This window comes from Vigna angularis, chromosome 2 (assembly GCF_016808095.1).
Source record: "Vigna angularis cultivar LongXiaoDou No.4 chromosome 2, ASM1680809v1, whole genome shotgun sequence".
Lineage (NCBI taxonomy): Eukaryota > Viridiplantae > Streptophyta > Magnoliopsida > Fabales > Fabaceae > Vigna > Vigna angularis.
In genome coordinates this window covers 17926860-17998632 of record NC_068971.1, presented here as the reverse complement: position 1 = coordinate 17998632, position 71773 = coordinate 17926860, and the positions used below count along the sequence as shown (strand labels likewise).

The window sequence follows — 71773 nt, the reverse complement described above, 5'->3', positions numbered from 1 at the left end:
GTGAGAGATTAGACTCTAGAGTTTTTGATTGATTGAGTGCTACTACTTTGGAAGCATGATTGATTTTGCCTAATTTTCTATGATTGAACCACTTGCTTGCTTGTTACAAATGATCAAGGCCATGTTTTTCTTCTCCCTTAGAGCCAATGTTTATAGGTGAACCCAATAAAGATCAATGTTTTCTCTAACCTTTGCACCTTGAGCCTAAATTTGAAAAGTGGAAAAACCCTTTTTGAAATCCTTACCTTGAGTTAAGTAGAGTATGTTTTTGTGGTAATGGAGAATGGTTCAAGTTTTGGGTGGTGAGAAACCGGAAAGAACTTTGTGAAATTCATTAAAAAGCATTGGGCAAAAGCAAAAAGCGAAAGCAAAAAGCAAAGGAGAAGAAAAGAAAGAAAAGGAAAGGTTAAGCTCAATGCAATTAAAGTTTGGGAATGAGTTGAATATTGGTTTCTCACATAATAGAGGAAAGAGAGTTGAAATTTAATGAGAATAAATTAATTGTGCACTCTCTTAACTCAAGGATTTTGTTGTCTAGAAAAACCAATTTTCTTCTTAGCCCAGCCTCAATACAAGCCTTCAAAAGTCCTTGTGATGATAACTTGCTTGTGAATGTGTTTGATATATGGTTAAATGATGAAAAATTCTTTAATCCCCGAAAACGGAGTTAAAAACTTGTTAAGACCTCGACAAGTGTAACCGAATCATATCAAGTAATAAACCTGGTAAGACCAAGTATCGTTCTCCCAAAGGACTCACGACCTAGACAGTTGTGTGGTTTGTTGATTAGCTAAGACTTGTAAAACTGATTAATTAAGATTTAAATGCAAATACTCAAAAGTAAATATGTATGCATGGATTGATCAATGGTAAGAAGAAACTAAACACGTGAATTGAAATATATGGATGATTATGTTGTTGGGGTTTATCAATTTCATCATTATCTACTCTCATTTATTCGGGAATTCATCTTTCTTCATTAATTGTTAATGCCACTTTCTAAATTACCTTAAACCCGATGTCTCGGCGAAGAAAGCCTAATCATAATCACTAGTTTACAATGTCTTGTCTCCCTAGCAATTAATCATGCATTATAGTGAACAGAAGCTTAAAGGCAACCAACCATCATACTCCTATGTCTAGTTTATACTACTATTCGGAGAGATTTCCCAGATCTAGATTTCCCCGTATGTGTCCATATCGACAAAATCAATGATCATGACATCGAATGAGTTAAACAATGCATGCTTTGAGCAAAGAGGAAAAACCCTAACAATTAATGAAAGAAAGCATGTATCTTAAAGAATATTTTGAAGAACAAATTTCATACATGCGAGTTTCAAAAGGATTACATTGATTCCCCAACAACAATAAAGTTTTAGTTCACCATATTCATGGTGAAGCTAGATGAAATACAATGAAAGAATGAAAGATAGAACCCTAGAAAGTTTAGAAAGGAGCCTTAGCATCCAAAATCCTCCTCCAAGGGGTGAAAGAGTGTGTTTCTACTTCGTCCCAGCCAAAGATACTTGACCTAGGTTAAGTAAAACCTTATGTACTATTCTAAAAATTACAGAAAAGTGAGCCCAAGCCCATCAGAATGCCGCTCAGCGGTAAGTGCGTGACATCTATTATGCCCCTCAGCTGCAGTTTTTCCCCTCAACGGTGACTGCGGGTCTTCAAAGTGCCGCTCAGCGGTAAATGACGCTGAGCGGTACTTGTGGCTTCTTCCTTTTTTTGCACTTTTTCTTCCTTTTCTGAATCCAACTCTTAGCTTCTTCACTTCTTTCACTCAATTCATCTAAAAGACCTGCAAAAACAAGGAAATCAAGCATAAAACCTGTCCAACTCTCTTATTTCCAAAAACATAAGCAAAAGCATGATTTCAAGCTAGTTTATAAGTCATAAAGTTGATTCATGTGACATTGTGATGGTAGAGTGTAAGAGTGTCACCTTATTATACACCTTTGAGTTGAGTGAAACACTTTTAAGTGCTTGAGTGAAACACTATCTTTGGTGAGGAATAGTTCCATGCACTTTATGATAACATTCTTGCTTGGTTATTGATTATTCATAAGAATAGCATTTGTTGGATAATATGTGATTATGTGAACACCAAAGCATGTGTGCATCTTGACTGAATTCTTTTTTATGAGCGCATTTGAGTAATTTCTTGTCTTGAAAGAAAGAGTTTTTGAATGTGGTGAACCATTGTATGGATTAGTGGAAGATTGAGTTACATCTTGTTTTCTTGAGGACAAGCAAAGTTCTAAGTTTGGGGTTGTGATAACGGTTGAAAAACCGTTATTTTTATACTTAATTTTGATAATCAATCAACCCTTTTTGACTTAGAAACTTGCTTTAACTCATGTTTTTGCTTTAGTTTTGTGAATAAGAGAGTTGAACGTGAATTTAATGGTTTTGTGCTAGATTCCGTTGATTTTGTAGGTTATTGGATTGATTTGAAAGAAGAGTTAAAGTACCGAATGGTTGGAATGCAGAAAAGTCAATCAAAAACTAGAACAGTCGACCAGTCAACCAGAAAAGTCAACAAGTCAACCAGAAAAGTCAACCAGTCAACCAAAAAAGTCAAATAGTCAACTAAAATGCAGAAAAGTCAACCAGAGTACAGAAAAAGTTGCGCTGAGCGGTAATTACTGTTGAGCGGCATTTTTGAAGTGCTAAAATCACCGCTGAGCGCCAAATTCCGCTGAGCGCCAATTTAAGTGGGCTTGGACCTATTTTCTGTTATTCTTATGGGCTTGGACTTGTTTTATGTTATTTTTATGTTCTATTTAAGGACTTGCACGTCCTAGGTTTTGTATCTTTTGATGGCTTGAGCATAGAAACACATTTTTCACCCCTTGGGGGTAGATTTGGAGATGGTGATGGCTCTCCTCTTCTCTTTCTACGATTTTCTATCTCTTCCATTTTTTCATTCCATTGCTCATCTAGTTCTTCCATGACGACGGAGAACTAAACCTTATTTGTTTTTGGGAAAGATGTAACCTCTTAAACTCTCATGTATTGAATTGATTCTTTATTATATATGCTTTACTTCATTAATTGTTAGGGTTTTTCGTCTACACTCTATGCATGCTTTGTTTAACTCATTCAATTGCATGATCATTGATTTTGTCGATATGGACACATACGGGGAAATCTAGATCTGAGGAAATTCTCCCAAAAGTAGTATTGCCTAGACTTAGGATATGAGGGTTGGTTACCTTTAAGCTTCTGTGCGAATGTAATGCATGATTAATTGCTAGGGAGACAAGACATTGTGAACTAGTAATTAGGAGTAGGCTTTCTTCACCGAGACATCGGGTTTAAGGTAAATTAGAAAGTGGAATTAACATTAATGAAGAAGATGAATTCATATATGCATGAGAGTAAATTAGGTGAAATCTAAACCCAACAACAATATCATCAACTTCATCCATTCATTCTTGTGTTTAGCCTCAATTGATCAAATTGCTTTCATGTTTATTTTATTGCATTTGCATCCAAAAACCCCAAAATTTGTTCTTTAGAGTCTTAATTAGTTGAGTAATCACATAATTGTTTCGTGTCGTGACTCTCTTGGGAAACGATACTTGGTCATACCATTTATTATTACTTGATACGATTCGGTACACTTGCCGAGGTCTTAACAAGTTTTTGACTCCGTTTTTTGGGATTAAAAATTTATTTATCAGGTGCAGAATAGGAGGCTATTGATGGAGAGAAAGGTGGGACTAATACCCACCATGGCACCTGAATTTGGAAGAGAAATGGAAAGATGGCAGTGGGAGAACTTGGCTTCTTATCCATCACCTGCTAATATAACTATGGTGAAGGAGTTTTATACCAATGCAAGATCTTTTGGTGGTAGTTATGAGGATTATACAAGCTATGTGAGAGGGAGAAGAATACCTTATGATGCTGCTACAATTAACAATTTTCTTGGTGTTGAATGGTCAGGAGAGCAGTGTCAGTTTGCTCTAGCCATGGGGGAGGATGATAACAGTTGAAAAACTGTTATTTTCATGCTTAAAATTGACACTAAAAGCAACCTTTACACTTAGAAACTAGCTTGAAATCATGCTTTTACCAATATTTTCAGAAATAAGAGAGCTGGACAGGTTTATGCTTGATTTCAGTGTTTTTGTGCAGGTTTTAAGGTGAATTTGGTGAAAGAAGTGAAGAAGGAGAGAGATGAAATCAGATAAGACATCAAAAAGTGCAAAAAGAGAAGCCGCAACTGCCGCTCAGCGGCAGTTTACCGCTGAGCGGCACTCAGGCAGTCACGCTGGCTCCGCTGAGGGGTGAAATGGCCGCTGAGGGGAGAAAACAAAGTCACGCACTCACCGCTGAGCGGTATTTTACCGCTGAGCGGCACTTTAATGGTCTTGGACTTGACTTTTTGTAATTTACGAATGATATATAAGCTTTAGGGTTTCCTAGGGTTAGGCATCTTTGGCAGAAACGAGGCAAACACTCTCTCTTCCACCCCTTTGAAGGAGGATCTTGGATGCTCAGGCTACCTCTTCACCTTTTTAGGGTTTATTCTTTCATTCTTTCATTGTAATTCATCTAGGTTCACCATGAATATGGTGAACTAAACCTTGTATGTTTGTTGGGGAATCAATGTAATCTTATGAAGCTCTCATATATGGAATCTGTTTGTTACATCTTTTAATTAAGATTTATGCTTTCTTTCATCATTAGTTAGGGTTTTTCCTCTTTGCTTAATGCTTGCATTGTTTAACTCATTCGATGCATGATTATTGGTTTTGTCGATACGGGAACGTACGGGGAAGTCTAGATCCGGGGAATTTCTCCCAATATGATATTGGTTGTCGTTAAGCTCCTGCACTTATGAATTGATCATTAGGAATGCTAGGAATTGTATGAACTCGTGATTAGGGAGAAGCCTTCTAGAAAGGTACTTTAGAGAGTGGCATTAACAATGATGATTTGAATGTTGAATTCCTAAAATATATGAGAGTGGATAAGATGAAATTGACCCCCAACAACATATTCATTAATATATTCCATTGAAAGTGTGTGTCTTTTGTTTTAGCCATTGATCAAAACTTCATGCATACATGTTTATTTTCTGTCTTGCATATTAAACTTCAAATATTTCGTCTTTAAGTCTTAGCTAATCAAGAAATCACATAACTAAACTAGGCCGTGAGTCCTTTGGGAAGAACGATACTTGCTCTTACCAAGTTTATTACTTGAACGATTCGGTCATACTTGCCGATTGAAAAACAAGTTTGTGACATCATATTTTGCTGCTCATAAAATTGTCCATCAAGTTTTTGGCGCCGTTGCCGGGGACTCTGGTTTAACTGGTTAATTTGTGTGATTATTGATTATCTTTGACTTGTTTTTGAATTTTTAATTTAAATTTCGAATTTTTATTTTCTATTTATATTTTTGAGTTTTTATTTTATTTTATTTTATTTTATTTTTTTGGTTATTATTTTATTTTATTTTATTTTATTTTATTTTTCTGTTTTTATTTTTCTGTTTTCTGTTTTTATTTCATCTTCTTATCTCTGATCTTATATCTTCTTTTATATCTTTTTGTGCTAACAATTGTTTTTAGGGTTTTGTGCCTAATGTCTGCAGAATGCAATTTGGTTAAGAATTTAACCATATGGGCACTCAATTCTACCAAAGTAATCTCAACCACTGGTGGGAACCTCACTCAAGCATGGATCAAAGCCAATTTTGGCAAGCTGCTGGACAATTTGAGAACCAACCACAACAACAATGACAGCAACAACCCTTTCTATCAGGAAGTTTGGATAGGTTGGAGGACACCCTTCAACGATTTTTGAAAAATTCCGACTCTACTCAGAAAAGCATTGAAGAATCATGTAAAAGAATGGAGATGCAACTTCGTTACATCAATCAGAGATTGAATGATGACGTTAATACTGAAGTTAACCTTAAGGAGGAAGGGCAAGGCATTATCACTGAAAGTGACAAGATTCTTGATGAGGGAAAATTAGAGGGAGATGAGGAAAGGGTAGAGAGAAAAGAGAAAGAAGAGTTGAGTGAGAAAGATAAAGATGAAGAAAAAGAAAAAGAAGTGGTTGAGAGAGAAGAGAGAAATAAAATTTGTGTGAAAATAAAGAAGTTGAGGAGAAAAAGAGAAGGGAAGAAAAAAATAAAAGAAAAGAAAAAGAGAAAATTTGGGGAGAGAAAGCGTAAGAAAAAGAAGATGAGAGGAAAGAAGAAGGAATCATATGAAAAATCCCATCCTCATCTAAAGAAGAATCATAGGAAGGAAAAGAAATTTAAGTGCTTTATGGAAATCTTCAAGAAATTGGAGATTAAAGTTCCTATGATTGAGACACTGCAACAGGTTCCTGGTTTGATTAAATTTCTAAAGAAGTTCAGTAGAAAGAAGAAGAAAAAGAAGAAGGAACTTGAGCTTTACTGGGTCAAGCTAATGACGTTAAAAGAGCGCTTGCTGGGAGGCAACCCAGTGATTTAAAAACTTTTGATTTTGATTTTGGTTTTGTAACTTTTAATCTGTGGACATTATTTTTGTAAATATTTTGTTGGATATAGCATCTACTGAAGGATGCTAGGTGGTTAAGTATCTACTGAAGGATACTCAGTTTGTAACACCTACTGATGGGTGTTGGTAAGAAAATTTTGCACCTACTGATAGGTGTTGGTAAGTTTGTTACACCTACTGATGGGTGTTGGTGGATTTTGGGTCAGGCTCGTGACGTTAAACAAGCGCTACCTGGGAGGCAACCCAGTTGATTGAATGTTTCTTTTTGTTTGTTTTAGTTGCATAATAGGGTTTGCATAAGCATTTTCAAACATTGAATTGCAGGGAACCAATGAGGAACATGTTAGGAGGCACGTAGGTTAAGAAAAGAAGGAGAAGAGCACATCACGAAAGTGCCGCTGAGCGGTAACTTACCGCTGAGCGGTACTCGCGCAGAATGGGCTTTAGTTCCCCTTAGCGGGACCCGAGCCCATTAGGGTATTTTTATACCCCAAGCTACATTTTAGGGTTTCTTTCCAGGCTTTTCTCTGCACAAACACTTCCACACACCTTCTCCTAGGTTTTCCACATCTTTTCACTCTTTCCTCTTAAGAAAATATCTCTTCCACTCACTTTTTCACTAGTGTGCCATCAAAGTTTGGGGTTGGAAGAGAGCATTCTAGCTTGGAAGCATTCTCATTGCATCTAGTATCTCCACCCAAGTAAGTAAAAAGCATTTTGTTCATTCTAGGGTTCTTGAATTTGAATATGATTGTCAAAGCATGAATATTTAGGGGTTTTGATTTCTATGCATGATTTGATGATATAGTTGATGTTTGAACCGATTAAACTGCATGATTATGAACTGGAAAACTGAAAATTGCATTTGGGTGGAGTTAGGAAAGTTTTAAAACAAGATTTTCAAAAATCTGCAGAGTTACCGCTGAGGGGTAAAACTACCGCTGAGCGGCACTCTGCCAGATTTGGTATTTTTGGTTTTTTGTGATTTGGACTATGGCACTGGTGGCGCTGAGGGGAAATTCTGGCCCTCAGCGGTGGTTTATCATCGAAAGGAGTTGTGTTCTATGTTTTACTAATGATTAACATCATGTTCTATGGTTGTGTATTTATATGTAGGAATGGCATCCTCTTCAGGAAAGAGATTGAAAACCATGGCAACCAAGAGAAAGGAAAAGGAACCAGAGCAACCCCAATCTAGCAGGTTCCTCTCTAGGAAACATGAGAAGCACTTTAGGGTGGTTCAGGACAGGAGACTTCTGATGGAGAGAAAGGTTGGAATGATACCTAACTTTGCTCCTCAATTTGGAGAGCAAGTGTTAGGGAATGATTGGGGAAAGCTAGCCACTTATCCTGCACCTGCCAACATAGCTGTAGTAAAGGAATTTTACACCAATGCAAAGAAGATTGGTGATTATCCAGCTGAGAATTATTTGGGCTATGTCAGAGGCCATGCTATCAGGTATGATCCTGATTCTATCAACAACTTCCTGGATACTGTGTGGGCTGGTGAGCAATGCCAGTTTGCTCTTTGCATGGAGGAAGGTGCTGATTATGAGGATGTGGAGAGAGTGTTGTGTATACCTGGAGGACACTTCCAAAGAAATAGATCTGGCTCAGTGGTTAACATTAGGAGGACGGATTTGACTCCTCTTGCAAAGTATTGGATGGCATTTTCTCATGCCAACATTCAGCCATGTTCACATGTGTCAGATATTACTCTCAGCAGGGCACTATTCATCTACTGTGCTATCAGAAATTTAAATGTTAATATTGGGCAGGTGATAGCTGATGAAATTAGTGTATGTGCTAACACCTCAAACAACAAAGCACCACTAGGACATCCTTCTTTGATTACTCACCTTTGCAAGCTAGCTGGGGTGGATACTTCTGTTCCACCATTTGAGAGGCCAAGAAAAGCTATTGATGAGGCCTATTACAGACAGTACTGTGGAGGTGAGGATGCTGCTCAGCCAGTTCCACCACGCCGTGCTCGCAGAGAGAGAGGGCCAGCACAGAGCCAGACATCTGCTGAGACACATGAAGCAGAACCATTCCAGATGAGGGACATGTATATGTCTCTTATAGGTGCTCAGTTGCAGTCCATTCACAGAGGGCAGGTGGTCACTGCTGAGATGATAGTGGGGATGTATGATACACCTCCAGCCCACAGGTGGACTATGGATGAATTCCATAATGTAGTAGCTTGGCCAGAAGAACCAGTGCATGGAGGAGGAGCTGGAGCAGCTGAAGCTTCAGCTAGAGATATGGAAGAAGATGAAGCTGATGAGGAGGATGCATTTGAAGATGATGAAGATGAGGAGGAAGAAGAAGATACAGAGGACAGCTCAGACTGATGATGAGCTGAGATAGCATTTACTGATGAATGCTATCATATGATTATGCGTTTGTGGTTTAAGTTTTCTAAACTTATTTATTATTTGTTTTAGATTAGGGTTTGATGTACTCTATTGGAAACCTGGTTTGTTATGATGGTTTGCTATTAACTGTGATTGTGTGATAAGTAATGCTTGATGATGATTAGTGATTGATTGATGTTGAGATAGATGTGCACATTAAAATGCTTATACAGGTGATTCACAAGCTTTGTGAACAAATGCAGGATATCATGATTATGATTGTGAAATTAAGCAGGATGTGTATGTCAAATGTGAATGAGCTTATATGTGAGGTTTTGAGCTCCAGAGTTTTTGGTATGATTGAATGCTATTACTTTGAAAGCATGAATGACTTTGCTCAGGTTTTCTATGATTGAATCAATTGCTTGTTTTGCTTCATGTGATCAAGGCGGTTTGTTGGAACCCTTTTATTGGCCAAATTCATAAAGTTAGCCCACTAAAAGAGAACACTTTGTGTTCTATCCTTTGAACCCTTAGCCTTGAACATACACTGAAAACCCTTGATTGAAAATCTTTACCTTGAGTTAAGTAGAAGATCTTGTGTGGTATTGTTAAATGTTCAAGTTTGGGGTTGTTGGGAAAACATGAAAAAGGAAAAGCATTGAGCTAAGAGCTAAAAAAGTAAGAATATGCAAAGAAAAAAGAAAAAAGAAAAGAAAAAAAAAAGAGAAGCAAAGCTCAATGCAAATGCAAAGGCAAGTTGGGAAGAATAAGAATAATTGTGTTGTTATGACTCTCTTAACTCAAGGATTTTGTGATCCAGAAAAACCAATTTTCTTGTTAGCCAAGCCACATTATAAGCCATTGAAAAGTCCTTGTGATATGCATGCTTGTGAATGTTTTTGATTGTGGTAAAATGAAAGGCAAAGTTGATTCATGTAACATTGTGATAGTAGAGTGAATGAGTGATTACCTTTTATACACTTGTGTGTTGAGTGAAACACTTTATCTAGTGAGGAAATACTCCATTAGCACATGAACATCCATGCTTAATTGATTGATCATTCATGAAAAATAGCATTTGTTGGAATTTAAATGACTTTGTGAACACTAAAGCATGTGCACATCTTGATTGAACTCTTGGTCATAAGTTTGATTGAAGTTTTTACTTATCATTGAAAAGAAGATTTTAGAATGAGTGAATCATCATATGAATTGGTGGAAGATGGAGTTACATCTTGTTTGCTTGAGGACAAGCAAAGTTCTAAGTTTGGGGTTGTGATAACAGTTGAAAAATTGTTATTTTCATGCTTAAAATTGACACTAAAAGCAACCTTTACACTTAGAAACTAGCTTGAAATCATGCTTTTACCAATATTTTCAGAAATAAGAGAGCTGGACAGGTTTATGCTTGATTTCAGTGTTTTTGTGCAGGTTTTAAGGTGAATTTGGTGAAAGAAGTGAAGAAGGAGAGAGATGAAATCAGATAAGACATCAAAAAGTGCAAAAAGAGAAGCCGCAACTGCCGCTCAGCGGCAATTTACCGTTGAGCGGCACTCAGGCAATCACGCTGGCTCCGCTGAGGGGTGAAATGGCCGCTGAGGGGAGAAAACAAAGTCACGCACTCACCGCTGAGCGGTATTTTACCGCTGAGCGGCACTTTAATGGGCTTGGACTTGACTTTTTGTAATTTACGAATGATATATAAGCTTTAGGGTTTCCTAGGGTTAGGCATCTTTGGCAGAAACGAGGCAAACACTCTCTCTTCCACCCCTTTGAAGGAGGATCTTGGATGCTCAGGCTACCTCTTCACCTTTTTAGGGTTTATTCTTTCATTCTTTCATTGTAATTCATCTAGGTTCACCATGAATATGGTGAACTAAACCTTGTATGTTTGTTGGGGAATCAATGTAATCTTATGAAGCTCTCATATATGGAATCTGTTTGTTACATCTTTTAATTAAGATTTATGCTTTCTTTCATCATTAGTTAGGGTTTTTCCTCTTTGCTTAATGCTTGCATTGTTTAACTCATTCGATGCATGATTATTGGTTTTGTCGATACGGGAACGTACGGGGAAGTCTAGATCCGGGGAATTTCTCCCAATATGATATTGGTTGTCGTTAAGCTCCTGCACTTATGAACTGATCATTAGGAATGCTAGGAATTGTATGAACTCGTGATTGGGGAGAAGCCTTCTAGAAAGGTACTTTAGAGAGTGGCATTAACAATGATGATTTGAATGTTGAATTCCTAAAATATATGAGAGTGGATAAGATGAAATTGACCCCCAACAACATATTCATTAATATATTCCATTGAAAGTGTGTGTCTTTTGTTTTAGCCATTGATCAAAACTTCATGCATACATGTTTATTTTCTGTCTTGCATATTAAACTTCAAATATTTCGTCTTTAAGTCTTAGCTAATCAAGAAATCACATAACTAAACTAGGCCGTGAGTCCTTTGGGAAGAACGATACTTGGTCTTACCAAGTTTATTACTTGAACGATTCGGTCATACTTGCCGATTGAAAAACAAGTTTGTGACATCATATTTTGGTGCTCATAAATTTGTCCATCAACTTACTAAAGCTCTTTTACTCACATCATTCTAACACAATCAAGACATTGCCATTATGTTTTATTAACCAATCACCATTCATTTACAAACTTAGTGTCATGGTACACACATCATATGAACCATACCAAAAACATAATGTGATTCATACCAAATTTGATAGCTTAAATTCCAAATTTGTCTAACATCTATTTACTCCAACAATTTAGTAAACCATTTAATCATTTTAATTCAAACATCAAGTTATTTACTGATCTCCTTAATATGCACCACATGCTTTCAATTTTAAAGAGGTATTACTTACTTAATATCTAAGCCTTATTTTATTTTATTCTTATTAAAACTTTGTGTCTTCCATTTCTCATGTTTAAACATTAACTCAACGACAAATAGATTAATCATGGCTCATTCTATGTTGAAAAAATAGATTTCAGAATTAAATTAGACCAAGACAAGGCTTGACACTTTGGAACGTGATCAAGAGAGAAAGTTATATGGTAGAACCAAGTAACATTAAGAACTCTATACTTACGGAAGGCATGCGGCTTTTACAAGCTAAAAGCATTACTGCACAAGAAGAAAATTCATGGATTATAAGTCTTAATATGGGTTTGTAAACCATTCTTATCTCACCTAAACATTTCATCAAACACATTCTATACACTCTCATTTCATAACAATCATCAACATTTATATTCAATCTCATTACTTTTTATGAAGTGAAGTAGGACAGATGACACAAAATTGGAAAATGGAGTGCAAAATTCCCTAACAAAGTCAACAAGAAAAAACCACAAAAAGAGAGACACAATCTAGCAAAAATTACAAAACCCACAATTAAAAAAAAAATTACTAGCACACTCAATCAAAAAACCAAAACCCAGCATGCGCAACCCAACACAACACCCACAATCCAACCAAGAAACACAATCTGCAAAAACCCTAAACGAAAATAAATAATATATTGTGAGAGAAGAAAACGGATTCAAAACAACTCACAATGTTAAGCCTGGAACTTGACTTCGATGGCTTTCGCCTCAATGAGGGATGACAAAGGAGACTGAAGTCGCTGCTTTCACATTTACAATTGGAGCACGAGAGAGAAACAAATATTGGACACACATGAGAACACTGGTATACTGGACAGAGATTAGGGATTTTTATGCAAAAAAAACCAACTCATAACATTTCAAAACACTTTTCCTTTTTTTTTTCAAATTTACCTTAATGAATATTCAAATTATTGGAACTGTCATTTGAGTGTCAAAGTATTATTATTGTTTTCCTTAACATGACTCACCTGATTTATTTTTACACTTAGAACTATTTTCAACCATTCTTAACAATCCAACGCTGATGAAATCTTTAATTAAGATTTTACTGAACCATTTTATTATCATAGAACTTTAGGGATGTATAGTATTGACTAAGCTACATCCCAATATTACACTCACTAAACTAATAAAATTAATGAAGTTAGTCTATAACATTTGAATTTGTTCTGCCACAATCTATCAGTTTGAGTTTTTATATCAACTTAAAGGTAACAATTCAGAGATGCTAACGAACCCTACAATGAATGAAATGCGTAATTCTTTTATTTCAATCAGTAAACGAAGTATGCAATACATAAGATCTGCAGAGCTTTAAGAAAAAATAAAGAAAAAAAGTGTATGTGCAAAGAAAACCAAAATGCTGGCTCCAATTTACAGAACGAGTGTGAAGAAACGGTCCCATTAACTCAAAAAGCAATTGGGACAACATCTTATTAAAAAACCACCCTCCCTTTTCATTGTCTTCCTTTGCCTGGCTTCTCTGTATCCTTCCAAAGCTTCTTTCTGCATAGGAAGGCCTTCTCTTGTTTCTGTGCTATTCTATTGATGGCCGAAAGTCTCAACATTTTGGAAGATCATTTGGTGGGGGTATCAATGATTCATTAGGACCTTTTCCATTGTCCACCAAGAATGCCATCTTTAACCCCCATGTTGTATGCACCTCGAAATGGCAGTGCAAGAACCACACTCCTGTCAAATATATGAAACTAGTTCAAGTTAATATGAACAGATTAGCACTGCATGCTTTTGACATCATTATACTCAAATATTCATCAAGACTTTTTACCTGGATTATCTGCTCTGAATCTGAAAGCAACCCATCCTCCAGTTGGCACTCCGATTGTGTTCCTCTCAACAGGATCTACAAGGTTAAAGTTACTTGCATCTGTTTTGGGATCATAGTTTCCTACACCTGAGCCAACAACAAAGAAATTGAACCCATGAAGATGAATTGGGTGGCTCTCGGGAGCAATGACTCCAGTATCCTGCAAAACAACCTGAACTGTCGAGTTGAATGGTAGCCTGTAAACCTTTGTGCCATTTGTGGTCTGGGAACTCGCAGCCGCCGGAGTCGCTGTGTAGTTGTAAACTTGAGGAGGGTTTCCAGGGAAATCAGTGGTGAACACCCCCTGAGTGTTGAAGTAATGCGCTTGAAGCAATGCAGTGGTTGGCATCACAAATGTCACATTATTGACAGCAGCCACCACTCTACTCCCATTTCCAGCTTTGCAAGATGGACAAGGGTTAATCCCCAATCCAACAGTGAAGAGAAGTGAGTGATCAACTGTTAATGGAACATTTGCAGGGTATTTCTTGGAATTAAGGCTTTTTAGAGCCTTGGTGAAATTGTTAGCAACTTGTGTGGCATTTCTTGGAGGAGGTGTGATGAGAACTGTAGGAGTGGTGGCGAGAGTTCCAGTATAGTGCAAAGTGGCTGTAGCAGTCAAATTATCCACAGCTACCACTGGAGAATCCATGAAAGTAGAGGCTACAATTGTGTATTTACCAGAATTTTGGTCAGTGGTTAAAAGGGCATTGGTGGTTTGGCCAGGGGCCACTAAAAGAGTGTCACTCTTAAAAGGTTTTACATATGAGGCATCAACTTCAACCACAGTGAGTAAATGGCCAGCAATTTTGAAAAAAAGCTCCTCATTGAGTGCAGCGTTGATGATTCTCAATAGGTAGGTCTTGCCACTTTCCACAGGAAGCTTGTACACATCTGCTTATATTTTATATTCAACCAAGAAGGGAAATCAAGCATAACTGTAGTTAGTACTTGAGGAAAAATGAAAACCATATATACACTTAAGAAATCATAGAAGTGAAAAGTAGCACAACTTATGTACCCTGTGTGGAACAATTGGCCACAGACACAGTCCCTGGAAGTCCATTAATGGTGTGAGCATCTGAGACATTTGGTGCTAATCCTGACTTGAGAGCTTCATTGATAACATCTTCGGTATCAGATTTCCACCATTCTCCTACAGTTTATCACCATAATGAATTATAATTTTAAATGGTTATGTTGAGGACTAATCAACATCAGTGAAGGAAAATATAAATGAGTGGAGGGCACTGGCTAAAGATTTTGATTTCACCTAATATTACCACCAACTCTTTATCTGGTTTGGGGAAAGGGTATGGCACACCAAGCTTTGGCAAGATAACTATGGCACCATGGAGAGTTGACCTTAGCCAATTAACATGAGCGTGCCAAAGAAGTGTTCCTCTTTGTCCTGTAAGGGTGAAGTTGTACACATATGATTGTCCTGGAAGAATTGGGCATTGTGTGATATATGCAGGCCCATCAGCCCAACCAGTTCTTATTTGTCTCACACCATGCCTGCCCAGATGGTTACAGTCTTCCAGTTAGCATTCAATATTTTGCTTAGTATTGGCTAAAGTTAATTTGTATATTTTTTATGATGATACTCTCAAATCATAAGTTTAGTGAATAGTATAGAAGACTGTATATTAGTGTTAAGTTTAGAGAGACTCTCTATCATATGTTATAAATGGTGATTAGACTTAATTATCTAAAGGTTTTCTGTTATTCCATTTTTTAGGTTCTATACATGAAGAACCATACGTGTATGACATTGTATCTACATAAAATCTTCATCCAATTGAATATAGTTTCTTTTTTTCAATCTTATCATTGTGTTTTCTTTGTTCTGATTGTATCTAACCCATGCCGACATTTACCATAAAGGTTTTTTCTATTTTTTTTTTCTGCACAGTACTTCTTGGGTCTAAATTGAAGCAATAAAATGAAGTCTCACCAATGGATAGTGACATTGTGGTTGACAAGGTTTCTTACTTTGACCAGCACTGTATCATCTTCCCTGGCATAAAGAGTGGGTCCTGGGAACTTCCCATTAACGGTGACAATGGGTTTGCTTGAACATAGTCTAGTGGTATTCTTCAGCACCACCTGCACCCATTACCAAAGTAAAGTTTAAGTCCTTCACCACTTGCCTTGAGTAAAATTTTACAGTGGTTGGAACAAGAGACTAATTTAGATCTATATCTTCCAATTATGTATTATACATGCATGACTGAAATTTAGGTGAAAATTTTAGCTAAGATTTACTCAGAATCAATTTATGCACATATCTAATAGCTGAATAAAGCATATATATTATATTGTTATTAAGCTCCTGCACTGTAAAAAAACATGAAACCATGCATGTCCCCTACGAGGCAAGGAAAGAATACTATAATGGCATACTTACATTGAATTTGTAGTGCCTCACTTTGCAGTCAATCAAAGGAGGAACAATGCAAGCAATGAAAATCAAAATTCTAACCCAAGAGTCCATTTTGTCCAGTCTTCACAGCCCTAGCTCCTGACTCTTGCGTTAAATAACTTATATTTGTCTTATAACTTATTATGTGCTTAAGTGCATTCATGCATGACTTTCTAAGGCACCCTTATATAGGCTGAAATTGCTTCCTCCTGGTTCTTCTTGTTTGGTTTTTAGGTGAATGATGGAGGCATATACTTGGAAACTAAGGCTTGGCTCAGGGGGAAAGAGAAAGGAGAAAATCATGTTAACTCATTATTTCTTGCATGTCACATAAAGTTTTGCAATGGAAATCCTTGTATGTTCTTCTGGAAGTTTTTTCTGATAAATACAGCTCCTGGAGGTATTTAGTTGATTGGTTGTATTCTGAGGTTCAAATATTTTTTTTTCCTTTTGTCCCATTAATTAATAAATGTTAAGCTAAAAAGTTGTTAACCAATTACTATATAGAAAGCTTGTTACTCTCGCAAAACCATTCGCCATTTTGGGCTGAATACCAAGCCTTGTATATCTGCAGCTGCACGCTGAATCCTGAAGTTATGCAGAATTTAACAGAAATGTTTTTATTCTTTTATTTGGTGAACTATAACTAGCATTGAGTCATATTAGAATTGTAATACAAATTTTTGAATAATTTATAATTTATTGAGAATAATATGCGTATATTTTTAGTTAAGATTATTGATTAAACTTGTATTGTTTATTGTATTTTGACTTTTCAATTCTTATACCTTATTCTAATTTTTTTATGTGACATATATAATTTGCTAATACAATGCAATTACTCATTAATACCATTAGTTGCTTCTGTTCACTCCTAATTTAAGTTTCAATATTAATTCATTACCACAAAAAATGATTTTTGTTATTTTTTTATGTAAGAGGAAACTTTGACGTCATATAGAGACATCAAATTGAAAAACAGACATTCAAGAAGGTCAGTTTGAAAGTCCGACCTCTTTTAACAACGGTTACCCCAATACATTGACATCATTTTAAATTAAAATTGGGTAACAATTTGGTGTTTGTTAACTAACAGACGTCAAATACTATTTTTTTTAAAAAAAATTGTTTATATTTATAATTTACTCTAACCTAAAAAGTAGAAAATATTTCAGGATAACTTAGAGAGTTGACCCGCACAAATTATATATAAAAACTAAAGTCATTAATACAAAAATGTAACCACATTAACATTAAGGCCTTGTTCACTTGAGTGGATTTGAGGGAGAATAATTGAGGGGATTTGAGAGGATTTGAAAATAAATTTTTTTGTTGTTTATTTGAGTCAATTTAGAGGTAAGTAAGAATGGATTTGGAAGTAAAGTTTGTGAGAATTAGTGTAGGATTTGATTGACGTGACAGATTAAAAAAATTTACTTCAAAATTCAATCTCATTTACCTCCAAATTCACTCAAATAATCAATAAAAAAATTTATTTTCAAATCCTCTCAAATCCCCTCAATTACTCTCCCTCAAATCCACTCAAGTGAACAAGGCCTAAGTTATCGAAACTAAAACTATTAAGACAAAACTAAAACTTTAATAATCAAAATCTTGTCCTAGATAGTTTTCAAGCAAAGCCCTAATGCTATTGTGATCCTAACTATATCGTTATAGTAGATACGTTGTTCACTCTTGTCTTATTTTCTTTATAGTATCATCCATTATAGGTAATAGATTCTTGAACTGCAGAAAAAATAACGCAACTTCATTATGTATGAATAATAATATTTAAAGTTTAATGTGATTTTTAATATGTGAAATATATATATATATATATATATATATATATATATAATCTTTGTCCAATCATCCTAATTATAGCTCAAATGATTGTTTTTATCTAAGACATGACGTAATAGTCTTATTCTCATGAATCTTTCTGCTTCTTATACTAAACATGACAAAATAATTACGTATCAAAGTCAGAAATTGACATGCGAAAATTAATAATTTTAAGATGAATGAGTTCCAACCTTTGGATATAATACTTGAATTTTTTTTACTCTGCCACAACTCTAATTAAATTGAAAACATAAGTTAATATTAATATAACTAAGTGATTATATAAATAAAAATGTAACACTTACATTTGTAACATGGAAAGAATTTTTTATGCCTTGTATATGCAGTTTTTTTACCATGCTTTAATTAAATATAACTTGTGTTTCCTTCACAAATAAAACATACAAAATGACCTTTAATTAATATTATATCTACTTAAGTTTCAATATGTCAAGAAATTATTTATGGTGTAAAACAACATTACATGCAAACAAAATGTTTATGGACAATATGAATCGAACACATCGATGTTTTTTTTCCATAACATTTTCAAATCATCAATAAACGATTTCAAGTACACATCAATGTCATTTCCAAGTTGTCTAGGACCTAATATCATCATAGACAATATCATATATTTTCTCTTCAAGCATAACAAAGGAGATAGATTGTAAATCATCAATAAAACTGACCATGAACTATTTTTGCTATTTAAGTCTGCATAAGGATTCATACTATTTATAGCAAGTCCAGGTCTTAAAATTTTTGGCTTTACACCAAATTCTGAAAATGTTTCATCAATCTTCTTCCATTGTAGAGAATCAACTCGATGTCAAAGAAAATTGTCACACTTTCTTCCATCAATGTACCATTTCAGGTTCTTCATATCTTTGTTAATGGTAAACAATCAATTCAATTAAGGTATTTTAGGCAAAAACCACACCACCATAGCAGGTGGATTATCTTTGTCTTTATCACCACTATTTCTATCAATTTTCTTTTTAAACTATGATAAACCACATGTTGGGGGCATGCATGCCTCTTTTGTATTCCAAACCAATTAGACAAAGAATTTTCTTCGTCTCGTAATTACCAATATGTAATGTGTTATTTTCTAGAAGTATCTCCTTCAACAACTTCAATAATTTTTTGAAACTTTTATCAGTCCATATACTCCTTGCTTTTAAACTGGACAATTTCAAAGTTGTTGACAGTTGTGTAAGTTAGTAATATGATCACGTCCAAGAAAGAGTACGATCTTTTCTGAATTTGAATTTTCAAGGGGCACAATAAAAATAAATCAAAGAATAACGCGAAATAAGACAAAGATGAGGACACCACAATATAGCAGATTGATAACTCAAGTAAAGATTCGCCACAAAGATATTTACCTTAATATGGTGTTCCACTTTCTCATTTCTACCCAATGTAGGGCTTATATTCACACTTGGATTCCCAATAATCTTCCCCTCAAGGGTAAGTTCCTTCCACATTGATACATTTCCCCTCTAGTGAAAACATTATTCCAACTGCAAGTACTCCTTCATATCATCGATCATCTTAATGGGACACACTTACCTAGAAGTTTTGCTAGAAAGACTTTCGATACATGAACTATATTGTAGTCGTTTGAATCGATTACAAAAACTAACTTGTTTTGCAAAATCTTCTGTTAAATATCATATTTATTATTCTGAAAAGACTTTATCTCATATTTCATTACTAGTTCCTACTTAACATATTCATCTCTATGCATAGCCTCAACAAAATTACACTTATATTTTCAACCGGAGACTGTCATCAAACTTGTTATTTTACTTAAAAACATCACCGATAAGTTTTTATGTTGGTATTTTTTTACAGACGTTACATTAGTGATCTTATAACCTTTTTTATTAACCATGTTAGAATATATTGATTTCAATAGTATTCTATATTTTTTTGGGTTTGAGTACAATTGTATTATCACGAAAATTGCTCCTTTTTTTCTTTTATATTTTTTTTACATTTATATTTAACAAATGGACTATGAATCAGTGAAAAACATGGCACTATATATTTTCAATTTAAAACTTTTATAGTAATAGTTTTGTAAGTCTTTCTTTTTATACATGAGAATTCTAATCATAACACCAACAAACATAAAAATATTCTGTACTTTTATCTTCTAGAAAGTGTTTTCTCCTTCTAAGTGACTTGTTTCTATTAGCAACTAATTTACTTCACCTATCAATAACTTACAGTATAGTAATATATTGCAATATAGTTATTTATAACTGAAAATGAAACTACTAAAAACTTCAAACTCAATCCTTTTATAAATTGGGCAAGTGTGATTAGTAATAAATATACACATAATAATAATATTTTTTATAATAAATAGATATTAGATATACACAAAATAATATTAACAAAATTAATTCATTTTATATTTAATAAACAAAACAAATAACACTACATAGAAAAATAAATTACTCAGTTATATCTTTATTTCAAGTAATAACATTAGTATTTGTATTTAAAAATATTTTTGTTTTTTTATATATTGAAATAACTTAAAACATATAGAGGAAAATAATAATTAAATAAAAAATGCTTCAAATTTATTTACTTAAAATACGGCTATACTTAATGAAATAAAAGTATATAAGAATAATTTATTTAAAATAATAAACAGAATGTGTGGGCGGGCGTTTAAGTTTTACTAGTCATATTTTATTTAATAATATATTTTTAATATCTGTGTAATCATGATAATAATAACAAATATAAAGATGATAAAGTTAATGATATAAACAAAAAAAAAATGTGAATGTGATAACGATTGTAACAATAATGTGATTATCTCCTTGTTATAATGATAATGATAGTAGAAATGATATGTATGAGGTGAAAATGACAACAATAAACTTGATGGTATTAATTGTAAAAAGGGCAGTGGTGGTATCAACAATGGTTATAACATGGTAAATAGAAAAGATCGATTATCCAGTTCCTTTAATGCAGTTTTTACTTAAATAAAAAAAAAAATACACTGCACAAACATAATAAGTGATAAAATAATACGAAACAATTAACTATTATGTTTGGTATTATTATGTATTTTACTTAAAGTATAACAGAATGATTATCATATCTTATATTGTATAGTATCAGAATTTAACTTTACTATTATTATTATTATTATAAATGTAAATGGTGATTATTAATGAGTAAAGATATGATTAATGCGAAGGAACTAGAAGATGGTTACTTATGTGGGAATGCTTAGATCACAAATTAGAGCGTAGTTGAGAAATGGCTTTCAGAAAGCAGATTGTATGAAATGTAAACATCATCAACTGTTGTTCAAACCAATAATCTATGTTTTGGGAAGTAAAAGCTCTGACACCTTTTTCAGCTTCTTTTTCCATCTTTTTTGTTTGGGTATGTAACTGACAAACACAAATGTCACACATTGGTTTACTCAGTAATTAATTAGTAAAGTTAAAGAAAGATGATAATTATGAATTTAGATTTATGGTCAACAACTAGTAGGTGCTTTAATCTTTGAATATCTAAGATTGATTGCAGATAAAGTCTTAACCAAAAACATGAAAAGATGGAGCATCTCTTTTTCTTTTTCATAATTTATGATATATTTTATTTGATGTAGAAACTGAAACTTTTCAAATGCTTTCTTTAATGAATGTAAAATATTTCATTATTTTACAACTCTTTTTACATACATTTAGAATAATTTTGTCTTACTACAATGATCGGGAAAGAAAGGTGGTTGGGATAGCTGGTTTTCTGTAACATTTCTAAGAACATGACCAAATATTTCTTAGTTGTTTCATAGTTTTGAAAGTTAAAATACCTGTTCTAGAAGCAAATTATTTTGGGACCTTATTTGTGTAATTGAATGAATTCTTTTTGTAATTTTCAAAAAGTTATGTTGTATTAATTTCAATTGAAGTTATTTATTTTTAAATTTTTGTTTGGATAAAATAATCAAGCTTCTTTATTTTAAAAATTTTGTGTTTTAGTAAAACAGTTGAATATCTTCCAGGCTAAAATAATTTGTTATGATTGAAACGGACATGCTGTTTTTTATTAAAAGAACATCTTGTTTTGATAAAAAAAAAAACCTTCAATGTAAACTTTTTGTATTTAAATGACCATCAGATCGAATATTGGATACCGCCTACTGACATTCTTGGGTGTTTCAATCTACATCTCCAACCATTTCATCCTCCACCCTCAATTTTCATAAATACTTTCTAATTAATAGACGTGGTTATACATTAAAATTGATTTGTTGAGAATTTCTTTATGTGCACTAAATGAAACCTTCAAAACGTTGAATATAATGTTTCAAAAATCTGCATCTCATTTAACCTCTGTTGAGTGTTTGCACCACATGCACCCCATTTTTTGAGAGATTCACTACTGTAAAAACAGTGTATAATGTCACGCGTTTAACGTCTAACCACTGAATAACTAAACGTTAAAAATGACCAATGACATTTTTGTAAATAATGCAATTGTAGAACGTCGAAGTCTCATTCAATTCGACGTTCTATGATAGTAATTATTTAAACCAACGTGTCATTTTCTTCTTTCTTTTAAACCACCAATAGTACGTTGAATCTGGTAGGGCTTCAACGTAATATTTGTCGGTCAGAAGCCAAAGAGTCACCTTTTTAATTTTTTTTTCTTTTAAACAACAAATAATACGTGGAATTCTGTAAGGGCTTCGTATTATTTGTCAGCCAAAAGTTTTCCCTTTTAATTTGAGTGAGAGATGGAAAATTCATTCACTTTATCTTAGCGCGCGAGACCCTCTTCTCTTCTCAAACTTTTCTCGAACGAAGTTTGATGACCATCACATGTAATCTTTCTTTCATTTGATACAAATGCATGTTAATTAACTACTTTATGTATAATTTTCATTTGTTTTGACCGATTATTTTCGTGTTCTTGTCTTTCATAAGCGCATTCTGTTTTCTCTCTCACTGGTGGAAACACTTTATTTCGATGAACCCACCTTTTGAAGGTTAGTTTTCGTTTTTGTTTTGAAGAACTTATTTGTTGAACTTGTTTGTTGTTGTTTTTTGTTGAACTTGTTTGTTGTTGTTATTTGCTTGAACTTGTTTGTTGTTGTTTGATTGAACTTGTTTGTTATTATTGTTTGTTGTTGATACTATACTACACGTTCATAGTTCATGCTTTATAAAATACCAAAAACTGAAATTTGTTGTTTTTCTGCTTTTTAGGTCTCGTAGAATTGTAAAAAAGATCACAATTAATTAAAAAAACAAAAAAATTGCTTAACGTCGAATATTAACAAAATTTGATGTCAATTTGATTAACGTCGAATTTTTTATATTCGACGTCAATTTAATGTCTCCCAATATGACGTCGACCTCAAATTCGACGTGAAAGACCAAAAAAATTTCTTGAGTATTGAGGTTGTTCGAGGTAGCTTGGCAACTTGGAGGTGTTGGAGGCAGCTTGGACGTGTAACACTTTGTTCACTTGAATGAATTTAGGAGAGATTGATTGAATGAATTTGAAGGTAAATTTTTTTGTTGTTTATTTGAGTGGATTTTGAGGTAAGTGAGAGTGGATTTGGAAGTAAATTTTTTTAATATATCATATCAATCAAATCCTACACTAATTCTCACAAACTTTACTTTCAAATTCACCCTCACTAAATCCACTCAAATAAACAACAAAAAAGTTTACGTTCAAATTCTTTCAAATCTATTTAATTACTTTCCCACATTCAAGTGAATAAAGCCTAAAGGTTCAAAGATAGTTGGAGGCTGTAACAACTTGGACGTGAAACATTTTTTTAAAATTTTCCTCCTAGTGTATGATATTATATTATCAGATTTGTATAATTATTTTTCACTAAAATTATTAATTATTTTTCACTAATTTTATAATAAATAACTTAATTAGCTATTTTATTAAAATTATTTTTTAAGATGATAAAAATATTATTAATAATTAAATTTTCATTTAACCTTAACATGACAATGTTTTTACATACACACAATAATATACATTATAAAGCAACTATAATATGTCAATTAATCAGGAGTCAAAATGACAAAAACTAAGAAATGAAATAGGCCATCAAATAGAAAACTTTATGTTTTATATTCAAGTTTTAGATGACATGACAGAAATAAAAGGGTTTATTCAAGTTTTACATTTTTCAACATGAGCTTTAAGGCCACCAGTCCAACCATAGCCCACTTATATGGTTTGGCCACATCAAGTTGATATTAGATACAACACCTATCAAGTACAGTAGGCGAGCCAAAAATGACATCCAAAGCAAGGATTGCCCATGGAAGATAGAAGGCCTGGAAAAACAAAAGACATGGATCCTATCAGAAAATGAAAAGATGTACCTCGTTGAGCTTATACAGCAGAGGCATAAGAACAAGGCTACAGAAGATTGAAACATACCTTAAGAGCAACAAGGCCATATATGTTGATTTGAGCATTTGGAAATTCTATACTCCAAACATAAAGGAGCATAAAACCGAGTGGTACTGCCAAATATGGGAACCACAGAAAACAGATGGCGGACAAAACCCATAATTGAGGAAATAAAATTACAGAAAAAAAAAACTGATGCCAGGACTTGGATTACCAAGTTAAAAATAAAACTAGAAAGAAAAAACCTAGAAGTGGGGAAATGAAGTTGGTGCAATTTCAACAACAATCAGACATGTGATCTTTCAATCAGAATTTTGTATCAGCAAAATTAACTTCCCAAATATTTTCTGAAATTTCCAAATGCATATAAGAGAAGCAGAAAGAAGTGTTGCTCAAGCAGAATACATAGAAAAGTGTATATATAAGAAAATAAAGTTTCATGAGTACCTTGTCATCCTTTGTGTAAGTAGCAACAATCTCATTCGCTGATTTGCTTACACTTACTGAGAAATTCTCATCATGAAAGTCGACTTTCTTAATCTGCATTGGAGATTATAAGTGAGCATATATAACAGAACTAAGCTTATACCTATATAAACTATTGCATGTTACAATAATAAAGAACAAACAAAGCCTTTCTCCACTAGGTGGGCTGGTTACGAAGACCAAACACACTACAAGAAAAACAATTAATACCGACGGTTTATTACCTATGGATCTAAACATTGTACAATGGCGCTGGGGTTCTGGCATAAACAAGTGTTTATAACTTTAGAACATTGAGATTTGATCCACACAAAATAGATCCTCTGTAACTATGACCTATGGATCTAAGCAACAGTTACGGCACAAAATCTCATTTGACAGCTGCAATTTATGTTCTGAACCTTCCCCCAGTTAACTTCTAGTAGAATCCTTGTTAATGCCACCCTTGAATCATCAGATTTGTATATAGTACTTACAATCAAGGTTAAAGTTTAGAACACACATATATTATTGTACATATTAATATAACTTTTGTACTGACAGGTCCTCCCAGCATAGACCGAGCGAGCAGTTAATCCAACACCAGTGCACCCATTCAATCCGCCCAGGAATCTGGACCGAGCGTCCAGTCATTCAAGAGCCGGACGTCCGCCCATGATGGGACGTCCGCTCGAGAATCTGGACCGAGCGTCCACCCATTCAAGATGGGACGTCCGCCCAAGGACCTGGACCGAGCGTCCAGCCATTCAAGAACCGGACGTCCGCCCAAGATGGCACGTCCGCCCAAGAATCAGGACCGAACGTCCAGTCATTCCTGAACCGAACGCCCGCCCGGGTTGACCTCCCGGACCAACCATCATTCCCAACTGACCCGCACTTTGTTGACTACACGATTAAATACTAATGACTCATTAAAGCCCTTAATAAAGATTAAGGTATTATTGGGCCGTTTCCAGGCTCCCAAAAGGTAAAAGCCCATTACGATCAGTATAAATAAAGGTCTCAGGTATGATTTTAGGACAGATTGCTTAGAACGCAACACATGCATGCATTATAGAACGCTCTGTCATATTACTGACTTGAGCGTCGGAGTGCCTTTAGCACGTACCCGGATCCCCCGGCTTGGAGCGCGGAGCAGCGCCAGGAGAGGAGGACGATCGCTCAGCTTGAAGCTTGGAGTAGGAGGACGATCGCCCGGTTTGGAGTGTGCAGCAGCGTCCGTCCATCTTTGTACCGTCCGCCAGTTCAGCAGCGTCCGCCCGCCTTTAACCGCTCGTGACCGTCCGCCAGACGACGTTCGTATGTTTTAGCAGGGTCCCCCCGAATCCGGTCGAAACATTTCGGTCGAAACATTTGGCGCCCACCGTGGGGCCGTGGGATTTCAAATACCCAATGGTGACCACGAGATATGAGCATCCGGCCCCTATTCTCGACCGTTCGGCCTCAACATATTCTCGGCCGTTCGGCATCATCCTATTCTCGGCCGTTCGGCCTCATCATATTCTCGGCCGTTCGGCCTCATCATATTCTCGGCCGTTCGGCCTCAACACGTCTCGGCCGTTCGGCCTCATCATATTCTCGGCCGTTCGGCCTCATCATATTCTCAGCCGTTCGGCCTCATCATATTCTCGGCCGTTCGGCCTCAACACGTCTCGGCCGTTCGGCCTCATCATATTCTCAGCCGTTCGGCCTCAACATATTCTCGGCCGTTCGGCCTCATCTTATTTCCGGCCCTTCAGCTTTTTGCACTCGGCTTCATAAACATTTACGCAAATCTCGGTCGCCCGGCCTGATTTCCTGGCCGTTCAACCTCAGAACGGTCGTCCAGCCTCGTGCTCTCGACCTTTCGGCCTTAGTAAGCTCTCGGCAGTCTGGCATCACCTTAACCAAATTTGGGATCACCCGGCCATTTGGCCTCAAGGTACGTTATACTTCTACCACTCGGCCATTCGGCCTTAGGTACTTAGCCAAATTTGGCATCCAACATCCGAACGTCCGGCTTCACCTCCCGGCCATCAGGCCTCAACTCTCGGTCGTCCGGCCTCAACACACTCCCGGTCATTCGACCTCAACTGCCGTCCGGCCATTTGGCCTCCAAGGTACGATTATATTTCTACCACTCGGCCATTCGGCCTTAGGTACTTAGCCAAATTTGGCATCCAGCATGTGGTCATCCGGCCACAACTCCCGGCCATTCCAACTCCACTCCCGGAGGTCAAGACTGAAAGTCTCGTCCATCATGGATCAAAGAGCGCTCGTCTATCCGCCCTCAGCGAGCGCTCGTCCGTTCGGTTTCAAAGAGCGCTCGTCAATTAGGCTTCAAAGAGCGCTGGTCCATTCGGCCTCATCGACCGACCGTTTGGGCCAGCTTCCAATAGCGCTCGTCCTTACGGCTCAAAGAGCGCTCGTCCAACTGACCTCAACATGCACTCGTCCATCCGGCCTCACATAGCGTTCGGCCATCAGGACTTAACTCTCGGTCGTCCGGCTACAGCATGCACTCGACCATTCGGCCTCCCATTAATTTGGACATTCGACCTCACAAGTGCTCTCCGGGAACAACCATTCTCATCCGAGCATGTTGAACCCACCGGTCCTCCTTACAAGGTATGAACACATACTTTCTTTAAACTGGAAATACGATCATGTTTGCCTCGTAATACAGGTGACCTGCCATAATTACACAACTGAACAAAGCAAAAAGGAGCCAAGCATTGTCGTCCGCCCCATAAAGACCAAGTTGGCGAAAAAGAGTGTTCCACCGAGAGCAACTCTCAACTTGGTTGGGCTACGAACGAAGAGGCGTCCGCCCCATAAAGACCAAGTTGGAGAAAAAGAGTGTTCCCCCGAGAACAACTCTCAACTTGGTCGGCCTACGAACGAAGAGGCGTCCGCCCCATAAAGACCAAGTTGGCGAAAAAGAGTGTTCCCCCGAGAACAACTCTCAACTTGGTCGGCCTACGAACGAAGAGGCGTCCGCCCCATAAAGACCAAGTTGGCGAAAAAGAGTGTTCCATCGAGAGCAACTCTCAACTTGGTTGGGCTACGAACGAAGAGGCGTCCGCCCCATAAAGACCAAGTTGGAGAAAAAGAGTGTTCCCCCAAGAACAACTCTCAACTTGGTCGGCCTACGAACGAAGAGGCGTCCGCCCCATAAAGATCAAGTTGGGGAAAAAGAGTGTTCCCTCGAGAACAACTCTCAACTTGGTCGGCCTACGAACGAAGAGGCGTCCGCCCCATAAAGACCAAGTTGGCGAAAAAGAGTGTTCCACCGAGAGCAATTTTCAACTTGGCCGGGCCGTATACGTAGAGTTCAACCGAGAACCACTGTCGTCCGCACCAAAAGTTAAAGAACAGTCGCCCTTTCCCTCGTTCGACTCTGCCTGTCAGCTCCCAAAGACACTTGGCCATCCGGCCTCGAACAATTGGCCGTCCGGCCTCAATAATCGGCCATCTGGCGTCAGACTCGGCCGTCAGGCCTCAACAATTAGCCATTCAGGCTTCAAACAATCGGCCACCCGGACAAAAGCACTCGTCCGTCCGGCTTCAAAAGAGCGCACGTCCGTTCGGTTTCAAAGAGCGCTCGTCCTTCCGGCCTCAAAGAGCGCTCGTCCATCCGGCCTCAAACAGCGCTCGTCCATTCGTCCTCAGAGCGCTCGTCCGTCCGGCTTCAAAAGAGCGCTCGTCCGTTCGGTTTCAAAGAGCGCTCGTCCTTCCGGCCCCAAAGAGCGCTCGTCCATCCGGCCTCAAACAGCGCTCGTCCATTCGTCCTCAGAGCGCTCGTCCGTCCGGCTTCAAAGAGCGCTCGTCCGTTCGGTTTCAAAGAGTGCTCGTCCATCCGGCCTCAAAGCGCTCGTCCGTCCGTATTCAAATAGCGCTCGTCCGTTCGGTTTCAAAGAGCGCTCGTCCATCCGGCCTCAAACAGCGCTCGTCCATTAGTCCTCAGAGCGCTCGTCCGTCCGGCTTCAAAGAGCGCTCGTCCGTTCGGTTTCAAAGAGCGCTCGTCCATCCGGCCTCAAAGCGCTCGTCCGTCCGTATTCAAATAGCGCTCGTACGTTCGGTTTCAAAGAGCGCTCGTCCATCCGTCCTCAAAGAGCGCTCGTCCATCCGGCCTCAAAGCGCTCGGCTTCAAAGGGCGCTCGTCCATGTGGCCTTACTGCCAGCCATCCGGCCTAAACTCTTGGCCGACCGACGTCAACATGCTTTCGGCCAATCGGCCTCAGCTGTCGGTTATCAAGCCTCAAGTCTCGGCCGTCCGGCCCCAACGTTAGCCAGAGTGGCATTTAAACATTCGCCCATGTCACCACGCGGGACCTAGTAAAATCACCTGCCGAATTGTCTGGAAGGTATATCAGGGCGAACGCCCATGTACCGGCAGGACAGGGTGGACACCCAGGCGACCATGATCGAGGCTCGTCCTAAGCTGGCTGCCCAGGCCGCGGACCTGTCAGGGCCGGCCGGTCGTGAGAAAAGCCCCATGAGGGCGACCGCCCGCCTTACAGACGAACTTCGCTTAAGATCAAGGGTCTCCCACCTCAGGAAAGAGGAGTATACCCAGGCGTGGACAAAACCCCTTCGCATGATAAATTTATGCTCGGGCTTGGGGGGCTTATGTACTGACAAGTCCTCCCAGCATAGACCGAGCGAGCGGTTAATCCAACACCAGTGCACCCATTCAATCCGCCCAGGAATCTGGACCGAGCGTCCAGTCATTCAAGAGTCGGACGTCCGCCCATGATGGGACGTCCGCTCGAGAATCTGGACCGAGCGTCCACCCATTCAAGATGGGACGTCCGCCCAAGGACCTGGACCGAGCGTCCAGCCATTCAAGAACCGGACGTCCGCCCAAGATGGCACGTCCGCCCAAGAATTAGGACCGAACGTCTAGTCATTCCTGAACCGAACGCCCGCCCGGGTTGAACTCCCGGACCAACCATCATTCCCAACTGACCCGCACTTTGTTGACTACACGATTAAATACTAATGACTCATTAAAGCCCTTAATAAAGATTAAGGTATTATTGGGCCGTTTCCAGGCCCCCAAAAGGTAAAAGCCCATTACGATCAGTATAAATAAAGGTGTCAGGTATGATTTCAGGACAGATTGCTTAGAACGCAACACATGCATGCATTATAGAACGCTCTGTCATATTACTGACTTGAGCGTCGGAGTGCCTTTAGCAGGTACCCGGATCCCCCGGCTTGGAGCGCGGAGCAGCGCCAGGAGAGGAGGACGATCGCTCAGCTTGAAGCTTGGAGTAGGAGGACGATCGCCCGGTTTGGAGTGTGCAGCAGCGTCCGTCCATCTTTGTACCGTCCGCCAGTTCAGCAGCGTCCGCCCGCCTTTAACCGCTCGTGACTGTCCGCCAGACGACGTTCGTATGTTTTAGCAGGGTCCCCCCGGATCCGGTCGAAACATTTCGGTCGAAACAACTTTGTTCGGAAAGAGTAATGTGACTATCACACTAAAATGTTTAATTAGTTTGTGCTATTCAACAAATATGATACGATCATGCAACTTTACGCTAAAATGTCCACACTCTAGGATAACAGATTCTGCTATTTAATGAAAATATTTATCAAACAACACACTACTTACATGGACAAGAAATTACATCATGCCTGAGACAATTCATTTGCAATGAGAGGAGGGCTGCAGCAAGTCCTTTAAAGGATTCAATGACAGCTGAAGTGTTACGGTCACGTAAATCACTAAACCAGCCACGCACATAGCTGGAAACATTGTAATCATTAAAAGAATCACTACAACAAGTAATGGTGAAGCTGTAGAGAGCTACAAGAAACCTGACATAATAAGGTCATGTTCAACCCTTTTGCATCTTGAAATTATGAATCTACAATCTTAATGGATATGTATGAAAACTATTTAAACAGACTTAGCTGTATGGATTGTGTTATTAATCTGTTAACTAGATATCCACCAATGGTAATCAAGAGAAAGCATATACAGAAGAAAAGGATGCATACTTTTCAAGCAATGAATACATTTTCTTCAGAGCAGCTTCACATGGTAGATGGGGATCATCAATGAATGTGGATACTCGGTTCTCCAACTTCATCAAATCCAGATATTCAAAAGCTGCCTCCCTTAGTGCATCTGCTTTCCCTTCAGACCAGTCAAAGTGCTTGAGGACGGCTCGTTCATCAACCTTGCATAACGAATAAAGTGAAATGATAATTTTTCTAAGGAAAAGAAAATGAAGAGGTTTTCCTAGAAAGGAATGGTTAAATTTTTAGGAGAGCACACAGGAGCTAACTTCTGCGCTTTCACATAAAGTGAAACTTAGGAATTTACAAACACAAGCACACAAAGGGAAGAGTGGTGTAAGGGACACCACAGGCAAGGTCAAATGAAGTTGAAGAGACAGAAGAAATGAGGGTTTGAGAAACATTGCAGAGGACAGAAGGGTAAGATATAACAAGGCGGAGGTCTACGTGGATTCGTGAGGTATGCCAGATTTGAGCTTGAAATTGCCAAATTTCACAGCTGATATTTCATGGAGTTGAAGAATTAGAGACTCCATTTTTCTCCTTTCTCAGTGTGCTTCAAGGTTTGTTTTAGACCTTAGGGATAACCTGCATAATTCAGTAATCAACATCTTAAATTAATTATTTTTATAGACATACACAAGTACATGATCAGAATCATTTAGCGTAGCTTAGCACTAGCATAGATTTAATCATAATATTCCTTACAGCTCACGCATCATAGATTACATCACAGAAGCATACAATTCTCCCAGAGCATATACAAAACACAATAACTCAAGAACGCTAGTTACTTAAAGTGTTAGTGACCAACACAGAAATTTAGATGAAACTTAAAAAGCATCTACACCAATTGAGCAACAAAATCAATTCAATATGCTAGAAATGCATCATTGAGTTGCTACAGCAACTCTAGCGGAACCACCACAAACTCAATCCTTCTTCAATCCTACAACGAACATACACTTAATTCAGCTTCAATGAATATTGATTCAAATATCGAGCAACTCAACACACGCAACAATTAAGAACAAGTTAATTAGCACTTCGCTAATATGTTCATTAGAGCAAGTGCGAGTTATACTTGGATCAAAGTAACAATCACACGAAAAAATTGAGAGAATCCAATAGCAGATAAAAAGATTTTGAACTTTCACCGACCGCAATTACAACCGCATTCCTCTGCAATTTCTCGCAATATCAAGTGGAGTGGCGAGTCTTCCAGCTTGCCGCAATGTCTCTCCTTGTAGCATTTTGATTTTGGATGAAGTCAGAGATTTTGCATAAAGATGAAAATAGGAAAGAGAAATTGTGACGGTTAAAAGAAATTGACAAAAAAAAATGTTAACTGTTACAAAATAATGGGTATTAAAATATATATATATATATATATATATATATATATATATATATATATATATATATATATATATTTGTTTTTGTAGTGGATCTTTTCCTTAATTTATATTCTGTTTCTTTATAATGTTCTGGTAGCGTGCTATGGTAAATATCAATAATAATGTTTGAGTGACGCTAGGTTTGTGGAAAAATGTTGGGGTTTAGGGTATATATATAATATAATATTTACTCCAAACTAATATTATTCTAATTTATGATATATAATAGCAAACTGTAACTACACATAAAATACACTTTATTTGGAATAATTGTTTTATACAGTCACACAACACAACTAACCTTTTAACATTACACTAGTTAAGATAAAATTTAATTACTCGACATTGACCATTCATAATGGATAAATATCTTTAAATATAGAACTGTATCTCTAATTTACAACGACTAATTTAAATTATAGTTTATCATTATAGTGACCTTTAAATGGTTATCAGTTGTTCACGTTGAAGTGGAAAGCTATAATTATGACATTATAAGTATGAATATTTAAACTTCAAAAGTTTTAAAAAAACTCAACAGGAAGAAAATTTTAAGGTACATAGTGCTAATGGAGGCCTAATTCCCTCTTAGCCCTAACGAAGTCTAATCTCCCTCATCTCGTCAATGTTTAGATTTACAAAATAATATTCAATAATCCTATGACAACATAATAGAGTCTTATTTATACAATTTATCCCCTTCTATCCTAAACCCATTACCAATTATATCCTCTTAACCTATATCCTAACATTACACCCCTCTACAAAATAACTTTGTCTTCAAGGTTAGAACTATGAAGCTTAAACTCTGGGCTCCTCTTCCTCATCGTGTTACCATATGAAAGGCACCCATTCGCTACTGTCCTCCAATTCAGATCTGGAGGTTTGGGTGGTGGTCGAAATGAGAGACAAAATTTATGGGACCATTTTCGTGTCTTCATTATTTCCTTGAAGGTGAGGAACTTCTTATTCTTCCTGTAAAATAACTTCTTCTACCGTTCAGCTCACTCCCCCTGCCTTTATACCCTTCAGCTCCTTCCCCCTACCTTTAACCGTTCGATTCTTGTTCCCTTCAACCGTTCGGCTCGCATTAACAACCCTTGGCAGAGTTGCTGCAAGATCTTTCCAAGAAAAATTCTTGGATTTTTGCTGCAAAGACTTGAACCTCTGTTTTGTCTTGTCTTCCAGGTTCTTCGAAGGTTGGGTTTGTATTGGATTTTCTCCTTTATTTAAGGGTTGCTTTGCTTTCTTGATGTCCTGCAGAAGTTCCTCTCTTCTTTCCTCTCTTCTTTCCTAATGGCAACCCCTTTAGGGACTTCCCATCCAAAGAAGTATCAACTTTAATCTAAGACCAAGAAAGGGAAGTTGAATAAAGGACTTAATCTTTTCTTTCTAAGTCTTAGCTTGTTCTTCTTTAACTAAATATCTTTATCTTGTTTTGTAGGTAGGAATCCATGAACATCCATACTAGGAAGCTTAAACCAGCAAAAGAGAGAAAATGAGGCAAGTAGAAGTACATGTTGCAGCCAAACCGTGAAGCCTTCACATTAGAGCACATTTTCAACACTTTCCATGTGCAAAATAATCAACCATGCACATGTGGACACATTCCAGCCGTGGACCAAATTTTCCATGTGAAACACATTCAAACCATGCATCTCCTTCATCTAAAGCACATTTCCCATGTGAAACATCTTCAGCTGGTAGTCTATGCACGTTTGAATAACTTCTTTTGCACATTCAAGAGGCTTCTCTTACTCTATAAAAGAGAGCTTCTCATTCTTGTAAAAGCAACTTGAATTGAATAAAGAAATGCTGTTGAATTGGTTCCAGCCACTTCTTCTTCAAGTTCATTGACTTGTGCCTTCTTAGCACACTTATCTCTAGCTTCCTTCCCTCTTGGAAGGTTGTCTGAGCTAGAAACACTACAAACACACCTCCAAAACCGCACCAAACCTTCCATCGAACACCTGGTGTCCACCTTCGTTTGCCATTCATCCAACCAGTCCGCTGCGTCATTCTGTCCAAGGAGCTGCTCCATTCTTGAAGCTTGGAGTTGCTTCCATCATTTCCTCTCTTCTTTACTCTTTCCGTTTCAGGCATTCTGAATAAGGCAGATTCCTGTTGTTCCATACTGACACCACACTCTTGGCGTCTCCCGATCGGCCTAGGTGATTGGCCTCGGACCGTTCGGCGACACTCGATTGGCCTGGGTTATAGCGATTAGCCTCGGAACATGCTATCTCACTGCTCGTTCGTCCCCTAGACGACTGGTCTTCTATGGCCTCGAACCGCTCGGTAACTCCTGATCGGCCTGTGCTATCGCCCATGGCCTCTGACCGCTCGGCCAATGACTAGAGATCGTTTTGACTGTAAAACCGTTCGACCTTTTACTGTAACTGTAAGACCGTTCGGTTCCGCTTGTCCTCTAACATTCAGATTCAGTGGTTCTCTCCCGTTCGGGTCCAGCAGTCCTCTTTCGTTCGAATCTGTCGGTCCTCTCCTATTCAGATCCGGTCGTCCTCTCCTTTTCGCCTTACTTTCCTCCTTCTTCGTCTTCCTACCTTTCGTCGGCGTTGACAGATCCCTCCTGTCGCTCCGCTGCCAGCTCCTCACAAACAGTGCCCCGATTTAGACCACCAAACCTCCTCGTCAGAGCGTTGGTGAACCTCTTCCAAGTCAGATGCTTGGTTTTCTTCCGCTAGAAGTGTAACCAATATCTCGCCAAACCTCCCTCCATGCATGTAGAGGCAAGCTTCATCTTCTCCTTCTCCGTCACGCTTTGGAGATCGAAAAATTCCTCTGCTTGTGCGATCCAGCCAGTGGGATTCGCACCTTCAAATTTAGGTAGTTCAACGCGCTTCCTCCAACTGTGTCGAACTTCTCCTCCCGTCTCTTCTGATTCCTCCTCTGATTCTTCCTCATCCCTCTCCCGACCTCTATTAACGGAACTACGAGTGCCTTTAGAACTCCTCACCTGGTTCCCTCTTCTCCCTCGGTCGCGATTCACGGTTCGAGCCATTCCCCTCGTCTCTGCTCGAATTTCCTCCAACGTCGCTTCCATGGCATCGAATCTACCCTCCAATGCACTCACCCTATTCTTCATCTCGTCTCTCCTCCAATCTGGATTCGGCAGGTCAGACCAATTTGTTAGGTACTAATAGTGCTAACGGAGGCCTAATTCCCCTCTTCTGGCTAATGTCCAGATTTATAAAATAATACTCAATAATCCCTTGACAACATAACAGAGTCTTATTTATACAATTTCTCCCCCTTCTATCCTAAACTCATTACCAATTATATCCTCTTACCCTATATCCTAACAAAAAATGGTATGAAGTTTGCCTATAATACTACCTCCTAAGAAGATTTGTGAAGGATGTGTGATTGAAAAACAACCTATAAATGGTTCAAGAAAACTACACCTAAAAGAGCTAGACAACCTCTTGGTGCAGTACATTCACATGTATGTGGTCCTTTTGATGTTCCATCTTTTGGAGGTAATAAATACTCCTTGACTTTTGTTATGAATTGACTAGGAAGATTTGGTTGTGTTTACTGAAAGAAAAGAAGGAAGCTTTCTCTTACTTTGTGAAATTCTGCACTCTTTTGTGTTGCAAAGGATATAGAGTATGAGATAATAAGCTAACTTGAATCTAATTATAGAAGAGATTAACATCACTCTCAATTCAAAACTTTAATACAATGAGTTAGTGAGTCTTTATCTTTATATTATACTCTACTTTCTCATCTCTATCCAATGTGAGACTTAGATTCATGCTTTAGATTTCCAACTATCGCCAATAATTATAAATGAGACAACATCATGAAATTGGGAGAATGAACTGAAGGCTCACATTCCATGTATTATGGAAGATAGAGCTGAAATTTCAAGAATCAGTGTTGCAAAGATACCTAATGCTAGAAGATCTCAAAGGATGAGATTTCCATCTACTAGACTTTCTGGTCATTAATTATTCAGTGATAGTGATATAATTGATAAAGATGAATTAGTGCATCTTGATTTTCTTGTTAATACAAAATCAATTACATGGAAACAAGCCCTTGACATTAGACAATGAAAGGATGCTACGGTGGAAGAATTAGAGGCTATTGAAAAGAGCAGAACCTAAGAGTTAGTTGATTTATCACAACATAAACACTTTATTGATGTGAAGTTGGTGTTTAAGCTTAAAACAAACCAGATGGAACAACGACTAAACACAAGGCAAGATTGGTTTCCAAGGCTTTCTACAAAAGCATGGTGTTGATTTTATATATGTGTTTGCTCCTATGACAAAGTTAGAAACTATGCAGTTAGTAGTTATTGTAACTAGTGGAGAAATTGGAAAATATGTCAGCTGGATGTTAAATCAACATTTCTGAATGACCCTTTAAAAAGAAGTGTATGTAACGTAGACACCTAGGTTTAAAATAAAAAGAGAACAAAAAATATATAGATTGAAAAAGGCTCTATATTACACAATTGAATTTGGTTTATATGTGAAAGAAACTCCATGTCATAATCTATTGATTTGTGTAGATAATCTGATTGTAACAGGAGATGTACAAGTTGAGATTGATGAATTCAAGGAGAAAATGAACTCAAAATTTAAGATATCTGATTTAGGAATTCTCAGTTATTTCCTAGGTTTGGAATTTGTACACACTTCCAAAGGAATTTTACTTCATCAGAAAAGGTACATTTTTTAATATAAACATTTTGTTTTCCTTAAAGAGTGTAACATTGATAATTCAGTAATGAGAAATCTTAATTTCTCAGTCGCCTAAAATCTTTTCTTTACCTACATGAGTATTCTATCCTAGACCCCCATAAGATAAAAGTTAATTATCATATAAAATTGAAATTCGTAATAAATAAATTACATGACCGTGACAATATAAATGTCTTTAAATATATGACTATATTTCTAATTTACAACTACTGATTTAAATTATAGTTTACCATTATTCTATATGCGTTTTTATTTTGTTAAGTATTTATAATTTTTTTTATACCTTTTTTGTTTTGGTAAGTATTTATAGCATGAATAAGGACACATACTGGATTAAAGGGAATATTTTATTTTTATTCAGGACAGGAAAAAAAATCAGTGAATATTTAAGAAAAAGAAAAATGTAAAGACCACGAAAAAAAAATTATATATACATAAGTATTTGACTCCTTTGTTAAGGCAACTGAATCTACTCACAGAAATATAAATATAAATATACTATAAAATAAAAAAAGTAAGGAGAAAGATAATAAATATTAACAATTGCGTGTAAATGATCTCTTTTTCCAAAATGAAATATCTCCATTTACTCAAAAATCGTCCTTATTCATGCATAAACACTTACCTAAATACTGATAAAAATGAACATGTACCTAAAAATGATGAAGTTTACAAAATACACGAGACCACAAAAGTGAACATTATTGGATAAAGCGTGACGCATTTTAACGCAAATAATTTGACGATAGCTAAACACTTTGGCACAGCGGTTTGTAGTGTTGGTCGTATTTTGCTGTACACGGTCACTCTCGACAAAGGTTGAAACACCTTTCCCATGTGCTACTAATAAGATTGCTCGATTCTACTTTTATGAACTTCCATTCCTTCTTCCTATATTCTTCTCTTCTCTTTCTTTCTTTCTTCTCATCAGTTTTGGTTTTCAGTTTGATGGGTCTCTTGAATTCTTGTAAGTTTTAACTAATACTGATTATTGGTTTCTCCATGGATGTTCAAATATTATTGTATTGTGTAGTTTGAGAAAGCTCACATTTTTAGTTATTTATAGCAGTTTTCTTCTATCAGAAATTGTAATCTTGCTTTGAAGAGTATTGAAACTCTATTTCTGATTGAAGAGTGCTGAGGGATGTAAGTAACTCCTCTGATGGAGTTTTGAGTTTTAAACGGGTGTTATTATTTTCATCTTAAACCATGTTCCACAAATTTAACCTTTACGTAACTCTCAGTTGTTGTTTTTGTTTTTGCTTTAAACTGTGTTATTTGATATTTTTGTTTGATAGTCTTCAGTTTTTTTCCATCATATCCCATGAATTTTAGTGTCATTTGGTAGTGTGAAAACTCTGCCTTCACTCCTGGAAAAAGAGGAGTGGGAGAAAATTGTAGCCAATCTCAATCATACAAACTTTTTGTTCTGTTATAGAGATTTATTTTTTCTGTAACTGCTTAGCTTTTTCTTAGTGAGAAAGTGGAATATGCATTCCGCATATAATGGTGGAATTTATGGTTTCTGTTTGGTGTTGCTATCATGCGGTAGGCTTTTAGGGTGATTGTGATATCATTACGCGCATGCTGCAAAAAGGACAAAAGAAATTATGTGTTATCCGAAACTAATCCGACACTATTTGTTGTGGAAGTTTGAAATTAAGGGGTCCACTTTTATCTATATCATTGTTCCTGTTTCTATTAATTCAAAATATCCCAATTGACCAATTCAATTTACAATTTTGTCTCCTTGTTTCTATGGTGATGATTATCACCTATTCACTTCTCTCAGGAAGCCAAGAAATTGATTTTTTTTTTGTAGGTGACTGAGTCTTTGAAGGGATAACAGAGAAAGAAGAACCAGACAATAGGAAATTGGATTTACACTATGGAAGAAGATGGCATATACACACAAGACGGGACCATTACCATCTCCAGAAAACCTGCCAACAAGAAAAAGACTGGAAATTGGAAAGCTTGCTATTTTATTCTTGGTACTCATTTCATTTTGTTAATTTCGTTGTCTCAAGTGCATAATGTTCTGAAATTTAGTGCATATGCTTGTACTAAAACAAGAAGATCCTAAGATTCTGAATTTTAGTTAAACCATTTTGTGGCAGGAAATGAATGTTGTGAGAGATTAGCATACTATGGTATGAGTACAAACCTGGTGAACTATCTTCAGGAACGTTTCAACCAGGGAAATGTAACCGCTGCAAATAATGTCACAACCTGGTCTGGCACGTGCTACATCACACCACTGATTGGAGCCTTTCTAGCCGATTCGTACCTAGGAAGATATTGGACAATTGCCTCTTTCTCAGTTATCTATGCCATTGTAAGTTCAGAAAAATTTATTTTCTTGTTTGTGTCCCATGTTAACATTTAGTTTTCACACTTCATTGTGTCCTTGTTTCTTGAATTCCAATTATGTTGCTTTCAAGTTTCAACTCAATTTAGCCAACAATATGTTCAGTTTCATATGGTTTGAGAACAATGACATGAATAAGCTTTTGTGAATGCATGTTTGTTTACTATGCAGGGGATGACACTTTTAACACTGTCTGCTTCTGCCCCTGGAATAAAGCCATCATGTGATGCTAATGGCTGCAATCCAACATCAGCCCAAACTTCAGCTTGCTTCATAGCACTCTACCTGATTGCTCTTGGAACTGGTGGCATCAAACCATGTGTCTCAGCTTTTGGTGCAGACCAATTTGATGACTCCGACAAGAAAGAGGCAATAAGGAAGAGCTCTTTCTTCAACTGGTTTTACTTCTCTATCAATATCGGTGCACTTGTTGCTTCTTCGGTATTAGTTTGGATACAAATGAATATTGGATGGGGATGGGGTTTTGGAGCTCCTGCTGTTGCAATGATCATTGCAGTCATATTTTTCTTTAGTGGTAGTAGACTCTACAGACTTCAAATACCTGGAGGCAGTCCCCTTACAAGGATTTGTCAAGTCATAGTTGCAGTCTTAAGGAAAATTAACATTCAAGTGCCAGATGATAAGTCTCTTCTTCATGAGACAGTAGATGTAGAATCTGTCATCAAAGGTAGCCGCAAGCTTGATCACACAAACCGCTTCAAGTGAGTTATCAAAGAAACTTCTAGATGAAATATTACTCTTGTGTCTATTATTGCGTCTTTTCTGAACACAAAACATGTTGATGATTCCATCTAGGTGTTTGGATAAGGCAGCGGTAGAAACCCAATCTGACATTAGCAGAGGTTTGCCAAATCCTTGGAGGCTTTGCACTGTGACACAAGTTGAGGAACTAAAATCAGTGATCTCTTTACTCCCAGTTTGGGCATCATTGATTGCCTTTGCAGCTGTCTATGGACAAATGAGCACCATGTTCGTTCTACAAGGCAACACAATGGACCAGCACGTTGGCCCTCACTTCAGAATCCCATCTGCATCCCTCACCATTTTTGACACACTAAGTGTCATTTTCTGGGTTCCTTTGTACGACCGCATCATTGTTCCATATGCAAGAAGGTTCACTGGCCACAAACAAGGGTTCACACAACTTCAAAGAATGGGAATTGGCCTTGTCATCTCCACCATAGCCATGGTTGTTTCTGGCATTCTGGAAGTTGTTCGCCTTGACATTATCAGGAAGAACAACTACTATGATGTTAAGACCATCCCCTTGTCAATCTTCTGGCAAGTGCCACAGTATTTTATTGTTGGATGTGCTGAGGTTTTCACCAACATTGGTTCCTTAGAGTTCTTCTATGGTGAGGCACCAGATGCCATGAGAAGCTTTGGTATGGCTCTCTTTCTTACAACTAATGCCGTGGGAAATTATGCCAGCACACTGCTTCTCACCATTGTTACTAAGATTACCACAAGACATGGAAGTCTTGGTTGGATCCCTGACAATCTAAATAGAGGCCATCTTGATTACTTTTACTGGCTTTTGACCACTCTCAGCTTTCTCAATTTTCTTGTGTTCCTTTGGATTGCAAAGAGGTACAGATACAAGAATGTGGCTGCAAAATAGCTTCAGGTTTGATAGCTCTATTTGCTGCAGATTGTTTAGTACTTTTTATATTGGAATTGCATAAATTTCTTGAACAATTATTTGTATACATGCTATTTTGAATGTTTGGTATGTTAAAAATAGTTCTATTAGTTTTTTGGATTCTTTTTTCCTTTAAACTTACGTGTACAACCTTTTGTGCCAATTCAGTGGGTTTGGTCTTGATGTTTGTGTTACCTTTTCTTACAATTAATACCTTATTTTAAAAAGAAAAAGTATTAAAAATGATAAAATAAATAGTGCATTCATTGGATCAAATATAATTTATTTGACTTATTAAATTTTGAATTGTCTCTTGTTTTCTATACCCATAAATTAGATAATCTAAATATAACTTCATGCTTAAGCCAGAAAGGATGATAGAGCTTGGTGTCTTTTAGACCTTATACCTAATACAAAATTTATACTTATACTTAAATTCTTAATATAATGTCTTTTAGAGCTTGTTGTCAACCAATACTATTTTCTTCAATCGGAAGAATACGAAAGAAAAAAAAAAGACAATTGTTTAGCCCGAAAAAGGTTATTAAATAGGCTGTATAAAATATTATACTATTTAAATATATTATAAATTATACTATATTTTCTCCTAATTTAATATTTATTCAATTTATTTTTCTATTTTTCATTAAATCTACCACAAGTTGATTTAAAATGAAAAATTATTTCAAGATTTTAATTTGAAATTAAAATATTTAAGACTTTAATTAATTTTAGTAAAAACTAACTTTTTATTCAATTTAAAATTATTTTTAAATAAAATTATTTTTAAAAATCAGATTAATCATTAAATCAGTCAATATACACTGGCTCATCGTTTACTATTATTAATAAAACAGTACAGATAATTAAATAATATACAAATAAATAACATTAGAAAAATATAATATCTCAATTTAATATTACTAAAAATTAAAATAACATGTTTTATAAAAAATTAAATGTATTTTAACATTTAAGTGTAAGTTTCAACCATACATAACATTATTTTTTTAAAATGATAAGTTTCTTTGTAAAATGATAAATGTTTTACATCTTTATTTTTAGAAAATAATAGAAATAAAATTAAATTAAAAAAATGTTGACTTGCTTTGGATTTTTTTTTTCCAATTTTAGACTTTTCAATTGAAGGTTTGTTTTATAATTTTAGGGGATCAAACATTAAATCGGTTCATTGCTTTTTTTTCATTTAACTGGTCTGTCTAATCACGAAAAGTTAAAATTTTGAGCTTTAGTGACAAAAATTGAGATAAAAATGTTAATATTTTCGTTGTGAAATGTTAGTATTGTAGGTCGCACAGTAAAGGTTTTTTTCTTTTTCATAAGTATAGTACATTAGTAATCCAACTTGAATACAATTCACATATCAGCACACCAATAAAATATTTAGGTTGATTGGTGTTTATTATGAACTTAAACAATAATTTAATCTATAAAACTAAAAACTTATTTGAAGAAAAAAAAATCACATTGTAATTTAGTTTTGTAACATCTCAAAATATAGCATAATACTGTCTTATAGATTAATCACATATAATAATAAGATAGATCAGTTCATCAGGAGTTAGTAAAGTATTTAACATTACAGTTATCCAAAATAACCATAAAACTTAAAAACTTTACAAAGTAACATAAGTCTGATACAAGTGAAAGACATAAACCGAACGGTGATACAACACCCTGTATAAACCAATCAGTTACAAAAGATAAGTTAAACCTATTGAACGAACGGTCCATTCTAAAACTATACACAACTGATGACCAAACGGTCCTAACTTAAGCAACAGGGTCCTCGCCTTCCAATGTTTGCTCCACCGAATACTCATCACCTTCTGCTCACATCCATAGGATGACCATTGCAAAAGAAAAGTTAATCGAGCAGTCCTAACATAAGCTAATGTAATTTAATTATAAGCACATATACACAATTCATACAAGTTCAATACATATGAAACCGAACAGTACATCATACAAACATTGACTACAATTAATCACAGATAGATCAAACACCACCATTCATCTATGTATATAAACCGAACACTATAGCTTGACCATCCAGATTGTATGAATATGTAGCTACATTGCACTTGTGGTAGTGTAACAGCTGACACCAATCAAGCTACTACCCAAGGTTAATCCCACGATACCTACCTAGGCACCCTGAGGTGGTAGGACCTCCTGCTATTCTCACAAATGATATACCTCTCTCTATGTGAGAATGATACTCATAGAATTTTAGGATGAACGCCAGCTTAGCATATCCATATTTATACTTTACAATTCAATAACCATACACGAGACATTCCACCTTGGAATTCTCTTCCAAAATATTCAAAAGTCCAACATTCTCATGTTTAACATAATCTATCATTCATCAATTATAATTTCATTCACAAAATAAGGAGAACATATGAACGTTGGAGACTGAACACCTTCACACTACCCAACCGAGAGTATTGAACGGTTCATAAGAGACAAAATAGAAACAATTGATCGAATGCTATTATAGACCGACCACTATAGAAACCAACAACTAGAAACTTAGCCCAAACCGAAAAACTTTAAACCGTACCCTCATAGCTCAAACCAAAACTCTTAAAAACTTATATCGAACACTATACTCGACCAAGTACTTAGAGATTATTGGATACTCAATCCAGACCGAACACTAGGTTAATATTAGAACACTGTGATTAGACCAAACGGGCATACATAGATAATACCTCTAATAGACCGAACCCAGTTAATGACTGAGTACGTAACATCGCCGAGCGGTCAACAACCAAAACTCTGAATAATACTCCTTAAACCAAAACAAGATATTTTTCCTTAATTACTAAAACTTCCAAACTTGATTTCTAATTTATTTTAAACCTATTCCACTGAACCTATTACACACTGCTCACCACTCACATTTTCACATACTCTCTTCCCAAACAGAACTGACCGAACGTTCTACAACAGAAAATTCCAACCCAGTTCACATGTCTTGGCCAAACACATAAATTGAATACAATTCAATCAAACCTACCATTATTCATACATGCAAGCGTACACACATCAATTCCAAACACAGAAAAATATAATTAAATCACTAGCTTCCTTTACCTTGAATAAATTAGGCACTTCCTAAGCTTCCACCACTTTGAATAACCAGCAACCACTTCTAAAGCAACCCACCACTTCACACAACAACTAGATTGATGGAAAAGAAACTCTTGTCACCAAGGAAGAACTCAAACACGGCCTAGATGATGATCAAAATAAGGAGAAAGTGAGGATTTTTAGAGAGAAGAAGGAGGATTGTAGAGAGAAGGAAGAGAAACTCAGAAATTTGGAGAGAAGAGGTGCATGCAAAAGTGGCTCAACGTTTGAAAATTTTGCCTATATACTACCGTAAAAAACCGATCGACCAACCAGCTACACACACCTGTCTTTCACTTTCTGAACTTTCTAAACCCTTATATCTACACCTGACTTCCACTAAAAGCTAAATTTAATGGTTCTGCAAAGTTTTAAGAGAATTTCGTATGATACAACTTTATAAAAAAGAAGTCGTGTCAAACAGAAACGACTCTATTATAAATAAACATCTATTATAGATAAATTTGTGTTAAGTATTGACGACGTCTATAAAATATTATCTAAAAGTGAAATCATTGTAGCTTTAAACAATTTCAATTATGGAATGAAATAAACAAAAATCATGTCATGTTATGACGATTTTTGAATGAAATGAAATAAAGTTGTGTCATGTTATATAAACTTTATTTATAACCTTTATTTATGAAGAATTAAAATCGTTTTAAAATATTATAAAGACCATAATCACTTTATATATATATATATATATATGTGTGTGTGTGTTTCGTCCCAAACATTTTTTGGATTTCGTCCCTCTTCCAAATTTTGTTTCACTTTTATCCTTCTCCTTAAGGAAACTATAATATTTAGTTCTCTAAAACCAACTGCGTTAAATTTTTATTGAGTTGGCTAACGGTATGCCACGTTTCATGCCATGTGTACACAGAGGTTTTTGTTTGACGCTCAATCAACTTCATCCTCTTCTTCTCATCAACACAGAGAAAGCAACTTGCGAGACAAGATGACCATCATCTCCTCCATGAGCGAAAACCTACAATCTCCTCCATGAGCAAAAACCTGGAGAGAACACAAAATCACAAACCAGAAGCAACCAAGAAGTAGAGAAATCCAGAAATCACAGAACCCTAATTGCGATTGCATAAATCGTAGAACTCTAATTGTGATCGCAAAAATTGCAGAAATTGCAGAACCCTAATCAAGAAATCGCATCATAGAACCCTAAGAATGTTTATAAAAATCACCAGCATGATAAATCAGTCTTGACTTGAGTGAAGAAATCACCAGCATGTAGCTCTCCACCTTTCGTCTTTTGTGAATTTATAAAAATGAAATTGCAATTAGATTGAAGTCAAAACCTGTCTCCATCATAATCTCACTATCGATCTGTAGTTGGCCAGCAACATAGGCTAGGCACCATAGAACATGCCACAGTGCATGCCATAACGATGATGACCACCATAGTAGTTGATAGGCATATTAGTGTTAGCCACCTTTTTCCAAGTCTTCCTACTCGTTGACCAATTCCTGCTGCTTTAGCTCCCGTATGCGCTAAGTGACAATGGCTTGGCTATGACCAGATGTTGCAGTCTTGAAGCTAGCGTTATCACCTCTTTACTTCCATTACTGGACAAAATTTGCTAGCGACGATGCAAACCTTATCCCTTTCTTCCAACAAGGCCCTCTTAGATTGGTAGCATTTCATTCCTCCCCAATAAAAAAGAGGGTTGAGAGTGGATTCCTTTCTTCAATGCATTCCACCGAGGCGACTAGGGCACCTTTTTTGTAAGAGACGCTCAGCTCAAGCCAACTTCTATCAGTTCAGGCGGAAGGTAAGGGGGAGTGGTACAATTAGGCCTTCCCCTCGGTATGCGATATCAGTATGTAAAGTTCATTTCTCTCGTAGGCCCACTTTTGAAACTTCTGGTTTGAGGGACTTCACCGCTAACGAGCATCGATAAGCTGTCGCAAGCAATCAAAGCGATTCCTTTCCTTATTCTAATAGAAAAGGTAATCCGGGCCCTCCTCCTGTCTACAACTGCCTCATTGAAGTCAAAACCTGTTTCCCGTAATGTAGTTCTGTTCCTTTCATCTTTCTCATAATTTCTATGTATTCTTGGAGAGGTACTGTTCACTTTTGTTTTGTCTTACTATTTCTCTTCTTGTACTGGAGTGTTGATCTGAGAATGAAAAATGAGTTATTTGGGTTTGGGTGTGAGTCTTGGTACTGTTCCAGTGTACCATGGAACAAATCTCAAAGATTTGGATAGGAAGGTGAGGATAACAGAGATGGTGCTAAGAGGTGTGGCCCATTGGGCCGTTGTAAACGGAGAGAACGAGGATGAGAGGCTTTCCCGAAAGGAGACGGAGGGCGATAGAGGACGATGGGGCCAAGGTGGAAGGCGGGTGTTAAAACTCCGGCAAGTGTACCGAATCGTATCAAGTAATAAACATGGTAAGACCAAGTATTGTTTTCCAAAGGACTCACGGCCTAAACAATTATGTGATTTCTTGATTAAATAAGACTTGAAAACAAACTCTTTTGGTGTAAAATGCAAATACAGAAAAGTAAATATGCATGCAACTTGTTCAATTGGACAAAAGTGCAGAGATGAACGAATTTGATTTTATGGGATGAATATGTTGTTGGGGTTAGATTTCACCTATTTTGCTCTCATGTATATACGAATTCTACTTCTTCAATAATGTCAATGTCACTATCTAAAATACTTAAAACTCGATTCCTCGGCGAAGAAAGCCTATCCTTAATTATAGATCATAACATCTTTCGTCATCCCTAATAATTGATTCTTACGAACAGAAGCTTAAGACAACCAGAACTCATACCCCCATTCTTGAGCAATACTGCTTCTGGGAATAATTCTCCAAAACCTGAATTGTAAGATACCTTCCGGTACTCATGCAAATCATACATCATGCTAATGAATGAGTTAAACAAAGCAAGCAATGAGCGAAGAAGAATTACCCTAACAATTAATGAAAGAAGCATATATAATCAAGAATCAATTCAATACATGAGAGTTTATAAAGGTTTACATCCTTCCCCAACAACAAATAGAGTTTAGTTCATCATTGACATGATGAAACTAGATGAATAATGGAAAAAGAATGAAAGATAAAACCTAGAAGTTGAAGATAGGAGCTTCTGCATCAAAATCTGCCTCTGAGGGATCAAAGAGTGTGCTTCTATGCCTATTTCGTCCAAAGATGTGAACCCTAGGACGTCCAAGTCCTTAAATAGAACATAAAAATAACAGAAAATAGGTCCAAGCCCACGAAACTGGCGCTCAGCGTCCTAGAGCGCCCAGGCGGCGTACAGGATCATATGACGCTTAGGGTCATCTCATAAGGCAAGCAGGCGTGGTGCGACTCAAGAAACTGGCGCTTAGAGCCCCAAAAAGGGCGCCCAAGCGCGAGACAGGGACTTCTTGCGCTGAGGGCTCCAGAAAAAGGGCAGTCAAGCGAGAGACAGTGTAATCCGGTGCTGAAGGCCCCTGAAATGATGCTCAGCGTTGTTGCGTTCCTCCTTTCTGATGCTTTTCTAGCTCTTCCTGAGTTCCAACTCCTTACTACTTCAACTCTTCTTCCAAATCATCTCAATTCCTGTTGAAAACAAGGAAATCTAGCATAATATCATTAAATTCACCTTCAACTCTCTTATTCACACAAAATTACGATTTCAAGCTAGTTTCTAAGTAAAAAATGTTGTTTTTAGTATCAAAATTAAGTATCAAATAATGGTGAATTCAACTGTTATCAGTAGGGAGGAGGTGGTGGTGTGGGAGATGGAGGTCGAGGTAGAGAGATGGAGGAGGGTCGTTAGCCATGGTATTTTCACTTGAATTTTAGAGTTTTAATTTCTAACGTGGCATGAAACATGGCTAACAACGTGGCACACTGTTAGTCAGTTCACTGAAAATTTAACGTCGTTGATTTTGGAGGACTAAATATTATAGTTTCCTTAACAAAAAAGATCTAAGTGAAACAAAATTTGAAAGAGAAACGAAACCCAAAATCGCTTGATAGTTGAGGGAAAAAAAACATATTTAACCCTCTATATATATCATTTAAAAATTATGGATGATCATTTGTATAAGACACTTTACACTTTCAAAGATTTTATTTTGCCTACTTTGCTTTACTAAATAATTTACCATCTTTCAATATTTTAATGAAATTAAATAATTTACCTCGTTTTTGGACTTCAATAGTGTGCCTTATAACAAAAATAAAAGTAATACAATTTACGATATAAGAGTAAAGAGGAAAACTTTAACGAACATTTACTTAAACAAGTGTGAATAGTATTATAATTAATGAAATCATATGTTCATTCATATTGGTTCAATCTAAATTGAAATAAATTGATTTTTAAATTTGGATTTAAAATAAAGAAACATGAATAAGAATATAAAATAAATTCAATTAAAATATACATTTTTTTTGGCTCATAAGTCTGATTTGGATTGTGCACAACATCCGTAATTTGAACCGTGCGATAAAGTACTAACATAGTTCTATCTTTCTAATAAAAATGTCTCCTTCCCCTTGTACAGATAATGTCCAGAAAACAAGAGGTCCAAAATACTGGAAGCCTGCGCAACTAAAATTCTGGTCCTGAAGAGCCCCCTTTCTCCCTTGGTTCCCTTGATTGTTTTCCAACCCATGCAATGCAAACACATGCTTCCACTGTCATGAAAAGATGATTGCCCTCAAATTCATTCATCCTTCCACTCCTACCAATATCAAGTATAATATCCACAGCAGCAGAATCCTCAACACAAAAGGTTATACTATATGTCTCTGCAAGTCCAATGAATCTGATTCTCAAGCTCCCCAACCAGGAGATATACGTAAACAAGAACTGCTAGCACAAATTGCCATTCTTCAAACTCAAAAAGTCCGACTCACAAATTATCTAGACGATAGATCTGCATATTTAGCCAAATTTGGTGAAGAAGCCAAGGCTGAGTTTGACAAGATTGGAGAAGATGCCCTCCAAGAATTAGATGAAGCTAGTGCCAGAGTACGCTTCAACTTTTGAGTTAACTATTTATTGAAATTTTGTATTTTGTTTTGGTTAGGAAAAGGCTTAAACAATGGTTTGGCAAAACTGTGTCTCTTGTGCCAAATACACTAACCGATCAATCATCAAGCAAGGATGAAGAAAAATCTACATGCGAAAGGTGTTTTAGTAATGACCTCTTCTTGTGTTCATTTGTGTTCGGCAGATAACAGCAAACATAGAGAGCCAGAAGGTAGAGTTTGAGGAATCTGCAGAACTCTTCAGACAAGAGATTAAGGAGCGCGAAAAGGAACTGCATGAATTTGAAGTTCAAATGGAGGATGGAAGAAACGAAGGGCTATTCTTTAAGAACCTTAGAAAGAAAGCACCTGTTGACATAGCAAAAGCTAAAGAGGAGGCGGAAAAAATAAAAAATGTAACCCGAGAAAAAGCTGGTAGCAGAACAAGAAAAGGCATTTACCTCTTCTTTATTGGCCTTCTTACCTTTGCAATAGTTGATTCTATTGCCTCACCATCAACTGATTGGAGGAAGGAAGCAGTTCTTGGAGCTATTGTTCTGGCTTTAGTTTCTCAGCTCATCTATGAACAGTCGATGTCATCAGAAACTGGAAAAATAAGAAAGGCCAATACTGAAGAGAAAAAGAACTGAAGTTCAATTTTTTACTGAGATTGACTGCGAGTTTCTGGGAAATACAATTATTAAAGGATATTGCATGAGCAATAAACCCAGGTGGAAGCTTATAACTTGGGCCTGATAACATCATGCAGCTTTGTTTTGGCATCAACAACAACAGATATTGGTATATAACTACAATCACCAAAATCTGGGTAACTGGGTTACCGTGCGATGCTTTTCTTTCATATCTTTTGTTAAAACAGAAAAACACACTTTTATCATCATCCTAGCTTTTAGAAATGTACATTTGGAAGCTAACTTGTATCTCTGTATCTCCTGTCATATAAACAATTAACGAGAACTAATAACTACAAAAATGTTACTAATTTCTGTACAGCTTAACAGCATGGCTAATCAATTAGAAAAGTATAGTAATTGCTGCCTGAAATTCCCAATAAGGCCTGAGGCAGATAAATATCCCAAAAATCCAAACAAATTACCCTTTTCTGTTCAGTCAACTCCAAAATTTAGGCATCCTAGAGACAAGCTGCATTGCACCCAAGTACCTAATACCGTAATGTGCCTGTGTATTAGATGTAGTCCATCGCCAGCAGCTGTTTGCCCAGGGCCTTTAAATTTCCTTCAAAACGCTATCTGGAAGCGTAATATGACAAGCATGCTCAAAAATGCTGCTTGGTCGCATACCTAAACATCTCCGGAATCCCATTTCCTGTGAGAGACCAGTAAAATACTTGTGTTTTAGTATAATACTAGTAGGCTTGTAGCTGATGTTGTCAACTAGTGGAAAAATACTGAAAAAATTATATTAAAAAATTAGTCCACATCAGAAAAATATCAATGCTCTAACTAATATGTTCCAGGTAATGGCCGTTGGCAGAACACCATGCGCCAAAGCATCATTTAGAACCTCCATTGCATCTGTTACTCTACCACAAGAACAGAGCCCCTTAAGAGTAATATTATACGAGATGATGTCGGGCTGTAGCCCATCTGCTGAGATGTGATCCCAAGTCATTGATGCCATTCTGCAGTTTCCAACTTTGTAAAAACCCTCCATAATGGTATTGTAAGTCACAAGGCTAATACATTTCCTCTGCCTCATCGTTAAATAAAGCTGCAGAGCATCTTCCACTTTCCCAGAACAACAAAGTCTATGAATGACAATGTTGTACATAGTAATATCAGGCATATGCCCTGTGTTAAGAAACTGATGCCACAACCTAACGGCTGCCTCCCCCATCCTGTTCTCATAAAGACTATCTATCAACATACTATATGTGATAATATCTGGTTTCCACCCTTTTTGCAACATTTCATTAACATAATCAGAAGCCTCACGAAATCTTCCAGCTCTCAGTAATCCATTTATAAGAATATTATAGGACACAACATTTGGTGGGCAACCTTTGCTGCCCATTTCCCCAAAAGCTTTAACAGCACTATCAAGTCTGGAATGTTTAACAAACCCATCAATAAGCACATTACAAACATGGAGGTTCAATTTACAGCCACGCTTATTCATAAGTTCTACGACTCCACTTACCTCATCTAATCTCCCTTCTTTGCACAAAGCGTTTATCATTGACGAGTAAGTAAAAGCATCCACATCCACATCACCTCCCTTCTGTTCAGCCTCTTCCAACACCCGCAAAGCCCAATTCACATGCCCATTCCTACACAAACCATGAATCACCACACTAAACGTAGCAGAATCCGCCTTCGACAAACCACCCCACATCGACATGGCCTCCTCCACCTTCTCATTCTCAAACAACCCATTCAGAAATATGTTATAACTTCTCACGTTCCGCAGACCCCAGTTCCCCATCTCCTCCCACAATTCAAAACATTCCTTAACCTTCCCCGCCTTACACAACCCATTAAGCATTGCATTACACGTAACAACATCAGGCCTAACACCTCGTCCAACCATCTCCTCGTAAACCCTTCTAGCTCCATCCAAATCCCCCCCTTCACTCAACCCATGTATCAAAGTACTATACGTAAACAAATCATGCCTCCTGTCATTCCTCTTCATCCGCTCCCATATCTCCAAACCCTCACCAAACCTCCCACACTTACACAAGCCACTAATCATGACGTTATAACTCACCACACTGGGAAACACCGACTCTTCCCTCAACAACCTCTCCCACATTTCACTCGCCTTCAGAAAATCCCCACTTTTAAAAAACCCATCAATGATCATGTTATAACACACCACATCAGGTTCCACCCCGTGCTCACGCATTTCATCGAACACTTCAAGCGCAAATCCCAAATCTCCACTCTTCGCCGTTGCACCAATCAAAGTACCGTAAGTGACCTTATCAGGGCTCAACCCCGCACTCGACATCCACGTCAGCAACTCCCTAACCTTCTCAAACTCACGCTTTTTACACAACACCTTCATGAGAACGTTATAGGTTTCGACATTCGGCAACACGCGAGCGGATTCAAAGTACTTGAAGAAGCCCTCAGCCCGTGCCCATTGGTTCGATTCAACGAACGCGTTGAGGAGGGTGTTGAAGGAGCGTGCGGTGGGGGTGCACCCGAACACTTGCGGCATGGTTTGGAACACGTGCAGGGCTTCGTCGGGCATGCGGGATTTGGCGTAGGCTTTGAGGAGGACGAGGGGCACCTCCTCGTGGCAGGGGCAGCGAATGGAGGAGACAATACGTTGCACGTGGGCGAGGAAGAGAGCGGGGTCGGTGGCCAGGCGGCGGAGGATGTGGTGGAAGACGGCGGAGGAGGGGACAAAGCCGGGGCGGCGCGTGGCGTCGTCGAAGAGGCTAAGGGCAGAGAGAAGGGACTTCTGAGCTTTGAGCAGCTTGAGAAGACTGTGGGAAGAGAGGGATTTGGGAAGCTCCACCATGACACTGACAGTGGAGAGCGGAGCGGAAACAATTTTCACTGCATTGCATATTTGCGTTTCACTGCTTAGGGACTTTGGAATACCCTTAAATCTTGTGTAACTTAAGTGGAAGATATAGGAAGAAGAATTTAGGAGATTAATTTTGTTTTCTAAAGAATTTTTTTTCTTGATAAAGAACTAAAAGCATGGTATAAATTTATAGGAGTAATTAAATGTTAAATTCATTTATTTATTCATCATATTCTCCTTTTCTCACACACCATTAGAATGTTATTTATTGATTTGTCAAATTATTGTTACCAGCAGTAGTAACATGTAGTTTTGTTGGTACAGTGATGTTATGGCACAAGATTGTAACGGAGTCTTGGATAAGTGAATGATTTTGAAGTGAAGTGTGTTTCTATTTGCTAGAACAAGAATGGTGTAAGATTATAAGTATAATGAAGTTGATCAATCATGCCCACTCTTAGTTTGTGTTGAATTGGTTTGAAAATTTTTTAATTTTTTAAATATGGATTGAAGTGAATTCAATTTACTTAATTTATAGATTAAACATATTCGAATTAGATGTAAAATAAATTGATTTAAAATAAATTGACGTATAATTCATTAACAATGAAATTTTATTAATATTTTTATTACGGTTACTATGGGCTCATTTTCGATCGTGTAGGAGAGCCTCTACCTCACTTTGAGCTCATATACTACTGATCGGTTAGGACGACATACGGCTCTAAGGGATCGAACGATCAACGTGCAGGTAAGAGCCTCTCAGCCGTTCGGTCCTGACAACCGTTGAGCAATTAAGGTTTGTATTAATGACCATTAAGAGGTAAATTAATTGGTCAAATATAAATAAGGGTTTAGGTTCGAGGGAAACTCACGTTTTACTTACTACTAAATTATAAAGGCCTACAGAAAAAAATTTCGACTTGAGCGTCGGAGTGTCTTCTGCAGGTCGCCCCCCATTCGGTGTTTGGTTGGCTGGAGATAGGAGAAGCAGGACGTTCGGCAGCGACAGGAGGACGTTTGGCGGAGATCCTCGTCCCATTTCAGCAGAAACATTTTGGCGCCATGGGCCGAGGATTTTTGAAGACACCCTAACAAGACCATAAAGATGGCTCAAGATCCAGCGGCGTTTATACAGGAGATGTAGAGGAGGATGAAAGCCATGTAGGCTGAAATTGAAACTCTAAGGGTCGAGTGGGATGCAGCATGTAGGGACCGTGACGCGGGGTGGAGGGCCCTGTCCAGTCAAAGGCCGCCTACACCCACTCGGAGGGGTACTGCCCGTCCGGTTCATGTCGCTCGGGCAAGGGCACTTCATCCCTTCACAACTGTAGTCATGGAAAAGCAAATGCCAGAAAGGGTGCTCCCAGTTCTGGAGAGGTATGATGGATCGGGGGACCCGGAGAAGTACCTGAGGTCATTTGCTGACGCCATGACAATCTATTCACCTAGTGAGAGGATTTGGTGCAGGGTTTTTTCCTTGTCAGTTAAAGGAGAAGCTTTAGAATGATTTCACTCTCTTCGCCCAAGGACTGTTGATATTTTTGCAACTTTGAGGCATCTGTTTCAACGACAGTTCGCTTCCAGTAAGACGCAAGACCTTACCTACATGGAGCTTACTAAAATCAAACAAGGAAAAGATGAAGACCTGAGGGACTTCATGGACCAGTTCAACCGGACCGCACAGCAGGTGAAGGGTTTTGGCAAGAAGTTCATCATCAGCACCTTGTCAACAACCTTAAGGTCCTGCTCCTTTGCGATAGCCTATTTGCTTGGCCACCTTCAACCATGAGAGAAGTACAGGAGAGGGCCGCTGAGTTCATTCGAATTAGGGAGATGCGGGTTGTCCAAAAAAGGAAGCACGAAGAGAATGATTAACCCTCGGTAGGCCGGGAGCGAAAGGAGGGCAAACGAGCGTGCACGCGAGACCGAACGACATAGTTGTTGTAAGAATAGAGCTAAGCTTTCTATTTGCTTTTTTCCAGTTTAAAAAGTGTGATGTAATTTGCAAATATGATATTATTATCAAATGATTTCCATCGAAATTTTGAGCAAGTTATGCCAATCGTTCGACCAAAGGAAAAGGTTCTAAAAAGAACTTCAATCAATCGTCCGGCTCAAAGAAAGGGTTCTAAAAAGAACTAAGAAAACTCTTATCAACCGCTCACATTGTCATCTTCGACCTAGGGAACGTTTCAAGTGAACTCCTAGTGTCGACCGAACGGTGAGGAACGTTCCTCGTGAACTCTCACCTTGATCTTAGGGAACGCTCTTAGTGAACTCCTAAGATCTAAACCGAACGGTGAGGAACTCTCCTCGTGAACTCTCACCTTGATCTTAGGGCACGCTCCTAGTTAACTCCTAAGATCTAAACCGAACGGTGAGGAACGCTCCTCGTGAACTCTCACCTTGATCTTAGGGTATGCTCCTAGTGAACTCCTAAGATCTAAACCGAACGGTGAGGAACGCTCCTCGTGAATTCTCATCTTCATCTTCTTTGAGATTACTATCTTGCTTTTGATTAGTTAGAATTTAGGTACTGATTTTGTTTTGTTTCAATTCTAAATTTTTTTCTCATTTTCTTTTTGATGATAATTGGACTAGGTTAGATTTAATTTTTGGTACTGCTTTATTCTGATTGATTTGGTTTCTGATTTCTTGAGAGTTTAGCATAGTTCAATGTATTTCAGTTTCATATTGTAGTGTAGCATATGCATACTGTTCATTTGTAGGTTTAGTTGCATCTTTTAGATTTTGCATTTATAGTTTCTAGGTTCTGTTATTATGCAGTAGCAGTGTTTAGTAGTTTAGATTCTTTCTTTTACAGTAGTTCCTTAGTCTAGTTTAGGTTTCATATTAGAGTTTTATTTTCTTTAATTCTTTACTGATAATTTTTTTGTTTTCATTTCTTTTCCCCACATGTTAGTTAATAGTTAGTAAATAAATACAAGACTAAACTCTACATTCTGAACTTAATCATAGTTGAGTCCTTGGATTGATACCTAGGTTGTCCCTATACTTCATTAGTGGGGAAACTTAGTTTGTTCTGATTTTAGGCGACAAAAATCAGTTTAACACACGTGTCGACCTTTTGCTCGAGACGATCAATCTCGACATTCGACCCGAATGACCAGCCGTGACCTTTGGCCTATCTCGAGCTTTGACCCGGGACGATCCTGGATGGCATGTTTCGACTATCGGACCAAACAACTAGTTTCGACCTGGGATAACCTATCTCGACCTTCACCCCGGGATACCCATCTTCGACTTTAATATAGGGATGACCCATCTTAACATTTGATAAGGAATGTGTAAGATCTAGGAAAATATATACATGGGATAAAATAGATAATAGATAATAATCAATAATTAAATTATTTTTATGAATATATTAAAATGTTGTGATAGTTTGTTTGGTTATAATTCCTATGTTAGAGGGTGAAGTCTTGCGTTCAAGTATTACTTATAATGTTTAATTTATGTTTATTTACTTAGTTATATGTAGAAACGTGGAGAATAGTATTAAATCCTATAAAAATGGTAATGTTATAGCTTAATGGGTAAGAGCTTCTGATGACAAGAAGGTCATGAGTTCATGGTAAAGGGAGCTAACTAGGTTCTTTTCTTCTTATGACGCATTTTTATTAGTTGTTTTATTTGGATTAAATTATATATTTACGTTTTGGTTATGGCTTGAGGTCCCTTACTCAAAGCACTTCAAGTTGTCCTGAAAGAACAAATGGGCTCTTTAATGGTCTTCCATCTTCCAAGTTACGTTATTCTCTCTCGTACGTTTGTGTGCTCTTGTAAGTTTGACCAAGATTCTGAGCTTCATCGACCACTCGTTGCAAGTGAGGCAGGAGTTAAAATTCGTTCTCTGACTGCCCGTGGACAGCTTGGCAAGAGCTGAAAAACATTTTCTGTCAGTTGGTTGAAGGTAAGTCAAGAGTTGAAAAACGTTCCTTGACCACCCATGAAAAGCTCGACAAAAGTTGAAACACATTCCCTGTCGACTAATTGCTCAAAATTGGCCAAGTGGTTTGTATGTAGGGTCTTGTCATCTTCACAAAAGAAAATGAACAATTTAAATTTGAACAGTCAGAAAAAGTGTAGCCAATTAGGCTAATGCATTTACGAGGTTAGGCAGTGAATATCAAGCTAGCTTAGACTTAAAAGGCCAGATTGTCAAGCAAGTGATGGACAAATTTATGAACACCGAAATACGGTGCCACAAACTTGTTTTACAATCGGCAAGTATGACCGAATCGTTTCAAGTAATAAACTTGGTAAGACCAAGTATCGTTCTCCCAAAGGACTCACGGCCTAGTTTAGCTATGTGATTCGTTGATTATTTAAGACTTAAGAACGAAATAATTGGAGTTTAATATGCAAAACAGAAAATAAACATGTATGCATGAATTTGATCAATGGCTAAAACAAAATACAAATACTTCAATGGAATATATGGATGAGTATGTTGTTGGGGTTATCAATTTCATCTTATCCACTCTCATATATTTTAGGAATTCAACATTCTTTTCATCATTGTTAATGCCACTCTCTAAATTACCTTTCAAGAAGGCTTCTCCCTAATTACGAGTTCATACGATTCCTAGCATTCCTAATAATTAGTTCATTTAGCGTAGGAGCTTAACGGCAACCAATATACTATTGGGAGAAATTCCCCAGATCTAGACTTCCCCGTACGTTCCCGTATCGACAAAATCAATAATCATGCAGTGAATGAGTTAAACAAAGCAAGCATTGAGCAAAGAAGAAAAACCCTAACTAATGATGAAAGAAAGCATAGGTCTTAAATATAAGATGTAAAAACAAATTCCATATATGAGAGTTTCATAAGACTACATTGATTCCCCAACAACAATACAAGGTTTAGTTCACCATATTCATGGTGAAACTAGATGAACAATAATGAAATAAGGAAAGATAAAACCCTAAAAAGGTGAAGAGGTAGCCTGAGCATCCAAGATCCTCCTTCAAAGGGGTGGAAGAGAGAATATTTGCTTCGTCACAGCCAAAGATACAAACCCTAGGAAACCCTAAAGCTTATATACTATTCGTAATAATACAGAAAATTAGGCCCAAGCCCATAAAAGTGCCGCTCAGCGGTAAAGTACCGCTCAGCGGTAAGTGTGCGAGCTCGATTCTTCCCCTCAGCGGCCATTTTGCCCCTCAGCAGATCCCTCGTGAACTCCTGAGTGCCGCTCAGCGGTAAACTGCCGCTGAGCGGTAGTTGCGGCTCCTCCTTTTGCACTTTTTGATGTCTTTTCTGATTCCATCTTTCTCCTTCTTCACTTCTTTCACCAAATTCACCTTAAAACCTGCACAAAAACACTGAAATCAAGCATAAACCTATCCAGCTCTCTTATTTCTGAAAATATGAACAAAAGCATGATTTCAAGCTAGTTTCTAAGGGTTAAAGGTTGCTTTTAGTATCAATTTTAAGCATGAAAATAACAGTTTTTCAACTGTTATCAGCAAGCGAGACCGTTTGGTCTTCGGTTAAACGTTTAAAGGCCAAAAATAAGGAATCCATATTAGGACATGTCACGGTTGAGATGTTAGTGCTTAATGCCTTGTGACTTGCAAGAGAACTAAGGATGTTGGCCATGACTGTATGGATAGGAAGTGCTCGGGATACGCTAAACAAGGGTTGAGGTGTCTAGTTGGGCTTGAACAAGAGCCAAGCGATTAGAGCTTGACAAGGTTGAACATATGTGGTCCAACTGACTGAGCAGGAGAGAGACCAAGGTCTGCTTGGGCTATACCCTGCACAACAAAAAAAAGGTCCAACATGAATGGTCAAAACCATAAGGCAAGAAGACTAACATGTTGTGGTTGAGTAGTTAACATTAGAGCCAATTCATGTTGAGACAGTTGCACTAGGATGCGTTGAGACCGAATGGTTAGTACTTGAGATAAGTTAGAAAAAGGCCAGGTTGCCAATCATAGTATCAAAAAGGAGTCACGAACTTGGATGGAGGTTATCGTACAACTAACCCTTTGACCAAGACCTGAAGATGAAGCTGAAGATGGTTTGATAACCAAGGTTCGATGATTTTTCTTTTTATCAGCATCCCCATCTTCTCTCTATATACTCATGTATCCCCACTTCAATGAGAAGGGAAAGAGCAAAGCTATGTGACTAAGAGTATCTACCTGATGAGCCTTTTATTACCTCAAGCTTTGACCATGTTGTTGGAGCCCAACAAAAGTCAAGTTTGCAGGTATTGGACCAAATTAAGGCTTAAAGACAAAACTACAACGTTAGGGCTAAGTGGTTGATGCCTGAACAACCAAGACTTGAGGGCAGAGGTGACTGCACCATTGATATTGAGCCTAATTAGGCAGAGATGAGACGAGATCATCGATATGGAAAGCACATTAGGATGTGAATGTCAGGCCAGGATCATAAGGTTGATCGGTTGCCACATATGGTGAACATTGACACTTGGATAAGGCTAAAATGTGAGGTAGAAATAGATGATCAGTTGTTTAGTAGGAACCGAACAACTATAAGCTTGAGATCGTCCGGTGGGTGATATTCTTTTATGGACGTGTTAAAATGGCACAAAGCTAAAATGATTTTGACAAATGTGATTGTTGTTTTTATTATTTACTGTTAAAATGGCACAAAAGCTAAAATGATTTTGACAAATGTGGTTGTTGTTTTTATTATTTACGTGTCTATTTATTTTTTAAATATAAATAATATATATACATTTGAACGTTGTTATGAATTTATTTCAGTGATTGTTCTATCTTGTTCAATTTAAATAATAATATGAATTTTTTTATAGTTATTTTTAGTTGATTTGGAGTTTGTAGTTTTATTAAAAATATTATTAAAATAGTTAATGTATACAGGTAATCACGGATGATAGAATTTGGTAAAAATTTGTATATATTTAGGTCATTATACATAAATGTAGAGTATAGTATTTTATTATATGGTTAGATAATATATAACATGTGAAGTGTTTTCATTATATAGTTTACGTACAATGTAGTATAATAATGTTTTAATGTATATTATTACAAAATAAAATTTATGTGCGGTGATAAATTAGTATTTTATTTTGAAATAGATATATTATGAAATTTGTCTATTTTAAAAGTTAACAAGTTTGAAAGTTTCAGTTTTGTTTTGCTATTATATACGTATTTAAGGATTTAAGATTAGTATATATAATATATATTCTTGGGTATAAAAAATCACACTTTTGATTATTTTATTTGTGTTAAAAAAATGTAGTTTGACAATTAATATTTTATGATGGCATCTAGGCGTTTGGGTTCATTAGGTTATATTGCGTTGGAAAAAATAAATAAATAAATTGTGGATTTGGGTTTTTAATTAAGTTGTTGCATATACGATTATATTTATATAAACTTATGAATTTTAAGTAATGTAAATTGAATGAGCATTATTGGCTATAACTAATTGGATGATTACTAATGTTTATATAGGAATGTTTTACTTGGGTTAAAATTGGTTCGTAATTGGATGATTACTAATGTTTATATAGGAATGTTTTACTTGGGTTAAAATTGGTTCGTAGCTGCAAGATTGTATGATTTATTTTATTATTAATATATGGCATTAGATGACAAGAATGAGATTGATTATTTTTATTTTGTTGTTGTGTAAATATATGTATATATTATTAGAGATATTGAATTTTATTTTATTTTACCAAAGATTAAGATAAAATTGGAGGCCTTAAAATAAATGTTGCGGTTTGATGTTAATCGCGGGAGGTGATTTATTTGAATAAAGTTGAAATTGGTTTGGACATTTGAGATTTATTTTTGTGCATTGATGTTTTAGATGGATAAAGTTAGAATAGTTTTTGGTCTTTTTAAGTTTGAAATGGTTTATTTTAAAAGTAACTACGATTGTTTATTTTAATTGCGGCATGGTTCAATAACTGTTATGTGAGAATAAATGGTGTTGATAGGGGAGCTTTAACCTTCTTATATATCTTTGTTTTTTATGATGAACAAAAGAATGGTTTAATGGTTTCTTGCACAACAAATGGAATAACGATAGTTTTATCTTTATCATGTTTGTGCTTGATTTGTGAATTCATTATGTTGAATGAATCATACGTAAAACAAAAATAATCTCATCTAGGGTTGAAATAATCGATTAAACATGGTATATAATCTGTTAGATTTCACCATATCACTTAGTAAGTTTAATAGAGGCAAACTATTCTATAGTAACCGATTATACATGGTATACAACCGATTAAAACAGAAAGCAAGACATAACTTGTTTCATAAGTGATATAATCGGTTTATAATGGAAATTGGATAGACAATTTGCTTAAGTGTTGTAATAATCAATTATATAAGTTTCCTAATCGATTAAATTAGTTTATATAGTCTAATAATTTCATTTAAAGTTTGATCTATTATAACTATCAATTGAATTAATAACTGGCTTATGTGATTAAATAATCGATTACTTGCTCAGGATAATATGTTAAAATAGAAGCAAAAACTTAACAGATTACATAAATATCTTAATCGATTATAATACGATAGGATTCGAAAAATCCTATATATATGTGTCTTGATACTTGTTTCAAAACAAAAATTCGTTATCATTTTCAAATACTAATATTTTCATTGAGTTTTATTGATGGGTGCTTTCAAGAAGTGTTCTTGGAGAATCAAAGCTTCATTGGTTGATTACCTATCAAGATTCGTTCAAGAAAGTGTGGTAAAGTTGTTATGATTTCATTTGCATTAGAGGAGTGTGACTTAGAGATCAGGTTCTTCATAGACAATCTTTGTATTATGTTCATGTACGGCTTTGCCAAGGGTTAAGGGTTGTGAGTGCTCTTGTATTGTAAGAGATTGAGGTTGTTCATCTCTTGGGTTGCTATATTGATTTTGAGTAGTGAAAGGAGTGCATTGAGAGGGGTGTCTCTATATTTCTGTATACTTAATCAATTAGTGTGGATTCCCTTCAACTCAGGTTGTTGAAGGAGGACTGGACGTAGGCTTGTGATAGTTGAACCAATATAGATTGTCTATGTTGATCTTTCTCTTCTCTTTCTCTCTTGTTGATTCATTACTTTTGTTTATTGATTTCAACAAATCCAAAGAACTCATAAAGATTTTGAAAAGATGATTTAAAAAGGGTTAATCCAATTCATCCCCCTTCTTGGCTTGAGATATAAGGCTTGTCTTCTCTTACAAATGGTTTATGAGAAATAAAGTTTCAGTGGACATATATAATATTTGGTTGTTATCTATTAATTATATATGTCATACAAGATTGTTCTATTTATATTTGTATGATAATGTTGTTAATAGAGTTGTGTGGCAAGTTGAGGGCATTAGGCGTCGCCTTAAGTGTATATTGCATGTAATAATGATGTAAATTTAAGTTATGTGATTGTTTGATAATATGAAATAGAATGTGTTATTGTGAACATGATGCCTACATATGTGATGTGATGGTTGGATGAGAAGTAAGTGTCTTGGCCAAAGGTGAGAAGGCTCTAGGAGCTGACCTTGAGGACTCTAGCTGCGATCTGTAGGAGAGCAGTAGGAGTGGTGCGTCTTGTCTAGAGGTAAGGGTGTTTTGGGAACTAACCATGAGGGGGCTTTAGGAGTTGACCTTGAGGACTCTAACTTGTTGAGATTGGTACAACGCAACGGAAAGGATTTAAAGAGCATGTAACGGTCAAAAACCAAGAGGGGAGGGGTGAATTGGTTCTTTTAAAAATTATGATTTTCTTTAAGAACTTTCATCAAACAATTTAAGTGTTAAAAGTATAGAGTCAAAGAAAATCAACACAAATTATTTTATCCTGGTTCGAATCAAAAGATTCTATGTCCAGTCGTTAATCATTATAAAGAGTGATTAACTTTTTCACTAGAAATCAGTAACATACTACAATATAGAAATAAATATTGAGATTAGAAATCACCTCTCTTAACACATAAGAGATGAACGACACCTTCTTTTCGACGCACAAAAGGATGAACAACTTGACTCCACTTTGTAGGTATACTCCACCACTTAGACACACCAAGAAAGAGTACTTCCTCCTACAAGCACCAAGATCACATGCTCCCTTTTCACAGATAGAGAGTTTCCCTTAGGCACACAACTCTAATATCTCAAATGAAAAGTTGCCCTCTAAGAAATATGGAGAACTCGTGTAGGGTCAGAAGCTGAAAAGAGGTCTCCCAACTGCCAATGATAATCGATTATCATAAGTGATAATATTTGAGGCTGTTATGGGGTTTTTGAAAAAGTGATAATCAATTATCTTGAGTGATAATCGATTATTTGCGCGTCCTGGACAATATTAAACCAAGCAGTGATAATCGATTATCTGTTGTGATAATCAATTATTTGCGCGAGCAATCCCTTTATGTTTTGGCTCATGATAATCGATTATGCCTTGAGATAATCGATTATTGCCGCAACATAGCTATACTAAAAAGCAATTTACAAGTATTCATATGATGTACAAGTTAAAGCAAAAGCCTAATACAATGTTTTCTATAAAAATGCGTATGTAAATAACTCTTCAAGGCTTCAAGTGCATCATGATCAAAATCTCTTCATAGTATCAATGCTTCTCATTGGTAACACAACTGTTGTCTCTAAGAGAGCGGTAATGAGTTATGGACTAGACATAGTTGTATCAAGGGTGAACTTCATCGGGGAAGCTCTTTGAGAAAGTGGTGGAAAGTGACACTTGTGAACTTTGCCCGTAAGGCTTGAGGAGCAGGGGAAGTAGGTTATGTATGAAGACTCCTAAGGAGTAAAAAGGAATAGTGGTTTTAGCCCTAGACGTGAACTAGTTTTTGATAATAAGCTACGTTCGAAGGTTATATTGATGATTGAACCTATTGGGTTGTGACTACACATGGAATCATTGTTGTTAGATAATAGGACAATAATTGTTATTTGATTATGTGTTAGATACCCACAAATATTTAAAAAAAATGTATTTATAAATTTTTAAAATAAAATATAAAAAAAATTATAAAAAAATTATAAAAAAATATAAAATATGATATATATTAAATTAAATATAAATTAAAATTTAATTTTAACTAAATTTAACATAATAAGATATAAATTAATTTAAATTATTTTTTTATTTTAATGTTTTGCAGGTAATGAATACCCGCAGTTACTCATAGTATGATACCCATCCCAACGTATTTATAAACGGATATTAATACTTAAATACTCACAAATAATAAATACCAATAAATATTAATTATTTATCATAAATTTTATCCGTAGATATTTTGTCATCCAAACCTTAGTATGACGTATCTAAAAATAATTTTATTGTCGATAAACATTACTCCTCCGAAATTCAGAAATGTTAATATCACGTAACTAATAAACTGTATAGATATCATAAAGATGACTCTATAACAATAATCAATAGATATGATAAAGATGACTATAACAATAATCAAACAATAAATACAAATTAAGTGCTGTAAATATACAAATTAAGTGCTGTAAACATACTGGTGATGTCAAACAATAAATATCTTCTTGAAATTTTCGAATAAGAATGATCTCCTCATAAACTTCAGAAGGAGTTGGTGAGAAATTGTAGACTTATTTGAAAGAGATTGCAGATTTTGCAGTAAAAAAAGATGAAACTTTTTGAGGATTGCTATTGCTTTCCTAATAATTTAGAATCCCTAAACTCTTACAAAATAGAAAAGGCTATTAACTATTTATAAGGTCACTATTTGAAATATTAATTATTAAAAAATATTACAAAATAAAAAATTTTGTTAATAAAAAATTTATCTTGTAAGAAATAATATCTTAAATAACAAACAAATCCTTAATTAATCATTCTCAAAATTGGTGTCCTTTAATTTATTATTTAATCGTATTCTTAGATCTATTTTAATATTATAAAAGATTGTCAGTAAGAAATATGTTATATCATTATATACAATGTTTAGATATATTAATTTTTATTATCTATAAAGATATTTTTTCTTTGTTTCTAATATTCTTTCAATAATAATTTTTTAAATTAAAAATTAATTATTTTACTAATTTTACTTTTAAATGATTACTTTTTAAAAATTTAACCATTTTTTAAAATTAAAATAACTATCTCTAATAAAAAGTTATCTTTTGAATAAATAAAAATAATCTAAAATATAATTATATAAATCATTTATATTTAATTTAAGGCTTAATACCCTATATTGTCCCCAGTTTCGTTCGAAAATGTCAAATTAGTCAATCCTTTAAAAAATGCGTCAATTACGTCCTCACTTAATAAAATTTGCATCAATTAAATCCCTTCCGTTAAATCCGTACAAATGGACGTTGTTTGTACGGATTTAACGGAAGGGATTTCATTGATGCAAATTTTATTAAGTGAGGACGTAATTGACGCATTTTTTAAAGGATGGACTAATTTGACATTTTCGAACAAAATTGGAGACAAAATAGGGTATTAAGCCTTAATTTAATAATTATATATTCTCCCAAACTATCATGAATATTTCTAAGACTTTTATAGTTAATATTTTATAAATATCTTTGAAATTTAATAACATATTATCATATTTTATATTACTAAGATATTTGCAGTTAATATCTTTAATATAATAATTTATTATTATATTTTTGTAATATTAGTAAGATATTTATAATAATGATATTATTATATTTTGTTATATTATTAGCATGTTTATCACAATTTATTATATCATAATTTGTTATAACAATATTAATTATATTTATATTTTATAGATCCAAAGGTTTATACTTTATTCTATTTGGTCCTCCAATTTTGAAAGTAATCAATTTGGTCCCTAATTTAATAAAATTGAGTCAATAATACCCTTTCCGTTAAATGCAATGGACGTCATTAACTTTTTAAACATGTGGTATGTTGAAGCATCCTTCAAATAAAACTGTGCCACTTGTAAATAAAAGGATGCCTCAACATGCCACATGTTTAAAAAGTTAACGCCGTCCATTATATTTAACGGAAAGGGTATTATTGACTCAATTTTGTTAAATTAGGGACCAAATTGATCACTTTCAAAATTGGAGGACCCAATTGAAACGAACCCACAAATATAAGGACCTCCGAACCTATTAAACCTATAAAATATTAACAACAAATATCTTAGTAATATAATGAAATAATATGTACATCTCTAAAATATTTATCATAAGATTTAACCGTAAAAATCTTGAGATATTTCAAAATATCTTGGGAGAATACAATTATAAAAATAAATATAAATTATTTTCATAATTATATTATAGATTGTCTTTTATTTATTCTAAAGATAATTTTTTGTATTATAGATAGTTATTTTAATTTAAAAAATGATTAAATAAGTAAAATTAGTAGAACAATTATTTTTAACTTAATAAAATGGTTAAAGTGGAAAAAAGAAAGCATGAAGGACAAGATAACTTGATGCAAATTACATGGTTGGAAAAGGTATATTAAAACACTAATCATCTACATCCAATACTTCTAACGAAAACGTTGTCCATATCAAATAGTAACTACAAGCTCGTTGATGAAAATAGAATGACTTAATTTCTCACATCAAGAGGGAAGGTGAATTGGTGAAATGTAAAAACAAAGTTTTCATTAAATCTTTTTCGCAAAGTAGATGCCTTTAAAAGCTTTCTTGAAACGCAAGGAAAAAGATTTGTTTATGCATCGAAAATATAATCGATTTAATGCAGTATGCAGTCGACTGAATAAAACATGCAAGGATAGAAAGATCAAACACTGAGTTTTTATACTGGTTTGGCCAAGCCTACATCCAGTTTCCTTCCAACCACAGGAAGCCAATGCACTATAAGGATCAAGGTTTTTACAACAAGGTTTTTATAGTGACCTCATGTCAAAAATATAAAACACCTCTCTAACCCTCTAATCAAAATATAGACATATACAAAACACACTAGCAGCAAGAATCCTCTCTCCTGCAGTCCAACCCTTTGACCCACCCTCAAAGTCAAGAACGCAACACGCTCTTCTTCTTGTAATCACAACAGGGAAACCTCAAACCAATCTTTACAAGATTGTAGCCTCTGATCTTTTAGTAACACCCAAATGTGTAGATATGATCAGCCTTTGTAAATGTAGTTAACTTGCTCTTCAAGAATCCACAAGTAGATGATCACCACAGTTACTTCTTGTTTCTTGGAGCTCTTTCCCTTTTTCTGTAAGAATGCACTCTCTGCAAAATATCACAAAATTGTTAGAATCACAAAAGTTCTTACAGAGATCAAGTTCGCGTCAATTTATAGATTTTCACAATTCAGACGCATTTTAATCGATTTAGCTACTAATGCAGTCGAATGTAACAATTCAGTCAAAGTAGTTAGCAAAATCATGCAGTTAATTGAATGTGAAATTAATGCAATCGAATCATAATAAATGTTTGGTCAACATATATAAAAATATAGCCGTTGTAACATTTAACACAAACATTAACAGAATTTCAAAACTATAACAGACTTAGTCGAATGCAAGTTGCATATAATCGATTATGTAACACAGTTAAACAAAGTTTTGAAAAACTTCTTCTTTGAAAATCCTCACAGCACACTTTGAACAAGTTTGTGCACATTTCTAATATAGCAGTTTCTATCTGTATGACTAAGTGTATTACAATAAAAACATGCATTAGTAGTAGGTTTGCTCAGATGAATAAATTTCTTTGAGTTTATCCTATTACTTTTGGCCTTGTAACCAATACCTTGTCTGTAGATAGCTCTTCCAGAAGATCTCAGCACAATATCAAGATTTTCTTTACCTTAAGTGAATTTAGCCAATGTTCTGGTTAAGTACTGAATTTTCTCAACATGTAGAGAACAACTATCACACTCTTTGTCAATAATTTGTACTTCAATCTCTACTGTCTTTGCAGATTTGAGAGCTTCTTCAAGATCTTTCTTAAGATTTTCATTGTCATTCACAAGATTATTAATCCTGTATTCATAATCTCTTATCTCAGATAATAATCGATTGACCTTGTACTGAAGTCACATGGCCTCTACATGAACTTCCTAAAATGCATCCAGTAGCATATGATACTTGACTTCTATTGGTTCATTTTCAAAGTCATCATCAGATTTTGCCGAGCCAGCCAAGAAACATAAATTTGACTCTTCTTCGCGATCACAATCTTCACCACTGGAAGAATCTTCATCACTGTCTTACCATGCAATATAGGCTTTCCTCTATTTCCTGTTCTTATCCTGAGGATACTTGGAGAATTCTTTCTGCTTGTTCTTCAAGTCTGGACAGTCAGGCTTGATATGACCATCATTTCCACACTCATAACATTGTTTCTTGAATTATTCTTTCCTCCTCTAGAGAAACCTGCATTGTTAGTTGCAGAATTTTTATTTTTCACGAATCTACCAAATTTTCTTACCATCATATTCATCATCTCTTTTTCTGGTATATCAGCATCTGAATCATATTCATGAATTTTTGCAGCTTTCTTGCTTTGTGGCTTTTAGAGCAATATATTTCTTTTCTTCTATTTCTTCTTCCTCTTTTAGCCTTCCAAGCTCCAATTCATGTTCTCAGTGTTTGCCAAACAAGGTTGTCATATTCATGCTTGTAAGGTCTCTTGATTCAAATATAGCAGTGAATTTTGGTTACCAGCTTCTGTTGAGACTTTCCAAGATCTTTATGTTGATCTCTTCTTTATCTAACACTTTCCCGAGAGCCATGAGGTGATTGACAATGTGTGTGAATCGTTTCTGTACCTCATAGATCGTCTCACTAGCCTTCATTCTGAATAACTCATTATCTTGAATAAGAGAGTTCTTTCTGGCCCTTTTCACTTCATTAGTTACTTCATGTGTCACTTCAAGTACCTCCCACATTTCTTTGGGAGTCTTGCATTGTGATATCCTGAAAAATTCATCCATGGTTAGTGCAAAAGCAATAATATTTCTAGCCTTAACATCATATTGAGCTCTTCGATTCTCATCTTGAGTCCACTCAGAAAAGTTTTTCAAAACAATTTTTCCATTGACAACATGAGTTGGCTCAAATGGACTGTTTAGAGTTGCATCCCAAACCCCTTTATCCACGGATTCAAGAAAGATTTGTATCCTTATTTTCCAGAAAGGATATTTTTCTCCAGCAAATAGCGGTGACCTATTTGTGGATGCACCTTCACCAAAATTTTGAAAATTAAAGCCATTTCTCAGGATCAGTCGATTTAAGGAAAAAGATAATCGACTTGTTTTTCAAATATCTTATGAAAACCAGCTCTGGTGCCAATTGTTAAAAATAGAATGGCTTAATTTCTCACACCAAGAGGGGGGGTGAATTGGTGAAATGTAAAAACAAAGTTTTCTTTAAATCTTTTTCGCAAAGTAGATGCCTTTAAAAAGCTTTCTTGAAACGCAAGGAAAGAGATTTGTTTATGCAGCGGAAATATAATCGATTTAATGCAATATGCAGTCGAATGAATAAAAGGTGTAGGGATAGAAAGATCAAACACTGAGTTTTTATACTGGTCCGGCCAAGCCTACATCCAGTGTCCTTCCAACCACAGGAAGCCAATGTACTATAATGATCAAGGTTTTTACAACAAGGTTTTTATAGCGACCTCACGTTAAAAATATAAAACACCTCTCTAACCCTCTAATCAAAATATAGACATATACAAAACAGACTAGCAACAAGAATCCCCTCTCCTGCAGTCCAACCCTTTGAGCCACCCTCAAAGTCAAGAATGCAACACACTCTCCTTCCTGTAATCACAACAGGGAAACCTCAAACCAATCTTTAAGAGATTGTAGCCTCTGACCTTTTAGTAATGTTAACCCTCGGCAAGTGTAACCGAATCGTATCAAGTAATAAAACTGCTAAGACCAAGTATCATTTTCCCAAAGGACTCACGGCCTAGGCAGTTATGTGATTTGTTGATTATCTAAGACTTGTAAAACCAATTCTTTGAGATTTTAAATGCAAATTACTGAAAAGTAAATATGAATGCATGTATTGATCAATGGAAAAGAAGAAGCCAAACACGTGATTTGAAATATATGAATGATTATGTTGTTGGGGTTTATCAATTCATCCTATCCCCTCTCATGTATTCAAGAATTCACCTTTCTTCATTAATGTTAATGCCACTTTCTAATATACCTTAAACCCGATGTCTAGTCCAAGAAAGCCTAATCCTAATCACTAGTTTACAATGCTTGTCTCCCTAGCAATTATTCATGCATTACACAGCACAAAAGCTTAAAGGCAACTAACCATCATATCCCTATGTCTAGGCAATACTACTATTGGGAGAGATTCCCCAGATCTAGATTTCCTCGTATTTGTCCATATCGACAAAATCAATAATCATGCAATAGAATGAGTTAAACAAAGCATGCATTGAGGAAAGAGGAAAAACCCTAACTATTAATGAAAGAAAGCATATATTATGAATAACCAATTTAATACATGAGAGTTTTAAAGGATTACATTGATTCCCTAACAACAATAAGTTTAGTTCACCATATTCATGGTGAAACTAGATGAAAAACAATGAAAGAATGAGAGATAGAACCCTAGAATTTGAAGAGTGGAGCTTCCGCATCCAAAATCCTCCTTCGAGGGGTGAAAAAGTGTGTTTCTGCTTCATTCCAACCAAAGATGTCTAACCTAGGTCGACTAAAACCTTATATACTATCCTAAAAATTACAGAAAAGTAAGCTCAAAGCCCATAAAAATAGCGCTCAGCGGTAAATAGTGCTGAGCGGTAAGCGCGACACTTCAGATTTGACGCTCAACTGCATTTGCCCCTCAGCGGTGACTACGGGACTCAAGAACGCCGCTCAGCGGTAATTTTCGCTGAGCGGTACTCGCGTCTTCTCTTTTTGTGCACTTTTCACTTCCTTTTCTGATTCCAACTTCTTCCTACTTCACTTCTTTTATCCAATTCATCCTAATACCTGCAAAAACAAGGAAAACCAAGCATAAAACCCATCCAACTCTCTTATTTTAAAAACATAAACAAAAACATGATTCCAAGCTAATTTCTAAGTCATAAAGGTTGTCTTTAAGGTAAATTTTAAGTATAAAAATAACAGTTTTTCAACTGTTATCACAATCCCAAACTTAGAACTTTGCTTGTCCTCAAGCAAACAAAATGTAGCTCAATCTTCCACTAATCCACACACTGGTTCACCACATTCAACTCCTTCTTTCAAGACAACTAAATACTCAAATTCACTCATCACAAAGACTTCAATCAAGATGTGCACATGCTTTAGTGTTCACGCAATCACATAATATCCGCAAATGTTATTTTCATGAATGATCAATCAACTAAGCATAGATGTTCTTATGTGTTCATGGACTTTTTCCTCCCTAGATAAAGTGTTTCACTCAAACACACAAGTGTATAAGAGGTCACTCATCCACTCTACTATCACAATGTCACATGAATTAACTTTGCCTTTCATTTAACCACAAAAAAACATTCACAAGTAAGTATCATCACAAGGACTTTTCTATGGCTTATAATGTGGCTAGGCTAACAAGAAAAGTGGTTTTTCTGGATCACAAAATCCTTGAGTTAAGTGAATCATCTACACCATTCTTCCTTCTTCCCAACTTTCTTTTGCATTGAGCCTTTCTCTTTTTCTTTCTTTTTTTTCCTTTTTCTTTTGATTTTCACGTGCTTAGGTCTTGGCTCAATGCTTGTTATTTTCCCTTTCTATACTTCCCAACAACCCCAAACTTGAACATTTATCAATACCACAACATATTCTGAACTTAACTCAAGGTAAAGTTTTTCAAAAAGGATTTTCGAACATGTTCAAAGCTAAAGGTTCAAAGGATACATTCAAGCAAGTGATTCAATCATAGAAAACCTAGGCAAAGTCATTGATGCTTTCAAAGTAATAGCATTCAATCAAAAACTCTAGATCTCAAAACCTCACATATAAGGCTCATTTAACCATTCCACATACACATCCTGCTTAGCATCATAATCACAATCACAATATCATGCATTGTTCACAAAGCTTGTGAACCTCCTCCT

At 36.2% G+C, this 71773-nt stretch overlaps 5 protein-coding genes across 16 annotated transcripts; 2 read left to right on the top strand and 3 right to left on the bottom strand.

Annotated features, from left to right (window-relative positions):
- Positions 1-13036: 13036 nt before the first annotated feature.
- On the bottom strand, positions 13037-16196 carry LOC108328114 (laccase-4). The gene is made up of 6 exons (XM_017561919.2): positions 16031-16196; positions 15578-15729; positions 14894-15138; positions 14642-14776; positions 13582-14514; positions 13037-13484 (listed from the first exon to the last, which is right to left on the bottom strand). The coding sequence occupies exons 1-6, from the start codon at positions 16115-16117 to the stop codon at positions 13354-13356; spliced, it is 1683 nt and encodes a 560-aa protein (XP_017417408.1). The 5' UTR covers positions 16118-16196; the 3' UTR covers positions 13037-13353.
- A 7825-nt stretch (positions 16197-24021) lies between these two features.
- On the bottom strand, positions 24022-32105 carry LOC108328748 (uncharacterized). Of its 5 annotated transcripts, XR_008246763.1 has the most exons (7): positions 31985-32105; positions 31271-31411; positions 30803-30984; positions 30414-30547; positions 24776-24868; positions 24356-24441; positions 24022-24249 (listed from the first exon to the last, which is right to left on the bottom strand). XR_008246763.1 is itself a non-coding variant. In XM_052872251.1 (5 exons), exons 2-5 carry the CDS (start codon positions 31225-31227, stop codon positions 24864-24866), a joined length of 456 nt encoding a protein of 151 aa, XP_052728211.1. In that variant the 5' UTR covers positions 31228-31411; positions 31985-32105; the 3' UTR covers positions 24022-24863. The 5 variants fall into 5 exon arrangements, 1 of the variants encoding a protein (XP_052728211.1); XR_008246762.1 differs by having other exon boundaries at positions 24356-24868; positions 31093-31411; XR_001832143.2 differs by having other exon boundaries at positions 24356-24868.
- A 5580-nt stretch (positions 32106-37685) lies between these two features.
- LOC108326931 (protein NRT1/ PTR FAMILY 8.1) lies at positions 37686-41100 on the top strand. 2 transcript variants are annotated; one of them, XM_017560546.2, is made up of 5 exons: positions 37686-37774; positions 38779-38950; positions 39077-39294; positions 39499-40049; positions 40144-41100. In XM_017560546.2, the coding sequence occupies exons 2-5, from the start codon at positions 38845-38847 to the stop codon at positions 40967-40969; spliced, it is 1701 nt and encodes a 566-aa protein (XP_017416035.1). In that variant the 5' UTR covers positions 37686-37774; positions 38779-38844; the 3' UTR covers positions 40970-41100. The 2 variants fall into 2 exon arrangements, with proteins under 2 accessions (XP_017416035.1, XP_017416034.1); XM_017560545.2 differs by lacking the exon at positions 37686-37774 and adding an exon at positions 37786-37923.
- A 7420-nt stretch (positions 41101-48520) lies between these two features.
- Positions 48521-52788, bottom strand: LOC108329494 (pentatricopeptide repeat-containing protein At3g09060). 7 transcript variants are annotated; one of them, XM_052873187.1, is made up of 4 exons: positions 50642-52788; positions 50274-50503; positions 49334-49762; positions 48521-49062 (listed from the first exon to the last, which is right to left on the bottom strand). In XM_052873187.1, exons 1-2 carry the CDS (start codon positions 52667-52669, stop codon positions 50405-50407), a joined length of 2127 nt encoding a protein of 708 aa, XP_052729147.1. In that variant the 5' UTR covers positions 52670-52788; the 3' UTR covers positions 48521-49062; positions 49334-49762; positions 50274-50404. The 7 variants fall into 7 exon arrangements, with proteins under 7 accessions (XP_052729147.1, XP_052729150.1, XP_052729149.1 ...); XM_052873190.1 differs by having other exon boundaries at positions 48521-49525; positions 49641-49762; XM_052873189.1 differs by having other exon boundaries at positions 48521-49525; positions 49618-49736.
- LOC108329495 (uncharacterized) lies at positions 48834-50057 on the top strand. Its single transcript, XM_017563723.2, has 2 exons — positions 48834-49157; positions 49363-50057. Exons 1-2 carry the CDS (start codon positions 48834-48836, stop codon positions 49804-49806), a joined length of 768 nt encoding a protein of 255 aa, XP_017419212.1. The 3' UTR covers positions 49807-50057.
- Positions 52789-71773: the final 18985 nt, after the last annotated feature.

Excerpts from the sequence above, each read along its gene's own strand:
- LOC108326931 (XM_017560546.2), top strand. The coding sequence starts at position 38,845 with ATGGAAGAAGATGGCATATACACACAAGACGGGACCATTACCATCTCC. Across the intron at positions 38,951-39,076 it reads AGCTTGCTATTTTATTCTTG|GAAATGAATGTTGTGAGAGA; the intron begins GTACTCATTTCA and ends ATTTTGTGGCAG. Across the intron at positions 39,295-39,498 it reads TCTCAGTTATCTATGCCATT|GGGATGACACTTTTAACACT; the intron begins GTAAGTTCAGAA and ends TTTACTATGCAG.
- LOC108329494 (XM_052873185.1), bottom strand. The coding sequence starts at position 52,669 with ATGGTGGAGCTTCCCAAATCCCTCTCTTCCCACAGTCTTCTCAAGCTG. Across the intron at positions 50,504-50,641 it reads CCATTACCTGGAACATATTA|GAAATGGGATTCCGGAGATG; the intron begins GTTAGAGCATTG and ends GGTCTCTCACAG.
- LOC108329495 (XM_017563723.2), top strand. The coding sequence starts at position 48,834 with ATGATTGCCCTCAAATTCATTCATCCTTCCACTCCTACCAATATCAAG. Across the intron at positions 49,158-49,362 it reads TAGATGAAGCTAGTGCCAGA|ATAACAGCAAACATAGAGAG; the intron begins GTACGCTTCAAC and ends TGTGTTCGGCAG.
- LOC108328114 (XM_017561919.2), bottom strand. The coding sequence starts at position 16,117 with ATGGACTCTTGGGTTAGAATTTTGATTTTCATTGCTTGCATTGTTCCT. Across the intron at positions 15,730-16,030 it reads TGAGGCACTACAAATTCAAT|GTGGTGCTGAAGAATACCAC; the intron begins GTAAGTATGCCA and ends TAATGGGTGCAG. Across the intron at positions 14,777-14,893 it reads AGAGTTGGTGGTAATATTAG|GAGAATGGTGGAAATCTGAT; the intron begins GTGAAATCAAAA and ends GATAAACTGTAG.
- LOC108328748 (XM_052872251.1), bottom strand. The coding sequence starts at position 31,227 with ATGTTTCTCAAACCCTCATTTCTTCTGTCTCTTCAACTTCATTTGACC. Across the intron at positions 30,985-31,092 it reads CTTTATGTGAAAGCGCAGAA|GTTGATGAACGAGCCGTCCT; the intron begins GTTAGCTCCTGT and ends TCGTTATGCAAG. Across the intron at positions 30,548-30,802 it reads ATGTATTCATTGCTTGAAAA|CTATGTGCGTGGCTGGTTTA; the intron begins GTATGCATCCTT and ends CAATGTTTCCAG.